This window comes from Callorhinchus milii, unplaced genomic scaffold, assembly GCF_018977255.1.
Source record: "Callorhinchus milii isolate IMCB2004 unplaced genomic scaffold, IMCB_Cmil_1.0 Scaffold28, whole genome shotgun sequence".
NCBI lineage: Eukaryota > Metazoa > Chordata > Chondrichthyes > Chimaeriformes > Callorhinchidae > Callorhinchus > Callorhinchus milii.
The window spans coordinates 1,698,804-1,767,967 of record NW_024704769.1 but is presented as its reverse complement, the minus strand read 5'-3'; the positions used below and the strand labels follow the sequence as shown (position 1 = coordinate 1,767,967).

General features: G+C 50.9%; 4 protein-coding genes and 1 non-coding gene across 7 annotated transcripts in view; 1 reads left to right on the top strand and 4 right to left on the bottom strand.

The window, feature by feature from the left end:
• Positions 1-9,202: 9,202 nt before the first annotated feature.
• On the top strand, positions 9,203-18,021 carry LOC103191219 (dickkopf-related protein 4). The gene is made up of 4 exons (XM_007912188.2): positions 9,203-9,426; positions 14,008-14,158; positions 14,948-15,148; positions 17,411-18,021. Exons 1-4 carry the CDS (start codon positions 9,310-9,312, stop codon positions 17,662-17,664), a joined length of 723 nt encoding a protein of 240 aa, XP_007910379.1. The 5' UTR covers positions 9,203-9,309; the 3' UTR covers positions 17,665-18,021.
• Positions 18,022-20,002: 1,981 nt separating this feature from the next.
• On the bottom strand, positions 20,003-46,674 carry polb (polymerase (DNA directed), beta). The gene is made up of 14 exons (XM_042344565.1): positions 46,424-46,674; positions 42,560-42,617; positions 41,699-41,765; positions 41,334-41,408; positions 40,904-40,962; positions 40,345-40,394; positions 40,085-40,136; positions 39,617-39,671; positions 38,862-38,934; positions 37,163-37,233; positions 34,109-34,195; positions 25,750-25,814; positions 23,319-23,458; positions 20,003-21,164 (listed from the first exon to the last, which is right to left on the bottom strand). Exons 1-14 carry the CDS (start codon positions 46,482-46,484, stop codon positions 21,070-21,072), a joined length of 1,008 nt encoding a protein of 335 aa, XP_042200499.1. The 5' UTR covers positions 46,485-46,674; the 3' UTR covers positions 20,003-21,069.
• Positions 46,675-48,358: 1,684 nt separating this feature from the next.
• On the bottom strand, positions 48,359-55,266 carry enkd1 (enkurin domain containing 1). Its single transcript, XM_042344529.1, has 9 exons — positions 55,200-55,266; positions 54,283-54,384; positions 53,604-53,828; positions 53,051-53,223; positions 52,308-52,460; positions 51,721-51,890; positions 50,775-50,911; positions 50,025-50,201; positions 48,359-48,555 (listed from the first exon to the last, which is right to left on the bottom strand). Exons 2-8 carry the CDS (start codon positions 54,365-54,367, stop codon positions 50,041-50,043), a joined length of 1,104 nt encoding a protein of 367 aa, XP_042200463.1. The 5' UTR covers positions 54,368-54,384; positions 55,200-55,266; the 3' UTR covers positions 48,359-48,555; positions 50,025-50,040.
• trnas-cga lies at positions 49,750-49,822 on the bottom strand. Its single transcript has one exon. It is a non-coding gene; the product is annotated as a tRNA-Ser (tRNA).
• Positions 55,267-59,338: 4,072 nt separating the features above from the next.
• Positions 59,339-69,164, bottom strand: part of ikbkb (inhibitor of nuclear factor kappa B kinase subunit beta) — a 23,184-nt gene continuing 13,358 nt past the window's right edge. For all 3 annotated transcript variants that reach the window (XM_042344489.1, XM_042344490.1, XM_042344491.1), the window contains 13 exons: positions 68,772-68,901; positions 68,073-68,267; positions 67,698-67,809; positions 67,300-67,423; positions 66,648-66,799; positions 66,026-66,087; positions 65,607-65,707; positions 64,840-64,889; positions 64,371-64,470; positions 62,943-63,090; positions 62,262-62,392; positions 61,352-61,448; positions 59,339-59,432 (listed from right to left, as the gene is read on the bottom strand). In XM_042344489.1, the coding sequence (XP_042200423.1) occupies positions 59,400-59,432; positions 61,352-61,448; positions 62,262-62,392; positions 62,943-63,090; positions 64,371-64,470; positions 64,840-64,889; positions 65,607-65,707; positions 66,026-66,087; positions 66,648-66,799; positions 67,300-67,423; positions 67,698-67,809; positions 68,073-68,267; positions 68,772-68,901 (1,435 nt within the window). In that variant the 3' untranslated portion in view covers positions 59,339-59,399. The remainder of the gene's footprint in view (positions 59,433-61,351; positions 61,449-62,261; positions 62,393-62,942; positions 63,091-64,370; positions 64,471-64,839; positions 64,890-65,606; positions 65,708-66,025; positions 66,088-66,647; positions 66,800-67,299; positions 67,424-67,697; positions 67,810-68,072; positions 68,268-68,771; positions 68,902-69,164) is intronic.

Here is a 69,164-nt window from a genome sequence, read left to right as displayed (position 1 = left end):
CTCGGTGTGTGACCCTGTGTGTCTGTGTGGGTGAGTCTCTCTCTCTGTGTCTCGGTGTGTGTGACCCTCTGTGTCTCGGTGTGTGTGACCCTCTGTGTCTCGGTGTGTGTGACCCTGTGTGTCTGAGTCTCTCTCTCTCTGTGTCTCGGTGTGTGTGACCCTGTGTGTCTGTGTGGGTGAGTCTCTCTGTGTCTCGGTGTGTGTGACCCTGTGTGTCTGTGTGGGTGAGGGAGTCTCTGGGCGGTGCTGAGGCCCTCCCCCCCCCCCCCTCCCCCCCTCTCTCCCCCTCAGGCGGTGCGGTGGCGGTGGCGGTGACCGGGGGAGAGGCCGCGGGAGTCGCTCCGGGACCAGGAGCAGCGGCGGCGGCACTGAGACCCAACGCGACGCCGAGGCTGAGGCCCGTGAGGCCGAGGAGGATGTCGGGCGGCGCCGGGAACCAGGGCCTGGACCGGTCAGTGCTGTGGGGGCCGGGGGGGGGGGGGAGGCCTAGAGAGGGGGGAGAGGGGGGAGAGAGGGGGGAGGGGGGGGTGTGGGGGCGAGAGAGGGGAGAGAGAGGGGGAGAGGGGGGAGAGAGAGAGGGGGACAGAGAGGGGGAGAGAGAGGGGGAGAGGGGGGGTGTGGGGGCGAGAGAGGGGAGAGAGAGGGGGGAGAGGGGGGAGAGAGAGGGGGGAGAGAGGGGTGTGGGGCGAGAGAGGGGAGAGAGAGGGGGGAGAGGGGAGGGAGAGAGGGGGAGAGAGAGAGGGGGGGACAGAGAGGGGGTGAGGGGGAGAGAGGGAAGAGAGAGGGAGGGGGAGAGGGGAGAGAGAGGGGACAGAGAGGGGGAGAGGCCTACAGAGAGGGGGAGAGAGAGGGGGTGTGAGGGAGGAAGAGAGGAAGATTTTTCCTAAACACAGGGTGCGCTTTACACAGCGACGGGAATTCCGCTTCCCTCATCGCAACGAATTTATGTTTAACACAGCGCCCTCTCTCCCTCCCTCCCTCCCTCCCTGTGAGCACTCTCACCCGAGCTGGGGGCAGGGGTTCCGAGGGGGGGGTGGGTGGCAGGAAAGAAAATGGGGCGGAGGGGGGAGGGGGAGATTGACCCAAGGCGTGGTCAAAGAAGAAGGTCTCGAGACGGACCTTGAAGGAGGTGAGGGAAGGGGCTGCAGTGTGGAGTTTCAGAGGGTGGGGGTCAGCCCCGAGCTGGCAGGGTGAGGGGGGGCGAGGGGTGGGGGGTAGGGGGTGGGGGGGGGAGTCGAAGAGATAGGATTTCGGGACCACCCGGCTAACAGATAGAAAAATTAACCCTATGTTTGATAATCGCCCCGTCGCTGAGACACGTCAAAGCGCTTCATGGGATATACTGTAACGTGTAGTGACTGTATTTTGTGGGCGAAACATGGCAGACAATAGCGCACAGTGGTGGAGTGAGTGATCCAGTTATTTATTTATAAGGGGGATTATCGACCCCAGAAAGCGATCTGCCAAACGACTAACAACCGGGTTCCTACTGACTGCTCGGGTATACAGAGGCACGTGTGCGTGTGCGTGTGGGTGTGCGTGTGGGTGTGTTTCGCCCTGACCTGACCCGCCTGGGAATCGAACCCAGGTCCTCTCGCTTGCGAGGCGAGGGCTTCTAACCCCTGAGCTGCGGAGGACTCCATATTGTCCGAGGCAGCGAAATGACACCATCACCCAAGTAGGTGCCTCTCCCCCAACAGTTACAGGATAACTTTATTACAAACACCCAGCAACACGGTTGGACTCATGGAATTTGCTCACTGACCAGCACGTGACAGGACAAAGTTCGGGTTTATGGAGCTCCAGCTTTCATCACCGACTCCCCCCTCATTCCAATCCACACTGGGGAAGCACGTGAGACTGCGAGATCCCTCCCTCCCTCGAATTTTGTAATGCAAATTGGCCCAGTAACTGTGCTCCGGAACTCAAGGACTCCCTGGCTCTATCCCCTCCGCCTCGCCTATCCCCGACAGCCAAATCCCTGACCGCCCAGTGCCTTGGGACCTCCTCCCGATGTGAAAGGCGCGGTGTACATGTCATTTTGCATTGCGTTGGATCCATCTCTAAACTCCATCTAGAAACCTACCTCCTCGACTGTGCCTATGGCCACCTCCCCCTCCCCTCCCTCGGGGTCTAACCCCACTAAACAGGCTCCCAATATTAACCCTTGCATTTGATCCAGCGCCTTATTGCGTCTCAAAGCGCTTCACAGGATATACTGTAATAATAATAATAATCCTTGCATTTGATATAGCGCTTTTCACGTCGGGAGGACGACGTGACGACGAGAAAATTTGCCCAACGTTTCACCCTGACCTGACCCGCCCGGGAATCAAACCCGAGTCCTCTCTCGCTTCCTTTATTACTCACCATATCCTTTGTTGAAGAGGTCTCTGGCAGACTTTCCGAGGTCCGGGTACGCTGGTGGGACAGACATCCTGCCTTTGGGGAAAAAGAAAAGGTAATTTACCCCACTAAACAGGGGTAACTAACACCCCAGCGCCCCTTCAGGGAGGCAGCGTCTCGGAGCCCTGAACAGTGACTCCGAAGCCGGGGTGAAGGGGGGAGAGAGGAGGTGACCCTAAACGCGGTCGAAGAGGCAGGTCTTCAGTCGTGATCCACCAGAGGGAAAGGAGGGGGTGAGGCGCAGGGATTGGGAGGGAGATTTGCAAAGTGTGCATCGTAAAGCGAATTGACTGTATATTTTGTGGGCAAAACAGGGCGGCCAAACGCCCCCGGCAGCGTCTCCCCCCCCACACACAAACTGTCATGGCTGCCGTGTGCAGACTTTGCGATAACCAAAGGAATGTTAAGAGTCGGTCTATCAGTCAGTCCACTTTAGGGTCCAGAAACCACTGACCGGCTGGTTTAAGCTGGTAAAGCTCTCCAGCGATCAGCAGCTTATCACTGCTCCCCCCCCACCGCCCCCGCACCTCTCCCCCCCCCTCCCCCCGCCCGCCCGGCAGATGGAACCTGGGCTCTTCATCCAATTCTCAGGCTCAGGGGCAAAAGCTTTGACTGCTGACGAATGTGTTTTTGAAAGGGAAAGTGAAAGCTGTTGCACGCACATGGCTGGCACTCCGGGCTCGGGAGAGGCCGAGCGGCAGAGGGGACTTTCCTTTCGTTTACAGAGAGGATTAGAAGGAAAAGCGTAGCCGCAGCTCTCCGCTCGCAGCGCGACAATAAATTATATTTACACGTCGGGAGGAGGTCCCAAGGCACTGGATGGACAGTCAGGGATTTGGACCGGAGCTGGGAAGGGCTGGGGGGTGGGGGGACGTGGGGTGGGGGGGGGGTGGCAGTTGGGATCTGGAGAGCGTGGGGGCGGGGGGGGGGGGCGGGAAGGGGTAGGAGGTTGACCGAAGATACGGTCGAAGAGGAGGATGATTTCAGAAAGGCTCCGAAATGAGCTGAACGCTGCAGCCCAGAATACCCCCCCACCCCCTCCCCCAATAGGGTGAATACTCATTCCCCCCCTTTTTATAAATAGGGTTCTCTCTCTCCTGGTTGACAGTTCCCGAAATGGGGGGGGAGGGGTAAGGGGGGAGTGGGGATCGATGAATAGTCGGTGGATACACGGGTCTTTGGTGAGGGGAGGATTGAGGGGCATTGGGGAGAGGAAACGGGGATATCGGGGGGAAAAAAGACAAGGCGAGGGGGGGCTTTTTTTTGGGGGGGCGGAAAGACGAGCGCGTTGGGGGGGTATAGTTCAAGCAGAGAAAGGAGGCATTTCGGGCAGAGAAAGAGACAAAGAGTATTTTAAGGGGGTATAGTTTAGGGGGAAGGGACAGGGGCATCGGGGGGGGGGGGGGGAGAGAGACCGGGGTATTTGGGGGCATATTTTAGGGGGGGGGGTACAGTTCAGGGTAAGAGTCCTGGGTGTTTGGGCGTATTTTTACGGATGTGAAAGATGGGGGATATTTTAGGGGGTATCTTGAGAGTAGAATTTTAGGGTTGTTTTTGAGGGGGGGGTTGTAACTCAGGAGAGAGACGGCGTACTTGTTTGGGGGGCAGTATTGTTGGGATTATTTTAGGGTGTATGGTTCAGGGGGAGAGACTTTTTTTTTTGGGGGGGGGGGATATTTTAGGGACATAAAGGGGAAAGAGATAGGGTGGGTTTTAGGTGATATTTTTGGAGTAATTTTGGGGGATATATTTCAGGGGGAAGAGTCGGGGGTTATTTGGGGGAATTTTCACTGTCTTCTCTCTCTGTGGGGCCCTGACCTGCTGTGTGTGTGGGGGGGGGGAGGGGGGTTATGGGGGGTTGGAGGGTGTGTGTGTGTGGGGGGGGGGTACTGTGTGTGGGGCTGTGCGTGTGGAGAGGTTCTGTGGGGGGGGTCTGTGTGTGTGGGGGTCTGTGTGTGTGGGTGGTGGGGGGTCTGTGTGTGGGGGGGGGGTGGGGGGTCTGTGTGTGTGGGTGGTGGGGGGCTGTGTGTGGGGGGGGGGGGGTCTGTGTGTGTGGGTGGTGGGGGGCTGTGTGTGTGGGGGGGGGTGGGGGGTCTGTGTGTGTGGTGGGTGGTGGTGGGGGGGGCTGTGTGTGGGGGGGGGTGGGGGGCTCTGTGTGTGTGGGTGGTGGGGGGTCAGTGTGTGGAGGGGTCGTGTGTGGGGGGGTACAGTGTGTGGGGGGGTCAGTGTGTGTGGGGGGGGTCAGTGTGTGGGGGGGTCAGTGTGTGTGGGGGGTCAGTGTGTGTGGGGGGGTCAGTGTGTGGGGGGGGGGGTTAGTGTGTGGGGGGGTCAGTGTGTGGGGGGGGTCAGTGTGTGGGGGGGTCAGCGTGTGGGGGGGGTCAGCGTGTGGGGGGGTCAGTGTGTGTGGGGGGTCAGTGTGTGTGGGGGTCAGTGTGTGTGGGGGTCAGTGTGTGTGGGGGTCAGTGTGTGGGGGGGTCAGTGTGTGGGGGGGTCAGTGTGTGGGGGTCAGTGTGTGTGGGGGTCAGTGTGTGGGGGGGTCAGTGTGTGGGGGGGTCGGGGGGGTCGGGGCCTGTGGCCTGGGCCGAGGCCTGAGCAGCGAGGCCCAGTGACAGGCGAGGCCGGAGCCAGAGCCTCGCTCCCCGGGCACCACAGCCTGAGTCAGAGCCTCCCCCCCTCCCCCCGGTGCCGCCCCCTCCCCCCCGGTGCCGCCCCCCCTCTCGGTTCCCCGCCCCCCCCTCCCGGTACCTTATTGTCCGCCGTGAAGCTGCTGAGACGTCGATCCGCGGCTCCGGGAGGACAAGGCTGAAGGAGACAGCACTGCGCCTGCGCCGCCCCGCCAGGGGGCGTGGGCTACAAACCCGCCCGATTGGGCTACAAACCCGCCCGATCGGGCTACGAACCCCGCCCCGATCGGGGCTATAAACCCGCCCCGATTGGGCTACAAACTCGCCCGATCGGGCTGGAAACCCGCCGCCGGCCACCTGTGGGCGTCCAAACCCGCCCAAACCCGCCCGATCGGGGCTACAAACCCGCCCAGCCCCCCCCCCCCCACCCCCCCCCCCCCCCCCAAAGTAGCCCGGTCATTTGCATTATTGGGGCTGCGAGGAGCAGGAGGAGGCCATTCAGCCCCCCCGAGCCTGTTCTGCCACTCTAATCAGATCAGGGCTGATCTGTGCATATAATAATAATAATAATAATAATAACACTAAATGATATAATAATATTATTAACAATAAGATAATAAATATAATAATAATAAATATAATAATAATAAATAAATAATAATAAATCATAATAATAATCCCGGGATTTGACCCGGCGTCTGATCACGTCTTCGAGACGTCTCAAAGCGCTTCGCGGGATGCGGCGTAAAGCGTAGTGACTGTTTATTTTGTGGGGCGAAAACTGTGGCGTATCCCTTGGTACTCCACGCGCCTCTGTTTACCCGGCAGTCAGCAGGAACCCGGTTAATAATCCCTTAAGAAGAATTTGGACACTCAACCCACGGCTGTCTGCGGGGGACGCCGCTGTGCGCAATTGGCTGCCGCGTTTCGCCCGCAAAGTACACAGTCACTACACTTTACAGTATATTTTGTGAAGCGCTTTGAGACGTCTCAACGACGTGTATAAGGCGCTGTGTGTAAATATATGTATATGTGTGTGTGTGTGTGTGTGTGTGTATATATAATTGGAGTTGAGGTACAGATCAGCCATAATCTTACAGAATGGCAGAACAGGCTCGAGGGGCTGAATGGCCTCCTCCTGTTCCTATGTTCCTATATATATATATGTACACAACAACAAACAAAATTACACTTGTAATACACAAGTCTGAAAGACGTCCCAAGGCGTACCGAGATACAATGTGCCGAGATTTTACCCTTTGCGACAGGTTGTGTAGAAACGCAAGATGTTCGCCCACAAAATATACAGTCACTACACTTTACAGTGTATCCTGTGAAGCGCTTTGAGACGCCTGGAAGACGTGATGAGGCGCTGTGTCAAATGCCAGGATTATTACTCTTATTCTTATGATGTTGGGCTCTGGAACTCCATCCCGCGCTCCCCTCGCCTCGCTCCCTCGCCTCCTTCAAGGCCGGTCTCAAGACCCTCCTCTTCGATCGTGCCTTCGGTCGCCCTCCCACCTTCTCTGCCTGCCCTCACCCCTACCGCACCCCTCCCCCATGCTCGGGTCCTGACCCCCTGACTGTCCAGCGCCTTGGGACGTCCTCCCGACGTGAAAGGCGCTCTATTTAAATGTAATTTTGTCGTTGTTGCACCAGGAGGAGAGATTGTCCTCTGAGGTCGACAGGAGAAGGTTGGAGAGAACCTCTGACAAATACTGTGTCCGTAATCCACCATGAGAGGGAGCTCCAGCCAAGCCCTGCCTCTCGGAGTCTCCGTGATCAGCCACCAAAGCCTCCCTCGCCAACTTTTTACCTGTGGCGCACGCCATCTCTGTGACCCGGAGCAGGTTTGCTCGAGCGTGGATTTCCAGAGAGTGACTGAGAAACAACAACAACGAGTTGCGTTCGCCCCTCACGCAGGGGTAGGGGGTCCCAGAGCGATTGACAGTGGCGGAGGAGGTCGCTGCAGGAATAGGAAGGTCTTCAGACCTGGAGATGGGGAAGGAAGGGGGTGAGGCGGAGGGATAGAGGGATAGAATGGCAGAGTTTGGGGGCGCAGCGGACGGGAACTCACTAGAATCATCGCTGCGTTGGCAAAGTTTCACACACCGCTCCTGCCCATGAGTCCCTTGCACAGTGTGTGGATTGTCGGACGTCTTTTCCGGGGGTGGGTAGGGGGGGGGGAACAATCCCTCTCTTAAAATGAAATTAAAATTAAAATTAAAAATGAAAAAATGTAAAAATTGTCACCCGACCCACGGCAGTTTGTGGGGGACGCTGCCGGGCGCGATTGGCTGCCGCGTTTGGCCAACAAAATACCCGGTCACTACGCTTTACAGCGCACCCTGTGCAGAGGTTGGAGACGTCTCGACGATGCGATAAAGCGCTGCATCAAATGCAAGGATTATTGCTGCTGTCATTATAATTATAATTATTATGTGTCGGGAGACAGGAGGGCAAAGAGGATGTGGTCACAGAGCAATACAGCGAAGGTCTACAGTGTTTTGCATTTCTAAGGCTGATTTATGAATCGATTAAAAGATTAATAGAAAGTTCGCCTTGTGAAGGCAGATCAGCTTTACGGACCTACGGACCGGGGGCTTTGATCCTCAGAAACAACTTGTCACAATAAATCAAAGATTAAAAGTTCCCCGGAGGTTGGAAATCCTCAATCTTTTGGTCGTGCGGCTTATTAATTGCCTGGCTGCTTCACACTGAAGACACAATAAAAAAAAATTGCTCCAAAGCGACTGTTCTCTTTGTGTCTTTCATGTTCCTCAAAAGCCAACGCAAAGCCACTCAGGTAAAAATAACAGTCTCCCGGCTTCCTGTAACCCGAGTCTTTAATTGCTGCACGCCAACTCGCTTTGGTCGACTCTCAAAGGCTCAGGTGAAACACTATCTGGTATCAAAACCCTTTCAATTAACGAACAGGCAATTCGCCGTTTCCCCGGCCCTACGATAATCAGAATAATCCTCGCACTTGACGCAGCGCCTCATCAGGTCTTCGAGACGTCTCAAAGCGCTTCACGGGACGCACTGACCGGGTATTTTGTGGGCGAAACGGAAGTTCACCCTCTGAATAGGTTCGGGGGCTCGAGAAAGCTGCGCGGACTTCTTTTTAATCAAGATAGAAATATGCTCCATAACTTCTCGACTGTCCTGACAGAATGGGAGTCACAACGGCAGTGGTTAGAGCGCTCGCCTCACAAGCGAAAGGACCCGGGTTCGATTCCCGAGCGGAGCAAAACCTTAGGCAAGTTTCCTTACTCCACACACACACACACACACACACAGCTCTGTTTACCTAACAGTCCACTTGGAGCCCATTTGGTAGTCAGTCGATTTGCGGATCACTTTTCCAGGGGCTAATAACCCCTCCGAATAAAATAACAATTTGGTCGCTCAACCCACGACTGTTTGTGGGGACGCTGCCGCGCGCAATCGGCTGCCGCATTTCGCCCGCAAAAATACGCGGTCACCACGCTTTACGGCATATTCCGTGAAGCGCTTTGAGGCGTCTCGACGACGCGACAGGGGCGCTGCGTGGAACGCAAGGGCTATCATTATTAATTCCCGGACGATCAATAGTAAATAGCCGACGCGTTAAGGTTAGGAGCGTTTTAAGATCGAAGCATTGATTGACAAGTGTCGGGGCTCTCGGTTATCGTGTAAAATAGAGTTGGGGTCGGGGGGGGGGGGGGTTTGTGTTCGAGCCAGAATGAAGGGAACTATTAATTACGGGGACACGGTACGCTTCGGGTGGTTAGAGAGACACTTCAGCAGCTCAGAGGTCATCGCTGTGCGTAGAGAGCAAACATCCTTCTTCCAGTGTGATTTTTTTTAGGGGGTGGGGTGTGGGGGGCGGAAATCGATTCATTTTTTAAAAAAATTGACCTCATATCCCCCAGGGGCTATGAGAGGCGATTGATTTCCCCACCCATCAGTAAGAGAGCGCGAGAGAGAGTGAGTGTGAGAGAGACACACACACACCCACACACACAGAGAGGGAGAGGGCGGGAGTAATGACAGTATATAAAAAGGCTCAAAAAGTACTCGTGAGCCCATTTCCTTTTTTTACCGAGAGAGAAAGAGGGGGAGAGAGAGAGAGAGAGAGAGAGAGAGAGAGAGAGGGGGGAAAATTAAGGGAAGCGATTTAAGAAGAGGCGAGACATTTCATTCTGACTTGTTGGACTTTGCCATTCGACTTTTGCTTCGGCAATTTTTTTAAAATAGCATTAAAAAAAATATATTTTCCTCGTGAACCTTGTGGAGCATGGCGGGCGGTGGGATGGTATTGCTCTTGTGCTTCCTCCTCTCTCAAGCCTCCGCGTTAGTCTTGGATTTCAACACAATCAGAAGCTCCTCGGAAACTGCCCATCGCTCGGGGAAGGTAAGCGTAGAGAAGCTAATAGCGAACCCTTGCCTGATCGCGTCTTCGGGACGTCTCAAAGCGCTTTGCGGAATGTACTGCGGGTTTTTGTGGGCGAAACGCGGCAGCCCAATCGCGCACGGCAGCGTCCCCGCAAACGGCCGTGGTTCGAATGGCATTACCACCCCCGGAAAGCGATCCGCTGATCGTCGGGTTCGTACTTATTGCTGAGTAAACAGAGGCGCGCACGCGTGTCTGTGTGTGTGTGTATGTGTGTCTGAGTAAGGAAACTTGCCCCAAGGTTTCGCCCTGACCTGACCCACCCGGGTCCTCTCGCTTGCGAGACGAGGGGTCTAACCACTGAGCTACAGGAACTCCAGAATTGTAGCGAGCGACTACCAGGTAGTCTATGGTGGAAGGTGAACTGGATGGACCTTGGTCTTTTTTCGTGTAGCAATCGCCATGTTCCTCACCATCATCTATTGCTCCCAACAGACTTGGTTTCGGTGTATTTGGTGAGGTGTTGACCCTCATATTTTGTTTAACAGAAAAAGGCACAGGCAATCCTGGCTCATCAACAGGACTCGGGGGCAGACTCCAACTCAGCTCCCGTTAACCCTGTACGCTAAAGCCCCAATGGGTAGGGTGGTCCGAGCTGGACAAGCAGCGGGAAAGCTGTCCAGCCAGTGATTATTACACCAGGATCGCGTTCCAGGGGTAATAATCCCTTAAAAAAATGTGGTCCCTCAATCTACAACTGTTTGTGGACACTCCTGGATGCAATATACAGTCACTACACTTTACAGTATATCCTGTGAAGGGCTTTGAGACGTCTCGAAGATGTAATAAGGCGCTGTGTCAAATGCAAGGATTATTTTTTTTATTATTATTAAAACTACGTGGGTTTAGCTGGTTAGACTCCGGCAGTTACCCCCAACGCACACTCTGGGCTCCCCCCTCCCCACACTCTGGGCTCCCCCCTCCCCAGCCTTCGCTCTCGCTAACCAACCTGCGCCTAATACTTTCCAGAATTCCGTAAGCAGGTGGGCGTCCCTCCAGGGAGAGAGAGAGAGAGAGAGAGAGCGCATCCCATCCCGACAATCTCTCTCTGGGGTTTCCGGGTGTGGGGGCGATGTGGGGAATTCTCAGTTGGGTTTGGAGACTCTTAAGCAACGGGGATGGGTTTCCGTGTGTGTCAGACACCCGGCCGGTCACGGTGACGGGTTTCCGTGTGTGTGTGTGTCAGACACCCGACCGGTCATGGTGACGGGTTTCCGTACATGTCAGACACCCGGCCGGTCACGGTGACGGGTTTCCGTGTGTGTCAGACACCCGGCCGGTCACGGTGACGGGTTTCCATGTGTGTCAGACACCCGGCTGGTCACGGTGATGGGTTTCCGTGTGTTTTAGACACCGGCCGTCACGGTGACGGGTTTCCGTGTGTGTCAGACACCCGGCCGGTCACGGTGACGGGTTTCCGTACGTGTCAGACACCCGGCCGGTCACGGTGATGGGTTTCCGTACGTGTCAGACACCCGGCTGGTCACGGTGACGGGTTTCCATGTGTGTCAGACACCCGGCTGGTCACGGTGATGGGTTTCCGTGTGTTTTAGACACCCGGCCGGTCACGGTGACGGGTTTCCGTGTGTGTCAGACACCCGGCCGGTCACGGTGACGGGTTTCCGTACGTGTCAGACACCCGGCCGGTCACGGTGACGGGTTTCCGTGTGTTTTAGACACCCGGCCGGTCACGGTGACGGGTTTCCGTACGTGTCAGACACCCGGCCGGTCACGGTGATGGGTTTCCGTACGTGTCAGACACCCGGCCGGTCACGGTGACGGGTTTCCGTGTGTGTGTGTCAGACACTCGGCCGGTCACGGTGACGGGTTTCCGTACGTGTCAGACACCCGGCCGGTCACGGTGACGGGTTTCCGTGTGTTTTAGACACCCGGCCGGTCACGGTGACGGGTTTCCGTACGTGTCAGACACCCGGCCGGTCACGGTGACGGGTTTCCGTGTGTGTCAGACGCCCGGCTGGTCACGGTGACGGGTTTCCTTGTGTGTCAGACACCCGGCTGGTCACGGTGACGGGTTTCCTTACGTGTCAGACACCCGGCCGGGAGAAAAAAACCCAAACGGAATTGAAACGAGACAAAAAAAAAGATTTACGAGACGCGTGCCTCCTTTTTCTAAAAAAAAATGAAAATAATACTTTACACACTGTGAAGGTTACACATCAAACAGGTTAAAGCACTGGGGCTATGACAGAAGATTTATCCTTTGAAGGAAAGAAGGAGAGACAAGGAATCACTGAAAGAAATGTGATTTACAATCGACATGAAAGAGTCTGACAAATACCGTCAAGTCTCTCCTTTTTCAATCGCAACGAAGCTTTTCAAGTACAGGCAGAAGTCCGCCAGATAATAATAATAATAATAATAATAATCCTCGCACTTGACCCGGCGCTTCAAAGCGCTTCACGGGATACGCTGCAAAGCGAATTGACTGCGTGTTTCGTGGGCGAAACGCGACGGCCAATTGCAAACTGTCGTGGATTGAGTGACCAAATTATTATTAGTATTGTTTTGATTTTGCTTTGGAGGGATTATTACCCCCGGAAAAGCGATCGGCCGATTGATTAACAGCCGGGTTCCTACTGACTGCCGGTAAACAGAGGCGCGTGTGTGTGTGTGTGTGTGGGGGGGGGGATCCTGGAATCTGGGTTCGTTAACGCACGATCGTACACCCAGCGCTTGGAATCACTCCGCACCTCCGACTGGTGGAACCGTGGCTCAATGGGAAGGGACGTGCGCCCCAGAGAGGAAGATGGTGGCAATGGTCTCATGCATTTCGTGCTGAGCTGTGTTGCCGACCAGGAGGTTACAGGGAGTTCCTGGTACCCACCATGAGGCTCAAATCCATAGGTCAGATTAACCTCCTTGGAAGGGTGGGGGGAGGTTTGTGGGGTCTCCTTGGAGCTGAACTGGTCCCAAGGTGACCTGCCTGGCAACGAATGTCGGAATCGACACCCTCCTCTGTGACGGTCTCTCTCTCTCTCTCTCTCTCTCTCTCGAGCCCCCTCCTCAGTGCTGGTCTCGAGCCCCCGGTTCCTGAGCCGGGAGGGGCCGCAGTGTCCCGGGGCACTCGCTGCTGATGGCAGCACAGCCCGGCCCGGCTCATCGGCAGGACCCAGAGAGCCATCCTGCGCCTCATGCTTTCCGCAAGGAAACTTGCCTAAGGTTTCGCCCCATCCGGGAATCAAACCCACACCCAACACATACACGTACACCCACATACACACCCACCCACACACGCACACCCACATACATACCCACCCACACACGCACACCCACATACACACCCACCCACACACGCACACACCCACCCACCCACACATCCAACCACACACGCACACCCACTCACACACCCACACTCGCACAGACACCCACATACACACACACGCCCGCGCATACCCGCGCACGCGCACACCCACACGCGCAGCCAACTCCGCTCTCTGTGCTTCACTGCAGCACTCCTTTGATCGCCGGCTGTTCTGTTTGATTTTGCCAGTTTTCATTTGATCGTTTCCTTGCGCTCGTTGACACGAAGTGCGTCAGTGAGTTTTCCAGAGAAAAAAAACGTTCAGCGCCACTGGCACTAAGCCATCACAAACAATAGTATGATTAGGTGCAAAGAGAAGGGTTAGGTGATGTGCCTTGAATACTAATCCCTGATAACAAGCGCTTTGAGACGTCTCGAAGACTTGACAAGTGCGTTATACCAAATGCAAGGATTATTATTATTATAACCTACCAACCTGGGATGGTCTTTTTCCCCTCATGCAAATATCGGTCCGTTTGGCTCACGGTTGCGCAGTCCGTTTAATGGCAGTCAGTCCCAGATCCCAGAGTCCTAAAGCGTATTAATTATAGCCCTCGCCTCGCAAGCGAGAGGACCCGGGTTCGATTCCCGGGGGCGGCGAAACCTTAGGCGAGTTTCCTTACTCCACACGCCTCTGTTTGCCCAGCAGTAAGGAGGATCCCGGTTGTTAGTTGATGGCCGGATCGCTTTCCGGGGGGGAATAATCCTTCCAATCGAAATAAATAAATGAATAATTTGGTCACTGAATCCACCGCTGTTTGCGGGGACGCTGCTGTGCGCAATTGGCTGCCGCGTTTCGCCCACAAAATACACACAGTCACCACACTTTACGGCACATTCTGTGAAGCGCTTTGAGGCGTCTCGACGACCTGATAAGGCGCTGTATCAAAGGCAAGGATTATTATTATTATTATTATTATTAACCTCGGCACATTTGTCACGTGGTTACTGCTGCAAATCTCAAAGCAAAAGAGATGGAGTGAAGGCGGACAAATGCATTTGGGACCAGGGGTCCGCATTCCCAGGATTTTGGGATCACGGCCACCAAAGGGGATCGCGGGAACCTCAGGTAATAATTGCAGGATTATTATTGTTGGGCTCAGGACGTTTAGATCGCGAAGGACCACTCGTTACCCCCTCTGGAACATCTCCGTGCTCCAAGTGTTCCACAGGTGCTGTTCCATAACCAACTCAAACGCTGCTTTGTGTCTATCTCGCAGGCCTCGCGCTGCTCAGCAGACCCCGACTGCGGCGTCGAGAGGTTCTGCCTCGCTTCTCACCAGCAGGAGCCGGTCTGCGCGACGTGTCGAGGCGTGAGGAGACACTGCGTGCGGGAAGCCATGTGCTGTTCTGGGAACCACTGCTTGAACAGTAAGTGTTCGACAAACAGCCTCGGTAGCTCCACGGGACTCGCCTCGCGAGCAAGAGGGCACCGGGTTCGATTCCCGGGCAGGGAGGAACCTCAGGCAAGTTTCCTCACTCCCTGCGCGCACACGCACACACGAGCGCCACGGTTTACCTGGCAGTAAGTGGGAACCCGGTTGATTAGTGGATCGCTTTCTGGGGGTAATGAGCTCCTCAAAAAAAAAAAAATCGGTCACTCAACCGATTGTTGAGCTGTTTGTGAGGGACGCTGCTGTGCGCAATCGTCTGCCGCGTTTCGCCCGCAAAGCGCACGGTCACCGCGCTTTACAGTGTATTCCGCGAAGCGCTCCCGAGGCGTCTCAATGACATGAAGTGCGGTGAACCGTGTACGTTGTGGGCGAAACGCGGCAGCCAATTGCGCACAGCGGCGCTCCCCCCACGAACAGCCGCGGGTTGAGTGACCAAATTATTACTGTTATTGTTTCGATTTTCTTCTGGACGGATTATTACCCCCCGGAAAGCGATCCGCCAATCGACTGTGGTTCCTACTGACCGCTGGTCAAACAGAGCCGCGTGCGTGTGAAGTAAGGAAACTCGTCTACCATAGGGTTTCGCCCCCGACTGGGAATCGAACTCGTGTCCTCTCGCTTGCGAGGCGAGTGCTCTAACCCCTGAGGTGGGGGCTTGAGGGGAATCTGTGTCGGCTTGCTGAGAGATCCGATTTGATTCTCTCCCCCACCCGCACCCCCCCACACACCCCTCTCTCCGTCTCTCTCTCTCTCTCTCTCTCGTCAGATGTCTGCACGCGCTCGGACGTGCAGATCACAGCGCAACCAACGCAGAGGCCGGCAGTGGCGCAGAACACGAAGGAGAGCAAGAAGTCCCCACAGGACAAGCCGTCTCGCAGGAAGAACCAGCAGGAGAGAGGCCAGAGAGCCAAGGAGACGAAGCAAAAGAACAAAAAGGAAAAGGTGGTCGTGGCACCAACAAGAAGAGGTAACGGCCGTAACTTCTGGAGACGAAAAGGTTATTAATAACAATAATAATCCTCATGTTTGATCACAACTTCGAGACGCCTCAAAGCGCTTCACAGCTTCACGTATACATCTTTGAGGCGTCTCGAAGACGTGATAAGGCGCCATATCGAAGGCAAGGATTATTATGGTTGTAAAGTGCAGTGACTGTATATTTTGTGGGCGAAACGCGGCCGTCAATTGCGTACAGCAGCGTCCACACAAACAGCCGTGGATTGAGTGACCAAATTATGATTATTATTCTTATTGTTTTCACTTTTCGTTTTGGAGGGATTATTATTCCCGGAAAAGCGATCCGCCAATTGATTAACAACCAGATTCCTACTGACTGAGGCGCGCGCGCGCGTGTGCGTGTGTGTGTGTGTAGGTGGGGGGTGGGGGGAGTAAGGAAACTTGCCCAATGTTTCGCCCTGACCTGATCCGCCTGGGAATCGAACCCGGGTCCTCTCTCGCTGGCGAGGCGAGGGCTCGAACCCCTGAGCTACGGGACTTGCCTCAGTTCAGCATCAACCGAGAAGCGTAGTGAGCGGAAAGAGAAGAGAAATCAATTTGGAACAAGGACTTTATAGAGAAAAAGAGCAACTTCCCCCCTTCTCCTTCCCCACCAAAAACACAAGCTGGAGCAGACGTATTTCAGTATCCTGTGGTCAGGAAACAGCCCCTGTTATGGCTTTATAATTACACGCTGCAAACTGCTCCCACCAGCTTATAATTTATTTAATGTGCGGAGGGCATGCACTGGGTTGGGGAGGAACCTTAGGAACGTGTCACCATATGTTAAATTATAGGAGTTGGGCATCGAGTGTGTGATTAATGCAGCCACTGTTATAGCTTGACAAAAGATAGATTGCTTTCTGAGTTAAACCAGGTTTACCAGGACAATCGCAGAGGCAAAATTAAGGTTAAGCCCCTTTTGCTCACTCTGCAATGCTCTCGCTCTGACACCGCAAACTTTCGTCGCGTTCATGTTTTTTTCCCCCGTGCCTTCAAGTTAACAACAACCAGGGCTTTTGAGGCGTCTCGAAGACGTGATAAAGTGCTATGTCAAATGCAAGGATTATTATTAGTAGTAGTATTATTTACAGAGTGTGATATCAATGGCCGAGCTGTGTGTGGGTTTAGATGGTTAGACTCCACGAGTTACCCCCAACGCACACTCTGGGGTTTCCAGGTGTGGGGGTGATGTGGGGAATTCTCAGTTGGGTTTGGAGACTCTTAAGCCACGGCGATGGGTTTCTGCGTGTGTCAGACACCCGGCTGACCCCCCCCCCCCGCCCCCAACCGCCTCCCAAAAAAAAATTATGGGATTCGCGGCAAACAAATCAAACGCTAAACTCGGCAATGTTTGATCAGATGATGGAGAACGTTGTTGAGCAAAATTTGGGACGTCCTCCTGACGTGAAAGGTAGGTCTGGAGGGATGAGATCAAATGGGATGAGTTGGCACGGATAATCCTTTGCCAGTAAAAAGCGACGGAACTCACAATACAGAAAAAAAAACATTCCTTTGTCTCCCTTAAGTCTGTTTCGCTCCTTTGAATTATATCTCCGTCTGTACGTATCTGCAACACCTTCAATCCTCAACTTTATCAGGAAATCCTTAGTCAACCCACGACTGTTTGTGGGACGTTGCCCTCAATTCACTTCGCAGTGTCTTCTGCGAAGTGCTTTGAGTCGTCTCGACGACGTGAAAATGGGCTTTATCAAATGCAAGGATTATTATTATTATTATTATTATTAAAGTGTTGTGACTGTGTATTGTGTACCACGCAAGCAGACGGGAGTGAATTCTGAACTTTGTGCATGAATTGCACTGAACACACACACGCGCGCGCGGGTAAACAAATAATTGGTCAATTCGCTTCACCGCGTGTCCTGTCAAGCTTTGAGACGTCTCGAAGACGCGATAAGGCGCCTTCAGCCTCTCTGCCCCCACCCTCTGGAACCCCATCCCACAGTCCTACAGTCCCTCCGCCTCGCCCCCTCCCTCCCTCCCTCCCTCGCCTCCTTCAAGACCCATCTCAAGACCCTCCTCTTTGACCAACCGTGCCTTTGGTCACCCTCCTATACCCCCACCTCCTCCTAATCCCAACTCCCAGCTCAGGGTCCAAACCCCTGACCGTCCAGAGCCTTGGGACGTCCTCCTGACGTGAAAGACTCTATAAAATGTCACGTGTTGTTGTTGTATGAAATGATTATACGATATAAATCTCTGTGCGTCGCAGGGCTGGAGGGAGAGTCGTGTTTGCGGACGTCAGACTGTTCGACGGGACTGTGCTGCGCGCGTCACTTCTGGTCTAAGATCTGCCGGCCGGTGCTGAAAGAGGGCCAGGTCTGCTCGAAGAGAGGACGCAAGGAGGCCCCGCAGGGTCCCGAGATCTTCCAGCGTTGCGACTGCGCCCCGGGGCTCACCTGCCGTCACCAGAACCAAGACACGTCGCAGCGCAGATCCAGGTTACGCGTCTGCCAGGGAACCTAGAGCCGAAGTCCTCCGCGGAGCAACTCCGGGTGAAAGACAGCTGTGGAGCAGACGCGGCTGGGAACACGCAGCAGGTCAGGCAGCACCTACGGAGAGAGGAAACACACGATGAGCTCGCGTCAGAACCTGCTGCGCGTTCCCAGCGACGTCTGTTTTTATTTCAGATTTCCAGCATCTGCAGTATTTTTGCCTTCTTTTCCCCCCTCCAAAACAGTTGTAAATTAACCTGTTCAGCTCCAGTCCCGGGGATAACGCCAGGATATTCTGTCGAGCCCCTCGAGACGTCTCAACCGCCCCGATAAGGCGCTGTGTCGAACGCGAGGATCGCTATCGTTTAGAGTGTTTTGTGACTGCGCATTTTTGTAAAATAAAATTGAATTGGGAAAATATCTTAAAAGTCTTAAGTCGTACCTCAGAATCAGCGGGAAACAGCGCGAGGGCCGTAAGATTTTAACGTTCAGACTTTGAAGCGTCAGGCCGCGTGCGAGACGGAACGATGTTCTCCGGAATTCCGCAATGCGAATCGGCGAAGCAAAAAATTCTGGTGGAGACGCAGAAGGGAAGTCCGTGTAAGCCCTCCAAGTTTCCGTCGCTGTGCGGTCGCGTTGCTCTGCTCTCTGCGCCAAACTGCTTTTGAAGTCAAATGAGTTTTGCAAAACTGCGCTGGTCACCGGCAAACCTCTCACGCCGTCATCAACAACAACAACAACATGCGTTTATATGTCGTGGTCAGAGCCCTCGCCTCACAAGCGAGAGGACCCGGGTTCAATTGCCGGTCGGGTCAAAACCTTAGGCAAGTTTCCTTACTCCACACACACACACACACATACAATAATCACTCCAAATAAATAAATGAATAATAATTTTGTCACTCAATCCACGGCTGTTTGTGCGGACGCTGCTGTGCGCAATTGGCCGCCGCGTTTCGCCCACAAATATACAGTCAATTCACTTTACAGTGTGTTCTGTGAAGCGCTTTGGGACGTCCTCCCGACGTGAAAAGCGCTATATCAAACGCGAGGATTAACTAATTAATGAAATACACAGTCACTGCACTTTAACAGTATATCCCGTGAGGCGCTTTGAGACGTCTCGAAGACGTGATAAGGCGCTGCATCAAATGCGATTATTATTTTACTATTATTTATTGCGCCTCGTCACATCTTCGCGACGTCTCAAAGCGCTTCACAGAATATACTGTAAAGTGGAGTGACTGTGTTTTGCGAGCGCGGGCATGAACCTCCTGTGTCTACCGAGCGGAACCCACAATTATCCCAAGCTGGGTTTTCAGCGTCAATAAATCAAGTGAGTGACCCGCGCACCCGGGGGGAATAAACCATTAATCTCAGCACTCGCCTCAATGAATCCCACATTGTGGGAACAAAGCCTTTAAACACCGTCGGTTTCTTGGGAGAGTAAGTTGAGAGACCGAAGCTGCAATTATCCTCCGCATAGTAACCGAGTTTACAAACTGACCCAGTCTTCGCGTGCGGGATCTCAAACGCTGCCGAAGCATTTTCTTTCAAGAGCAGCCTGTTGAGCGCCGCTGTTAATTCTTAACACGAAATCAAAGCGAGCCTTGTTAAACAGCCTCAAAGCGCTTCACGGAATATACTGTAAAGTGCAGCGACTGTGTATTTGTTGGCAAAACGCGGCAGCCAATTGCACACAGCAGCGTCCCCTCAAACAGTCGTGGATTTGAGTGTCCGATTTTTTTCTCTGGAGGGATTATTACCCCTGGTAAGCGATCCGCCAATCGACTAACAACCGGGTTCCTACTTATCGCTGGGTAAACAGAGGTGTGTGGAGTAAGGAAACTCGTCGGGTTTCACCCAAACTGGGTCCTCTCGCTTGCGAGGCGAGTGCTCTAACCACTGAGTTACAGAACTCCACACAATTATACAACATGTACCCTTGTTTCTGCAGATAGGCCACTTTCAGGTGGTGGTGGTGGGGGGGAGAGAGAGAAAGGGGGTGTCGTGGTTTGACTCCATTGAGGGTTTTATAAAAACCGTAAGCCAAATCTCCCGCTGACAAATGATCGGTTTGCTAACCTCTTGTTCCCTATTATTCCTTTCCACTGTTCTTCGGGCATCAAATCATTTATTCTAAACACATGCAATGGGTGTAGCATCTGAACAGATTATGTAGACTCAAGTGTGTGGGTGTATATATGGCCTCTCTCTTCCTTCACCACGAGGGACAAGGTAGGAGGCCGGAAGCCGGTCGAGCGGAGGCAGCCGGTAGTGGGTTGGGGAGGGGGTGAGCAGGTGGGAGAGGTCGAGGGGGTATCAGGGGGTGAAGGGATGTGAAGTTGAGTGTGAGTCACAATACACAGTTAAGCGTTTTGGAAAGCACTTTATTTATTTACTACAAAGAGCCTAAAAGGAAGGACAGACTGCCTTCTCTCCTGTGGTTGTGGCTATTCATGCATAATTTACCAGCACAACCTCTGACCACACAAGCAGTAAAATACTGAGCAAAGGGATAGAGAAATCATCGCGGTTATTTCATCGAGTAAAATTCAGTGATCCCTGAGCAACACTGGCAACCCAAAGGCCAAGCCCACATCACAGGGAACGCACACATGATCCAGAGACAAAGCTGTTTCCCTACTGATCTGACAGTAAAACTCGCATAAGTCTTATCTTTATACATTGTGTAACAGCAATAGTTTGCATCTATCCAGCGCCTCACCCAGGGCAGTGTCATCGCCAAAGTCGTGCATTCACTTGAGGCCCATTCGGGGGTGGGAGGTTGGCCGAAGACACTGTCAGAGAGGAAGGTCTTTAGACGGGACTTGAAGGAGGCAAGAGAAGGGGTGAGGTGGAGGGATTGTGGGGTAGAGTTCCAGAGTGTGGGGGGCAGAGAGGCTGAATGAAACAACAAGAAGTTACATTTCTTATAGCACCTTTCACGTCGGGAGGACATCCCACGGATGACAGAAAAGTGACAGCGTGCGCACTTACCGGCTGCGTGAAGTTAGACAGGCCCAGTGTAGATTATTGATTAACTCGGATTTTCTTCGACTCCTACAGCTTGCAACTCGGATTTCGCGTCAGTCATATTAAATGTTACCTTCCCGTCCGCCACGACTTATGTGAGTTTTACTGAGCTGTTTCCTGGACTGAACGACACGAGTGTGGTGAACAGTCAAAGGGTTATCAATCACATCCACGGTTTCTTGCGAGTATATTGTACCTAATGTTTCATTCTGATTACGGTGCAAAATGGAGGGTGTGAATGTGCTGAGGTACAAACATTACAATTTGACCTCCGCAGAGATCTTAACGTACTTGAAGCCTAGATTTACTGAGGCTTGACTGTACGTCCTCAGTGATAGAAAGTTTCCGGAATCGCAGTTATTGCTGAGTAAATCTTCCGAGGACGATTCATGGATGTCAATCACTCGCTTCGATCTTTAGGTTCTCGATAAACCCAGTCAATATAGTCAAAGATGTCCTGCTCACTGTCCACTGGCAGCGGCTCACCTGGAATTCCTGCATTTACAAACATTCATTCAGTTAATATACATTTCTACCATTTTAATGAGCACAGAATCCAAGGAGAATAAAGCTGTGTATTTCATGTTGCAGCTGTAGTGGAGTCCCTGTAGCTCAGAGTGCTCGCCTTGCAAGCGAGAGGACCCGGGTTCGATTCCCGGAGAAACCTAAGACAAGTTCCCTTACTCCACACACACGCTTCTGTTTACCCAGCAGTAAGTAGGAACCCGGTTGTTAGTCGATTGGTGGATTGCTTTCCTGGGGATAATAATCCCTTAAAAAAAGGTCATTCAATCCATGACTGGCTGTGGGACAGGGAGGGTAGGGGTAGGAGGGTGACCAAAGGTGCGGCCGAAGAGGAGGGTCTTGAGATGTTTAAGAAAATTTAAATATACAATTAATTAAAAATCTAAACTTAAGATCCTTCTCCAAGTGTAGTTTTTGATGAGAGCCTGCCGTGTGCAACCTTTCAAAAAAAAACACAGGCATGATGATAACGGGTGTAACAATAATAATAGTCCTTGCATTTGATATGACGCCTCAACACATCTTCGAGACGTCTCAAAGAGCTTCATACAGCAAAGCAGAGTGACTGTATATTTTGTGGGCGAAACAAACAGGAAGACCGCAAACTGGAAAGAATGCAGCCGTTCAACTGAAGACAACAATAACTTGTTGAGGAGGACAGACAGAGCTGAGCTTTGCTGTGTGTGGTTTTACTGTCGGGGAAATGTAATTGAAACAAACTCGGGGCAGCCTCCAGAATATTCATCAGTTACTCAGCTCCCATTCCCAGTAGCCTCCAGCCAAATGCCAACCTCAAACATTGTGCAACTGGGAGCTTGTGAAGAGATGGGCAAAGCAATTGCACATTTTGCCTGGTTCCCACGGAGTACACAATAACAGGAAACCACTGTCTGAGCAGGATTGGTGCTCGCACCTACTTGTTCCTTAGGTTACCATAGAGTTCAGCGATTCAGTTACCAGAAAGGTTTTGAAAAGGTGTGAGCAAGGGAGAATGGGGCCAATCGACTAACAACCGGGTCCCTACTTATTGCTAGATACATAGAGGCGTGTGTGTGGAGTAAGGAAACTTTCCTAAGGTTTCGCCTCGCCCGGGAATCAAACCCGGGTCCTCTCGCTTGCGAGGCGAGTGCTCTAACCACTACAGGAACAACAATAAATTATTGTTGGACGTCCCAAGGTGGTACTGAAGCATGATGATGAAACGGTGAAGAATTATCATCGTTTTTCCGCTTGTTAGTTATTGTTCAGTGCACTGCAGAGAGAAATATGGGGGGTAGGACTTTGTGAACACCCTGTGGATAAGCAATGTCCTGAAATGACCCCACTTAGTGCCAGGCGTGTTGTGCTGATCAACTGACTTGTCACTAACCTGACTGCGAGGAACAAAAAGCTTTGTGTTTTCTAAGATGCAGTTTATTAAGGGTCTGCTTCGAAGGTTTCAAGCCTTTGCACTATGATACACTAATTATAGGTCATAAAACTTATTTAAAACGTGAGAACTGCCCAGTGTTGATCCACAGCAACAGTGATGTCCAGATCCCTTTGTCAAACCATATACAATATTGTCGATGCGGTTTAACTTGAATTACTCACAATTTAACTCTTCAGTCACTATAGATGTAATTACAGACTACAGGAGTCCCGTAGTGTAGTGGTAAGAGCACTCCCCTCACAAGCGAAAGGACCTGGGCGAAACCTTACTCAAGTTTCCTTAACTCTCACACACACTCCTGTTTACCTAACAGTAACTAGGAACCTGGTAGTTAGTCAATTGGCGGATCGTTTTCGGGGGATAATAATCTCTCCGCAAAAGAATTATTTGGTCACTCAATCCACGACTGTTTATGGGTCACTGATGTGCCCAATTGGCTGCTGCGTTTCACCCACAAAAAGTACACAGTCACTAAACTTTACAGTACATTCTGTGAAGCGCTTTGAAATGTCTCAACAACATGATGAGGTGCTCTATCAAAGGCAAGGACTATTATTATCACATCACAACAATCTAGCAGTTGAAATGTTAGGGTGTGTTGTACTCGTACGATCCTTTTTAAACAACGATGCAGAAAAGGAGCATTTCATAAAGTAGCAAGATCACGGCTTTCATTGCCACTTGAGCCTTACCTGTGGATCCCATTGGGCGAATGGTATACTCGTTCAATGTGAAGCCTTTTTCCAGTGCGGTAGTCCTCATGTTCTTATTAAATATGTCACTGCCGGTGAAATACAGCACTCCGCAGAAATACTGATCTTTTGGAATCAGCCTGTGTAGGGAGACAGACACAGATGTCAGTATCCAGATTAATATAGAGAATAGGAAGATTAAACCAATATAATCATCAAAGCAATCAGCCATGTACCGTAGTGGTTAGCAACACTCGCCTCGCAAGCGAGAGGATCTGGGTTCAATTCCCGGGTGGGGCAAACCTTTCCCGGCTAAATTAAAAATGACCTTCCCCAAGATTCATTGTTCAAAGCGCCATACACCCACCTACCCAGGGGAAAATACAGCTGGTCATTCAATCCACGACTGTGGCGAAACCTTAGGCACGTTTGAGACGTCTCAATGATGTAATAAGGCGCTATATCAAATTGTGAGTATCAAAAATTCTTCCCGTAACCACCTGGACTGTGTTTTGTATTACTCATGAACCAAGCCAGCAGCTTGTTGTGATAGGGTATGTCTGGATGTGCAGTAACATCTGTGATTACTTCAAGTGAAGAGTGATTGATGATTCTTAAAGGATTAAATTACAACTGGTTTAAAGGCGTAAATTCTACATTTACGTTTCTAGCACTGTCTTAGTCTCGACGTGGAATACGTTTGTTCCACTGCTTCACAAAGCCTCGGTTAGCAACTTGACTGAATTATCACCAAAATTATATTTCTAGCTGAGCTAGAAAATCTGATTCAATCAATAATCTACACTGTGGAACTTAATGCAGCGGGTAAATGTAGGAGCTGATTAATACGAGAGTGGTTTTGATGGGAAATTGAATGGGAATATACTTAGGCGATTATATGATTTATAAAGATAAGACTTATGCGAGTTCTACTGTACAAATTCCAGGGGTTAATATCTAGCATTTAACAACAACAAGACTGCATTTATAGAGCGCCTTTCACGTCGGGAGGACGTCCCAAGGCGCTGGACAGTTGGATCGGGACCCGAGCAGGGGGGAAACGGTCAGGGTGAGGGGAGGGAAGGGAGGAAACGAGGAGGGGAGGGAAGGGAGGGAGCGAGGAGGGGGTAGAGAGTCGAGAGGGGGAGCTGAAGGCACGGTTGATGAAAAAAAATCTAAGAACAGTTGAAATATTTCTCCGACATATCAAAGGAGTCTGACTGAAAGAGCTTAAAGTTTTCTTTAAACGACTGTATATTGGTGAGAATTTCACTTCCCTTCACTTGAAACATCAGTTTTAAAAAGTGAGTGTGTTTCTTCAAGCTGGTTCTAATTCCTTTCAAATTGGTAGTTAGTTGGCCTTAGCGCTGAGGAGAGCGCTCAACTTATGGTTAGAGCAGGAGACTGGAGTCTGCTGTGAAACAAAATGAATCGGGAAGAGGGGGAAAGTTACTGGGCTCCAGCTAAGCAAAGTCATCACAGACCACAGTGATGAACGACACATGGCAATCTCAAGCCGTGATCTATTCTTGCATTCGATACAGTGCCTTATCACGTCTTCGAGACGTCTCAAAGCGCTTCACAGGATACACTGTAAAGGGAGTTGACTATAGTTTGTGGGTGAAACGCAGCAGCCAATTGCGCACAGCAGCGTCCGCCACAAACAGTCGTGGATTGAGTGAAGGAATTACTTTTCAGAAGGAATTATTATTTGTTGTTTATAATTACCGTCATGGTAGGTGAGACTCAATTTGAAACCTGTTCCTTTCAGCAAGAAATCTAGCCATTATATAAAATATAAAAGGGTTTGGCAACTCGGTGATTGGACTAACATTTTTCAGCTGCAGCATTTTTATTGATAAACCTCAATCAGGAAACTATTTCCCTGAAACATTAACCAGCATTGTGGGGTCTTTTAATGAAAGGCGCTATGCAAATGTAATTTGTTGTTGTTGTTTTAGTCCAGATGTGTGGAAGCTGCCGCCCTTGAAAGGCAGACATGAAGCCGAATACACCATTGAGTCTATTCTTACCTATTTATTATTAGAATAATAATCCTTGCATTTGATACAGCATCTCACCACGTCTTCGAGACGTCTCAAAGCTCTTCGCAGGATACACTGTAAAGTGAATTGACTGTATATTTTGTGGGCGAAACGCAGCAACCAATTGTGCACAGCAGCGTCCTCCAAACAGTCATGGATTGAGGTGACCAGTTATTATTTTTTTTGAAGGAATTATTATTACCCCTGGAAAGCATTCCGCCAATCGACTTAACAACTGGGTTCCTACTTACTGCTGGGTAAACAGAGACGGGTGTGTGGAGTAAGGAAACTTGCCCAACATTTCGCCCTGCAGGGAATCGAACCCCCAGGTCCTCTCGCTTGCGAGGCGAGTTCTCTCACCACTGAGCTTTATGCATGTAACTCACCTGATGTCAATTCTCCTGTGTGGATAGTCACAGGCATCATTGTCATCTGGTAACTGACACACACCCTGTCGAAGGAAAGAGCAGAGAGGGTCAGAAAAACACAAGAGAACACATGGAAAACAAAATGACAATTCTGCCATCACTATGGAAATAAAAAGTTCTTCTTAATAATAATATTAATCCTTGCGTTTGATATAGCACCTCAGCACGTCGTTGAGACATCTCAAAGCGCTTGACAGAATATATCGCACAGTGGAATGACTGGCCATTTGTGGACGAAACGTGGCAGCCAATTGCGCACAGCAACGTCGCACAAACAGGTGTGGATTGAATGACTAATTTTCTTTTTGAGGGATTATTACCAGCAGAAAACCATCCGCCAATTGACTATCAACCGGGTTCCTATTTACTGCTGGGTAAGCAGAGGCGTGTGGAGAAAGGAAACTTGCCTGAGGCTTCACCCTGCCTGGGAATCAAACATGGGTCCTCTCGCTTGCGAGGCGAGTGGTCTAACCACTACGCTACGGGGCTCCACAAAATAGCTTCCATCTGCCTGTTCAGTTGCACATCAAAGACCCCATGACACCACTCGAAAAGAGGAGGGAGTCTATAATAATAATAATCCTGGCATTTGATGCAGCGCCTTACTAAATCTTCGAGACATCTCTAAGCGCTTCACAGTGTATGCTGTAAAGTGAATTGACTGTGTATTTTCACGGGTGAAATGCGGCAACCAACTGCACACAGCAGCGTCCCACAAACAGTCGTGGGATTGAATGACCAATTTATTATTATTATTATCATCAATGATTTACGGTCTTATGACGTTTGCTGAAATGTGTTACATTACATAAAATCAAACCTCTCTCTCACACAGACCAAGTTTTAAGTGCTTTCTTCTGCTGTCTATTTAGGGATCTAGAATCAAGCCGTCAATTTAAAAGGCTTTCAAGAAGAATTAACGACTGCTGGGAATGTAAACAAAGCTGTAAATTTTACTCATCGCTGCAGCAAACAATCCAGTGGGTTTTACTATGAAACAGGCAATCTTTCATTCCCTTGAGATTCTCCATCTGCACTATTCGAAAAGAGAAGCAAGTTTCTCCTGGTGTCCAGGTCAACAATGCCCCAAATTAGCCATTGAATTCCCGGCTGTTTGTGGGACGTTATTGTGTGCAAATTGGCTATAATAATAATCCTCGCATTTGATAAAACGCTTTATTATGTCGTTGATACGTCTCAAAGCGCTTCACAGAATATACTGTAATGCGAATTGACTGTATATTTTATGGGCTAAACGCAGCAGCCAACTGCGCATAGCAGTGATCCACAAACATTCGAGTGACCAAATTTGTTTTGGGGTGGGGGGGGGATTATTACCCCAACAAAACGATCCGTCAATTGACTTACAATCGGGTTCCTACTTACCGCCAGGTAAACAGAGGCACGTGTGTGGAGTAAGGAAACTTGCCTAAGGCTTCGCCCTGCCCCGCCCGCCCGCCCAGGAATCGAACTCGGGTCCTCTCGGTTTTGAAGTGAGTGCTCTAACCACTGACTCAGAAATAAAGCCATTTCTGACATCTCGGGGAATCTGTTTGACATCACCAAAGGCACGAAACCAACCTTTACATTTTTGCAACCAACAAACATTGTAAAGAACATTGGGGTCCGAGTTGGATTACTTCCCAGAGGTTTCTTATTGCATAGGAGTGAGATTTTACAGGCAAAAACATCTGGTTTTGCCACATGGAACATCTCAATCCCTCAGGATTGCAAGTAAACAAACTGATTATAATTCTGTGGAGTCCTGTAGTGTATCGGTCAGAACATTCGCCTCGCAAACAAGAGGATCCGGGTTTGATTCCCGGGCAGCACGCAAACGTTAGGCAAGTTTCCTTACACACACGCCTGTTTACCTAGAAGTACGTAGGAACCCTCAATTGGCGGGGATAATAATATCCCTTGTAAGAACTTTGGTCACAGTCCACGAATGTTTGCCGGACACTGCTGGGCGCAATTGATTGCTACGTTTCGCCCACAAAATATACAGGAGTGGCTAATATCTACATGCTAGGTAACGATTTGTCTGCTCCCAGCTCTTGCCTTGAAGATTTGATGCGTGCATGCTCTCCTTCAATGTGACCGTTTACCTTGGTGCAGGTTGAGAAGTGTGCAGTTAGTCGCCTGCGGTTCACATTTCAACATTAGTTTGGTGAATTCAATGGTGGTTGAGATGAAAGAGCTCTGATCTTGAGAACACAATCTATTTGCACTTTTAGCGCCATGTATCAATGTCAAACACCCCGGGCCTCAGTATAACACAGGTGAGGTGCAACATCAAGGTCCATCTCCTCTGACCCAACAATGTGCCTTAAACCCAGTCTCTGTTCCACACCAGTATGATATTACCATTTCCCATCCAGCTGCCCTTGTGGGTTGACAAACCAAATAACATGCAAGTGGATACAGTTGAAAGGCTCTCAGATGCTCTGTGTTTTATTTGTATCCCGTGGGCATAAGTGGAAGTCCTTATTGTTCAAATGTGTCTGCTCAAAGGATGTCATTATCAAGTGTAAAGGACGTGATAGCATTGTATTGAAAGATCCAGGTCCTTCAGAACTCTGCCGCCTGCATATTGACCCAGACCAAACTCCGTACCCACGTCTCACCCGTTCTGGCCCAGGCTGCACTGGCTCCCCAGTGGATCGACTTCAAGATCCTCACCCGTGTGTTCAAATCCCTTCATTCTATGCACCTCCCTCCCTCCCCCCCCTACCTCCTCACTCCCCAATCCACCACCCAGTGCCTCCACTCGACTGTCACCGGCCTCCTGCTCGTCCCTCGCGCCCCCACCATCGGCGGTTGCGCTTTCAGCCGCTCTGCCCCGAAACTCTGTCACGCTCTCCCTCAATCCTTCCGCTTCGCCCCCTCCCTCTCTCCCCTTTTTCAAGTCCCGCCTAAAAACCTTCCTCTTCGACCAGTGCTTACGGCCATCTCCTCTCCCCCACCTCGGAATCCGGCTCCGTCACTGTTAAATTACAGGTTTGGTCGGCACTAATCTGTATAGCTTTTTTAACAATAATATATAATAATCCTTGCATATGATATAGTATTTTATCACGTCGTTGAGATTTCTCAAAGCATTTCACAGAATAAACTGTAAAGTGAATTAATTGACTGTATATTTTGTGGGTGAATCCCAGCAGCCAAGTGTGCACAGCAGTGTCCCATAAACAGTCGTGGTTTGAGTGACCAAATTATTATTATTTATTGAAGGGATTATTACCCCCGGAAAAGCAGAGGTAATAATCCCTTTGTAAGCTATAGTTACGCACAGAACAAACCGTTAAAAAGCTTAATACTATGAAGTCTGTATTTAGTGTCTCCAAAGCAGCTGTCTGTAACAATTAATGACTGAAATGTTTCCTAAAACATTGGAGTCAGACTTCTTCAAACAAGTAGACAGATGGACAGGTCATAGACATCTATGAATTGTGGGGGCCATCAAGCAATTAACATTCAAATGGTTAGCAAATACACTGGGCCATCCTACACATACATCAGCATTGGGTCACAAGGCTGTGAGTTGAAGCCCCACATGAAACACTGACCTCTCAGTGCCGGGGGAATGTGGCACTGTTGGAAGTGCTGTATTTTGCGTGAGATGTGCTGCAGCGTATTGGTCAGAGCGCTCAACTCGCAAGCGAGAGGACCTGGGTTCGATTCCCGGGCGGGGCAAAACCTTAGGCAAGTTTCCTTACTCCACACGCCTCTGTTTCCCTCGCAGTAAGTAGGAAAACGGTTGTTGGTCAATCAGCAGATTGCTTTCCAGGGGTAATAACCCCTCGAATTAATAATAATAATTTGGTGACTCAATCCATGACTGTTTGTGGGACGCCGCTGTGCTCAATTGGCTGCTGTGTTTCACCCACAAAATATACAGTCAATTCACTTTACAGTATATTCTGTGAAGCGCTTTGAGACTTCTCAACGTCATGATAAGGCGCTTTACCAAATTCAAGGATTATGTGGTTGAAGATCACATGACACTGTTCAAAATGATATGTTTTCCAGGTGTCCTGGTTAACAACCACTGTAATTACCTGCGAAGCGCTTTGAAACTGACATAATGAGGCGTTATAGGAAAGAAAATTATTTCTTTTTTACACACGGCTATGAGATCAGTGGATCCACAACTGGCACTTCAAAAAAGTATTACTATAAATCACTGTTTTATTAAGAACAGAGAAAAGATAAGTAACATTCTGTAAAGCGCTTTGAAACATCTTTAACGATGTGATAAGGCGCTATATCAAATGTAAGGATAATTATTATCACTGCACATCACCCCTAGCACAGCGCTGCTGTACACATTATAAACAGTAACCCCAATTAAGCTTTCTCCTCGTCTCCGCTACTCTCTATCAATGTTTTCACACGGAACAAAACTTCTGTTGGCTCCACACACTGAAGTCTTGTGGTCCCACAAAATCAGCACAATAATTATTTCTGCATCGTAAATATTATGTACTCAGGTAGGAATTCACCAGTATGAAATCTCCAGCACGAATATTCTTCATTACCCGCCCAAACTATCCAGAGAGCCAGGTTGCGATCTTATAGTAAACAGTCACACTGAAAAAATTCTGCAGTTCAACCTGTGGAGTCCTGTAGTGCAGTGGTTAGAGCGCTTGTCTCACAAGCGAGAGGACCTGGGTTTGATTCCTGGGCAGGACGAAACCTTAGGCAAGCTTCCTTACTCTACACACACGTAGGGACCCACAGGTAATAATCCTTCCAAAAGAAAAATTTGATCGCTCAATCTATGACCGTTTGTTGGACGTTTCAGTGTGCAATTGGCTGCCGTGTTTTGCCCGTAAAATATACAGTCAACTCACTTTACAGTATATTCTGCGAAGCGTTTTGAGATGTTTCAACGCCGTCATAAGACTATATCAAATGCAAGGATTATATCTTACTGGATGCATTATAAGGTATTATTCTATTAAGTTGTGTTAAATGGCTCAGTATGCAATATAAAAGACATAGAGTTGCATAAGGAATAGGAGGAGGCCATTCAGCCCTTCGAGCCTGTTCTGCCGTTCTATAAGATCACGGCTGATCTGTACCTCAACTCCAAATACCAGGCTTTGTCCCATATCAACAACAACAACAACAACAAGATTCCATTTATAGAGCGCCTTTCACGTCAGGAGGACGTCCCAAGGCGCTGCACAGTTGGGTCATATCCCCTGAGCTAACAAACATCTCTCCGCCTCAGTCTTTACGATGTGAGTGGATCCAGCCATAATCTACAGCCTTTTGGGCGAGAGAGAGGATTCTAGATCCCAGTTGCCTTTGGGTGAAAAACTGCCTCCTGAAAGTTGTGGTGTTTAAATCCCCCCCAACACTAAGTTACCTCATATGATGAGATGCCTACATTAACCACAATTGTAAATGCTGCAGGAAACTGGCAGAGACAAACAAATATAATCCACAGTGGATTGGGTCCCCCTCCACTTGCCAGTATCCTCAAACTATAAATGACCTGCACCCTGATTCTTGGACTCACACAATTTGTATCAGATATTTTGTCATCTACATGAAGCCCAGTGGAAAACAAAGCATTTCCTTAAAAAAACTCATAATAATAATCCTTATAATTGATATAACGCCTTATCACGTCTTCGCGACGTCTCAAAGCGCTTCACGGAATACACTGTAAAGTGAATTGAATGCATATTTTGTGGGCGAAATGCAGCCGCTTATTGCAGCAAAAGCAACATTCCCACAAACAGTCGTGAATTGAGTGACCGAATTATTCCTTTATTTAGTTCTTTGATGGGATTATTACTCCAGTCAGTCAACTAACAACCAGGTTCCTACTTACTGCTGGTAAACAGAGGCTTGTGTGTGGAGTAAGGAAACTTGCCTAACGTTTTGCCCTGCCCGGGAAATGAACCTGGGTCCTCTCGCAGTATAACCACTGAGCTAGAGGGCTCATCTCTCTCTCTCTCTCTTGTAAGGGATGTGGAGATCAAAGTCACAATTAAATTATCAGACCAAACCCCAAATGAAACCTCAACACAGGGCTTTCAGTAAAGTTGGAAGGGTTCTTGTCTCCTGTTTCCTATGGAGAATGCTAATAGAGAAACCACATCCTGCCCTTTTCTCCTCCAAAACCCTCCTACCTATCCTCAGGCTATTTTACACCCAATATATCACTCAGTTCCAAATAAGTCAATGACTACTTGGCCAAGCAACAGGAAATTTTTAAATTACAGTTTAAACGTTACAGGTTTACATCCTACTATTTTATTATTATGAACTTATAGTAACAATAACCCATTGCATTTGATATATCGCCTTATCATCCCGTCAAGACATCTCAAAGCGTTTTACAGGATATACTGTAAAGTGGATTGACTGGGTATTTTGTGGGTGAGACACGGCAGCCAGTTGCGCACAGCAGTGTCCCACAAAGAGTTGTGGAATGAGTTTAAATTTAATTTTAGTTGGGGGATTGTTGTCCAGGATACCTGGAGAGAGAGACTCCCTTTTCTTCTCGAATAGCACTCCAGGATCTTTGACATCCACCTAAACAGGCAGACGGGACTCGGTTTAACGTCTCATCTGAAGGATGGTACCTTCGACAATGCACCCAGCATATATTCCAAGTCCTAAAGTGGACCTCAATACCTCCGCCTTGCCCCCTCCTTCCCCCTTTTCACGGCAAACAATGTAGATTAATTACTCGGCAGGTTCATTTGATACAATCCCCGCTTTACAAGACGCCACAATTGCTTTTGCGATTTAATTCTCAAATTAATTCAAACGTTTATAAAACGTGTACGTCGCACCTCGTGTGATGAATGCAGTCAATTACCACAGGTTCCCCAAAGTCGCTCGCTCGCTCACTCACTGGTGGAAAGACCGAGCAGGTGATGTTACAATGATCTGAAACAAAGATCAATGTAAAACACGCCTGTTCTGCCCCTCCTCCAGACAGTCCGACCAGCTGAAGGGAATTTCAAACAGAAAAAGAATCTGCACGTGTGATTAAAACTTAACAACTTCCCCCAGATCAGGTTTTGTACTTTTGAAAGAATAGTGAGGATTGAGATGACAGAACGGGAGGGTTCGGTTACCAACAGGAAGCCAGTTAAGATGAACATTACTGATTCGATTTCAAAGATCGAGACAGGGAAGGAATGAATCGTGCCCTGTTCATCAGAGCTTGTGACTGATTAATGTGAGCCCTCAAACCTTCTCCTGATCTGAAAAGTAGGCTCTGTGACCGCCTGTGGTTTTTGAACGCCACAAGTCTCAGTTCATAGCTTGATGGGTGGTTTCTTGTGCCTACACAAACCGACACCCAGATGTTGGTGGATCCCGTAGAATAGTGGGTTGGAGCACTTGCCTTGCGAGCGAGAGGATCTGGGTTCGATTCCCACGCGGGTCAAAACCTCAGGCAAGTTTAAGAACTCGGCTGTTAGTCGATTGGCGGATTGCTTTCTGGGGATAATAATCCCTTCCAAAAAAAATTGTAAAATGGTCACTCAATCCATGACTGTTTGTGAGACACTACTGTCCGCAATTGGCTGCCGCATTTTGCACACAGAATACAGTCACTCCACAATATATTCTGTGAAGCGCTTTGAGACGTCTCAATGACGTGATAAGGAGCTATATTGTAAATTGGTCACTCAATCCACGACAGTTTGTGGGAATAGTTGGCAGTTCCTTCAAAGAGTCGGCACAGACCCCATGGGCCGAATGGCCTCCTTCTGTGTTGTAAGATTCTACGATTCTATAACAAATGCAAGGATTCTTATTATTACACCATTCTGCTGCCAGCACTTTAATATCTGCCTTTTGCTCAAAAAAAAATCTATTAGATCCTTAACTCAGGTTTGTGACGCTGAAACAAGAGGAAGAGACATTCTCTGAAGATCATTCACCTAGCTCCTATCTTATCAGCAGGGCATAGTGACCTACAAATCCCTTCACACCCTGGCACCTCCCTACCTTTCTGAGCTTTCTCCCAACTCCACAACTCGTTGCCTCCGTTCAGTTGGTTCTGGCCTATTGCTTGTCCCTCGTCCCCTCCGCTCCACCAGCGGCGGCCGTGCTTTCAGCCACTACACCATGAGGCTTTGGAACTCTCTCTCCCCCAATCCCTCCGCTTTACCCCCTCCTTCTCCTCGCTTAGATCAAGACTGAACACCTTCCTCTTCGACCGTGTTTACGGTCACCTCCTCCCTCCCCCCAGCTCCAACACGCAGTCCCCCCCCCTTGAAGGGAACTGTGTAAATGCAAGCTGTTGAACCATGAAGCAGGAATAAATAGAGGTACTCACCATATACTTGGTGTCCCCCTTAGAAATGGTTTCCGTCACAAATCCTGTCCTTTCCAGACATTCCACAACTTTGTGGAGAAGCTTTGGCTGAAAATATCCCAAAGAAACGTCAAGTTCATTTCCCTCATTCAAAAACATTCAGTCGCCTCAATGAGCAGCACTCGAAATCCTCAGGATTTCTCGTTCTTCTCATAAAGATTTCTGCAGAAGGAACCAACATAATCACTTGCATCTTAATAATAATCTTTGCATTTGATATAATAATCCTTGCATTTTATGTAGTGCCTTATCACGCCGTTGAGATGTCTCAAAGAGCTTCAAAGGATATACTGTAAAGTGGATTGACTGTATATTTTTTGTGTGCAAAATGCAGCAGTCAATTGCATCCAGCAGTGTCCCACAAACTGTCGTGCGAATGACTAATTTTATCTGGGGGACTATTGGCCAAGCGGTGGTGAGGGTATGATATCAGATATGAGAGTTGGCTAGAGAGGAGAGTTTGTTTTCAATCCCAGCTGCTGTTATGATACCAATTGTAGTACAAGCTTAATTAATTTTTTCCCCATTAGATGTGGTGTAGGAACGTTTGCATTATGTTCCTGGCACGTTTCTATACATTGATATTTATAATAATTATAATGCAGCGCTGGGAGGCGGGGGGGTGGGGGAGGGGGGATGTTCGTTCCATTGTCGGAGGTGCTGTCCTTCAGATGAAATATCTGCCTGTTCAGATGGATGTTAAAGATCCCATGACACTATTCGGAAAGATAAGGGAGTTTCTCCCTCTCTCTCCCATTGTCACGGCCAGTATATCCTGTAACGTATTTTGAGGTAACAAGGCGCTATATCAAATACAAGGAGTATTATTCTGATTATTATTTATAAATTGACAGTCTATCTGATTGCCCTGAAGGTTGCAAAAGCTACAGATGTGGAACTACTGAAAAGATTGGGTTAAGGCACATTGCGTGTCTGCACACATCACAGTTTCTTTCAAATGTAAAATATGACCTTGATTTTCAACATGTGGTGTGGAGAGGAATAATACTCACTTTTAATATATTATAGCCCTGAAGCACAAGGTTTGCGTCTCGCAAGATCTTAAATGTGTGGCACTTTGAGTTAAGAGCGCATCCGTCTCTTGGATGTGGCTTTTGGTGTATTCTCTGGCGCCCCATCCCCCCCGAGGATTGAGTTCAAAATCCTCATCCCCACTTTCAAAGCCCTCCATCCCCACAACCTCTGTGACCTGCTAATGCCACACCAACCTGTCCACTCCCTCCGCTCAGCGGGCTCTGGCCTGCTCCATGTCCCCCGCCCGGCCCACCCCACCATCGACAGTCGGGACTGCAGCCTATCTGCACCTTCCAAACTCCATCCCACAGTTTCCTCGCCTCGCTCCTCCCTTGCCTCCTTCAAGGCCCATCTGAAGACCTCTCTCTTTTTGACCACGCCTTTGGTCACCCTCCGACCCACACCATAAGTCGAAAGATGTATTGCTATTCTAGGGGTAAGAATCCCTTTACCCAATAAATTTACAGTCACTGTACTTTACAGTTTATGTGAAGGGCTTTGAGACGGCTCAAAGACGTGATAAGGTGCTATATCAAATACAACGTTTATTATTATTATTAGGTTTACCTTTGATTAAAGGCATAGACTCTATTTTTAGTTCCCTCCCTTTGCAAGCCTTCTCTGAACTGGGTGCTTCTGTTGCCGAGAGCACATCACGACTTGTCAATCAGGACTTTAAAATAAACCCTAATGAATATTTTGAGAAGCAATTTGCCTTTGGAGTTGGGGATGCCTTGGAGCTCCGTGATCTGATCAGGAAACGACAAGCTTGGCTTCACTCCCGTACAAAATACACAAAACAAGTTGTGGCTTATAGGAACAGGAGGAGGCCATTCAGCCTCTCGAGCCTGTTCCACCATTCTATAAGATCAGGGCTGATCTGTACCTCAACTCCAATTAACCGCCTCTGCCCCGTATCCCTTGATCCCCTGACCTAACAAATATCTCTCCACCTCAGTCTGGAAGATGTGAATTGATCCAGTCATAATCTACAGCCTTTTGGGGGAGAGAGAGAGAGAGAGTTCCAGATTCTCACTAGCCTTTACATGAAAAAGTGCAAAACTGCCAGATTTCAATGCTCAAGGGAAACCTAACCTTTCAAACACAGATTAGATAGTTTTCTTTAAGAAATAACATTATGGGATATAGTAATAATAATCCTTGCATTTGATATAGCGCTTTTCACGTCTCCTAGGCGTCTCAAAACTCTTCACAGAATATATTGTAAAGTGAATTGACTGTATATTTTGTGGACGAAATGCGGCAGCCAATTGCGCACAACAGTGTCCCACAAACAGTCGTGGATTGAAGTGATCATAGTAGTTTGAGACACATGTGCAAGTAACTGCGAGGAAGGTGAAAGGCGAAGTAGATGGACCTTGGCCCTTTTTCGTCTAACATTTCTTATGTTCTTATGAAACCCACTTTTGTTGCTTTCATCAATTTTACAAGACATTTGTCTCTCATGCTGCTCTTGTGAAAGGCCATCGGGTGAATTCTGAACTCAATCTAGGATGTCTAGATTAGCTTCAAAGTCCCTGTAAGAACGGATGGGGTGCAAGCCCCTGACTATCAGATGCATATAAGTCCAACACCCACAAAACACAGTCAATTCACTTTACAATATATTCTGTGAAGCACTTTGAGACGATTCGAAGACAACAGAGATGTCTCGAAGAAATAAAATGTCTCCTTGCTTCCTCTTTGGTACTTTTGACAACTATCTTAAATCTGTGTGTCCTCTGGTTACCGACCTACCTGCCCTCCAGAGGAAACAGTTTCTCCCTATCTGCTCTTGGGAAACCACTCATAATTTTGAACACCTCGAGGTACATGACCACAGCTGCTTGCCTGTGAAAATTGTGGCTTCTCACACCGGAATTCTGCTCCAGTTGCACAGCTCTGATTAATTTGTCCTTTGGTGATTTTTAATTAGTTCACATATCCTGTGAAATCCAAACCCAGTTCATCCCAACTCACCTTTTTGGTTGACTCTGAGGTATAGTCTGGATGAGTCAAAAGAATATCCATATCACCACTGGACAAGGCACCTTGAACAAGAGGACAACAAGAATGAACTAAACTGTGTCTTTACTGACGCCCATTACATCTGCTAATATTAAAATTGTGGAGGTGTGTAGCTCAGTGGTTAAAGCGCTCGCCTCGCAAGCCAGAGAACCTGGGTTGATTCCTGGGCAGGTCAGGGCGAAACCTTAGGCATGTTTCCTTACACACACGCCTCTGTATATCTAGCAGTAAGTAGGAACCCGGTTATTAGTCAATTGGCGGATCGCCAATAATCCCTCCAAAAATATGTTGTCACTCAATCCACGGCGGTTTGTGGGGACGCTGCCGTGCGCAATTGGCTGCCGCATTTCACCCACAAGATACACAGTCAATTCATGTTACAGTGTATCCTGTGAAGCGCTTTGAGACGTCTCGAAGACGTGATAAGGCGCTGTGTCAAATGCAGGGATTATTATTATTATTATTATGAGATTGGTCGTTCCAGTTTAAAAGAACAATGGTGACACCAAGTGGCTGAAAGCAGAACTGTTAACTGTAAGTCAAATGAGGTCTTTTGCTTCAACACTTGCATTATTATTTGTAAATTTGTGCAGATGCTGAATTCCATTTTTGAGATATTAATAAATCAACTAAGAAGATATGTTTTTGAAACGGAGAAGACTGATGTCAGTGCTCACTACTCCCATACCCTCGTACCAAAATCAAGGTAATAATCCTTGTATTTGATATAGCGCCTTATGTCATTGAGAAGTCTCAAACAATTTACTGTAAAGTGGATTAACTGTGTATTTTGTGGGCGTAAACTGGCAGCCAATTGCTCACAGCAGTGTCCCCCAACAATCGTGGATTGAGTGGCCAAATTATGATTATTTTAAAAACAGTTGAAGGGATTATTCCATCCGAAAAGCCACTCAGAATCGACTAACAACCAGGCTCCTACTTACTGTCAGATAAACAGAGGCGTATGGAGTAACAAAACTTGCTAAAAGTTTCTAGAAACTGAATCGCTGAACTCTATGGTAACCTAAGGAACAAGTAGGTGCGAGCACCAATCCTGCTCAGACAGTGGTTTCCTGTTATTGTGTACTCCGTGGGAACCAGGCAAAATGTGCAGTTGCTTTGCCCATCTCTTCACAAGCTCCCAGTTGCACAATGTTTGAGGTTGGCAATTGGCTGGAGGCTACTGGGAATGGGAGCTGAGTAACTGATGAATATTCTGGAGGCTGCCCCGAGTTTGTTTCAATTACATTTCCCCGACAGTAAAACCACACACAGCAAAGCTCAGCTCTGTCTGTCCTCCTCAACAAGGTATTGTCTTCATTTTAATTGGCACAGAGGTGCCTCACAAACAGTCATGGATTGAGTAACCAATTTTTTTTGAAGGGACTATTATCCCCGGAAAAGTAATCTGCCAATCGACTAACAACCAGGTTCCTATTTACTGCTGGTAAACAGAGGTGTGTGGAGCAAGAAAACTTGCCTAACATTAATAATAATAATAATCATCCTTATTCTGCCATTTTCCCCACCCAGGAATCAAACCTGGGTCGTCTCACTTGCAGGGTGAGCGCACTAACCACTGAGCTACAGGACCCCAATTGAATTGAAATTGAACTCCAACTGTCTAGAGTTGAAAGTAGGCAGCACCAACCTCGTCTGAAACTTCCGCAAACAGTGGAGATATACTCTGGATCCAACTTCTTGACTTCTTCCAGAACTAGGTCCTCAAGAGACACAGAAACAAAAATAGGTTTAACATGGGATAGTCGTGAGGAGGCAGCTCTCCAAAGCCTTGCCAAAGCACAGGCGATATTAGATTCTCGCACCGGTTTCCTTAGTGGTACCCCTAAAGTCAACTGCACCATCACAAGAAAACTGTGAAATCAGAGTTGATCAGATTAGGAAACACATTAATATTGGTTACTTTAATAATAATAATTAATATTGGTTACTTTAATAATAATAATAATAATAATCCTTACATTTGATATAGCTCCTTATCACGTTGTTAAAGCCATCTCAAAGCGCTTGACAGAACGGAAAGTGAATTGACTGTGTATTTTTGGGAAAAATACGGCCCCCTCCTTTCCCTTTTTAGATCACGACTGAAGACCTTCCTCTTCGACTGTGCTTACATTCACCTCCTCCTCCCCCACCCCACCCCGGCTCGGTGTCAGGCTCTGTCACTGTGAAGCGCTCCGAGCCGCTGCCCCATGTGAAGGGGGCTGTGTAAATATAAGTTGTTGTTGTAACAGCTTCTTTCTTTGACCATATCTTTGGCCAACAAACTCTGAAACACAGCCTTGTTTCCCAGTGATCCCCACTGTCATTATGGAGTGCTCGCAGATTCTCATCCTATGTGAGATGCTATATAAATGCAAAAAAAACCACTGCTTTCTTATTTACCTGCATTTTCAACATTTCATTTCGAGGAATTCTCTTTTCGAAATCTTCAAAATACCTGTAGGTGCAATCAGATTCTTCGGTCACAGTAATACCAGAATAATAGACAGTATTTATCATTAAGATGTATAATAATAATCCTTGCATTTCAAACTCATCACGTTTTTGACTCGTCGCAAAGTGCTTCATAGAATATGCTGTAAAGTGTAGTGACTGTGAATTCTGTGGGTGGAACACAGCAGTCAATTGCGCGCAACAGTGTCCCCACAAACAGTTATGGAATGAGTGACCAATTTTTTTTAAGGGATTACCCCTGAAAAGTGACCTGCCAATCGACAAACAACCGGGTTCTTTCTTACTGATGGGTAAGTTTCTTACTCGGTGGAAACTAAAGTGTTTATTTTCCTTTTACACAATTCTCTCAGCATTTTACCTATTCTATAAAGACTGAAAGCACACAAAAATACGTACTTCAAACCAATCCTCTGGTGATAATTTAACTTATCTTCATTATTCCTCAGATCTGAAGGCATTAAACAGAAATAGGTCATTATATTCATCACATTTCATAGCATTACTCTATATCACATTGGGTACAACTCCTGCACATGCGTCCTGTGGACTAGAGAAAGAGGGACAAGCAGGAGGCCAGAGCCAGCTGAGCGGAGTCAGCGGGTAGCGGAGTGGGAAGTAAGCAGATCAGAGAGAGTGTGAAGGGATTTGAAACTTACCTTCCAAGTTTTTGACTCCTTCATCCACAAGCTTTCTTGCTGCTGCAGGACTATGGATTAATAATAATTATTATTAATTATTAATAATAGACAGATTGAAAACTATTTCAGTTTCATTCTCCCAAACCCCAACTGTCGTTTAAAAAAATAAAGAACAAATAAAACACAGCTGCTCTGACGTTAGAGAAATGCACCCTTCAAAAACACTTATTTCCCTGCCATCTTTTTAATCTCCTGCTTTAGAGTCAAAGATTTACATGGACTGTACAGCACAGAAACAGCCATTCAGCCCGACTAGTTTGTGCCAGTGTTTATACTCCATACGATTATTATTATTATGGATAGAGGCAAATCATTCAAATTGCTTGACAAAGACACACAAGAAATTAATCAAATGCCACACTGGATTCTAGTCATTCTCATTCATCAAACCGAGTGACACAACACACAACTGAGTTGAGTGTCTTATGCTCTCTTTCACCAAAGAGAAATTGTACGACTGATACATACTCTAAGAGAACGCTGAAGTATTACAGCACAATAATAAATGAACGTTTACCCTATTCCAGTCACTCGAGTTAAAAAGTTAATGGATGAACTGACATCATCCTGACGAATCTGCAAGAGGAAGGACAGAATATTCAATGTAAAGTAACACGCAATCAATGAGTGATACAACCATAATGACTTGAATTTTTACAGCACCCTTCACGCAAGGTCAGGTCTTAAGAGCCTTTCGTTGCGTGGTTTGACATCAATTTGGAAAGAGAAAGGAAGTGACCGAACGCTCGGCCGATGAGGAAAGTCTTCAGGTGTGATTTGAAGACGGGCAGAGAGGGTGCAAGACAAATGCAGGGACTTGAAACGGGCCTTGAAGAAGGCAAGGGAGGAGGCGAGGCGGAGGGTCTGTGGGATGGAGTTCCAAAGGGTGGGGGCAGAGAGGCTGAAGGCAGTTTTGAAAAGAGAAAGTCAATTCATGGTGTGTGTACCTTCTCCAGTTTCTGGAGCTTCCCCGTTGCCAGAAACTCGTCAATTTTCTTCGCAATCTTGTCACCAATTCCCTCCTGAAAACGTGGTAGAAAAACGATACAGTTGAAAGTCCAATAGCTCAGGACCAGAAAACAACAACAAATTACAGTTGCATGGCCTTTCACATTAGGAGGACGTCCCAAGGCGCTGAAAAGCCTGTCAGAATAGAACTGGGGTTCTCTCGCTTGTGAGGCGAGCGCTCTAACCACTGAGCTACAGGACAATGTGCACTGCAAACATTGGGGCACATTGAGAAAACATTAGGCTGAGGCAGTAACCCATCGGAAACATCACATACGAAATGGTGAGAGTGCAATCTGCTTACCAGCTTTTTTGCCTCGGCACCACTCTTGATTTTTGTTGGGTATTTCGCGATAACGGAAGCTGCTTTCCTACGAGACGAGACAGATTCAACAAAAACAAATGCTGATAATGAAAATATTCTCCCGTCCCAAGAAAAAACACATTTTTACAGCACCTTGTCACGTGTGTATAGGTAGCAACCTGGCTCACTTAGTAGCACTCTCCGGGTCAATGGTTTGTGGGCTCAAGGCCCCGCGTCGGGAACTTTGAAAAACTGGTCACTCACTGTTTGTGTGATGTTGCTGTACGCAAATTGGCTGCTGCATTCGCCTACAAAATGCAGTCATTCCACTTTACAGTATATCAAGTGAAACGCTTTGAGACGTCTGCCTGACGTGAAATCTGCCATGTGAAAATTCCTCAAAGTACTTCACAAGTGTAGTAGGTATTCTTGTTCCTGAGCCAGGCAGGTCTGCAGTATTCCAGGGCACTCACTGCTGATGGCAGCACAGCCCGGCTCATCGGTAGGACCTGGAAGGGCCGACGAGTTACTTGGGGGCAGGACACTCAGCTCCTGTTAACCCTGCAGCCAAAGCAGTAATAGGTAGGATGTCCAAGCTGGACAAGCAGTGGGAAAGCTTGCCAAACAGTGGTATCAATGGCCAAACTATGTGGTTTTAGCTGGTTAGATTCCAGCAGTTACCCCAACACACATTCTGGGCGCTCCCCCCAAGCCTTGGCTCCTGCCAACCTGTGCCTAATGCTCAGGAATTTCCATGTGTAGGGTGGGATGCATGAAATTCTCAGCTTGGATTGGAGACTCTTAAGCACGGTGATGGTTTTCCGCATGTGTCAGGCACCAGACACCTACTGTGTAACTCACCTGTAGACGTTGTACTTGTGCATGGCTCGATTCACATTCTTTTCAAAGTTCGCCAATTCTGCAAAATCAAAAGATGTCGATTACAATTCAAACAAAACGGCTGCCACCTTCACCTCAGTCTCTACACTTTACAATAAAGTCCTGTGAAGCACTTTGAGACGTCTTACTGATGTGAAGATTGCTATATCAAATGTAAAGATTATTATGGAGTCCTGTAGCTCAGTGCTTAGAGCACTCGCTTTGCAAGTGAGACCTGAGTTCAATTCCAGGCAGAGGGCGAAACCTTGGGCAAGTTTCCTTACTCCACACAGAGCCTAATAATAATCCCTCCAAAACCAAAAACAATAATAAATTGGTCATTTTCAATCTATGACTGTTTGTGGGACATTGCTGTGCGCAATTGGCTGCCGCGTTCGCCCACAAATATACAGTCAATTCACTTTACAGTGTGTTCTGTGAAGCGCTTTGGGACGTCCTCCTGACGTGAAAAGCGCTATATCAAATGCAAGGATTATTATTATTATTATTATTAAAACGCAAGGATTTAGTATGTATATTAATTATATCCAGTATATCCAGTAAAATACACCAATTGCACACAGCAGTGTCCCACAAACAGTCATGGATTGAGTGACCAAATTATCTGTTTTTGTTTTGTTGAAGGGATTATTACGATAAAGATTAAAAAATAAATAGAATTTGGAAGACGTCAGACACTTTGGAAGCTTCGTCAAAATAAAACCTGAATTATGCAAGTCGTACTAATGACAAGGTCAGAAGCTTTGCTAAAACTGAAATAAAGGCTTTCCAAGGGTGTGGACATCCTTTATTACACACTGAATTGCTCAACATTGTCCTGCTGAGCAAAAGCATAATTATAATAACCATAATTATAGAAGGTCCTGGGAGACAAGATGTTCTTCATAGGATAACAAACACTGTCTTTATTGGAAAAGCGTTGAACACTTTCTTTGGCTAAGAATCTGCGTTAGGATGCTATTCGAAAAGAGAAGGGAGTTTTTCTCTCTCTTTCCCGGTGTCCTGGCCAACAAATCCCCCAAATAAAATTGGTTACTCGCTCCATGGCTGTTTGCGTGACATTGTTGTGCGCAATTGGCTGTTGCCCACAAAATATACCACGCTTTAAAGAATACTCTGTGAAGCTTGGAGACGTCTCAACGACGTGATGAGGCGCTGTATCAAATACAAGGATTGTTATTATTACACAGCGGGTGGCGAGAGTGTGAGATCTGCCGGAACTTGTGGTTGAAGCAAAACAAGTGTTTTCAGTGGACCCATGATGCAAACATCAGGGAATAGGTAATGGAGGGGTAATGGAGATGGCATTAGGAAGGGTGGAGGCTCATGTGGAACTGTGTTAGGCCGAAAGATCTGTTACCATTTTGGAGCGTGTTATGTCATTTTCTGCATCATTTCAGTCACAAATATTTGATGATTATGTGCTTTAGTAGAATTTGCCTCATCAACAATTGATTAGCTTTGAAGAAAGCGCTTCGGGATCTCATCCTCCTAGACCAGCGTCCCATCGAGCTGCTTTTTAAACGAATCCCAGTGTCCTGGCCTCAACCCCCACCCCCAGATATTATTATATAATAATAATCCTTGCATTTGATATAGCGCTTTTCACGTCGGGAGGACGTCCCAAAGCGCTTCACAGAACACACTGTAAAGTGAATTGACTGTATATTTGTGGGCGAACGCGGCGGCCAATTGCGCACAGCAATGTCCCCACAAACAGTCGTAGATTGAAAATGACCAATTTATTATTGTTTTGGTTTTGGAGGGATTGTTATTAGGCTCTGTGTGGAGTAAGGAAACTTGCCCAAGGTTTCGCCCTCTGCCTGGAATTGAACTCAGGTCTCTCGCTTGCAAAGCGAGTGCTCTAACCACTGAGCTACAGGACTCCACATATACATACCTGTTCCAGTAATATCACAGAAATAATAACAGTAATAATAATCACAGAAATATTAACAATAACAATCATCATAAAAATAATAATGTGAAATAGTGATGTGTGTGAGAGGGGTGAGGGTGTGTGGTGTCTGTGTGAGGGCAGACAATACGGGGTGGGGGGCTGTAATCCCTCATAACCCCCCCCCCCACATTATATGGTTATTATTTCTGCATTGATTATTATTATTATTATTCCCGCTGTTGCTATTATTATTATAGTTGTTTCTGTTATTATCTTTATTATTTCTGTTGTTACTATTTCTGTTGTTGCTGCTATCAATAATAATTGTTGCATTTGATGCACCTGATCACGTCTTCGGGACGTTTCAAAGAGCTTCACAGAATACACTATAAAGGGAATTGCCTGTATATTGTATTATTATTATTTTATTTCTGTTATTATTATTGTTATTTCTGTTATTGTTTCTAAACGTTAGACAAGTTTCCTTTCTCCACACACACGCGCGCCTCTGTTTACCAGCAGAATGTAGGAAACATCGCTAAAACACAGTTACTACACTTTACAATCTATTCTGTGAAATGCTTTCAGACGAGGCGCTGCATTAAACGCAAGGATTATTATGATTATTATTATGATTGAGGGAAGGGGGGTTGTGTGGGGTTCGGGCGGGAGAGAAAATGTAAGGGTTTCGCCTCCCTCCCTCATTACCCCCCTCTCTCCCTCATTACAACAACAACATTCCATTTACAGAGCGCCTTTCACGTCGGGAGGACGTCCCGAGGCGCTGTACAGTTGGGTCAGGACCTGAGCAATGGGGGGAAATGGTCAGGATGAGGGGAGGGAAGGGAGGGAGCGAGGAGGGGGTAGAGAGTCGAGAGCGGAGCTGAAGGCTGAAGGTCAAAGAGAGAGGTCTTGAGACCGGCCCTGAAGGAGGAAAGGGAGGAAGCGGCGAAGGCACTGGGGATAGAGTTCCAGAGCCTCGGGGCTGAGAGGCTGAAGGCCACCGATGGTCGGGCGGTTGGGGCGGGGGGTGTGGAGCAGACCGGAGCCGGAGGGACGGAGGGTACGGGCAGGTAGGGAGGGGGATAGTAGGTCGGAGAGGTAGGAGGGAGCGAGGCCGTGAATGGCCGTGTAGGTGAGGATGAGGATCTTGAAATCGATCCTCTGGGGGATGGGGAGCAGTGGAGGCGAGCGAGGGTGAGGGTGAGGGCGAGGGTGGGAGTGATGTGGGCGCGAAGCCTGGTGCGGGACAGTACACGAGCTGCAGAGTCCTGTAGCTCAGTGGTTAGAGCGCTCGCCTCGCAAGCGAGAGAGGACCCGGGTTCGATTCCCGGGCGGGCGAAACCTTGGGCGAGTTTCCTCACTCCGCACGCGTGGGCGCGCGTCCGGTAATAATCCCTCAAGAAAAAAAAACCACAACAATAGATCGGTGGCTTCAGCCCGCGGCTGTTTGTGGTGAGTGGGGGGGAGGGGGGGGATCGCCGCCGGGCGCAATCGGCTGCCCCGTTTCGCCCACAAAATACACAGTCACTACACTTCTGTGTAGTCGGCATATTCTGTGAAGACGTCTCGATGACGTGATCAGGCGCTGGATCAAATGCAAAGATTATTATTATTATTTATTATTATTATTACTACCCCCCTCCCCATTTAACCCCCTTCCCTTTACCTCCTCACCATTACCCCCTCCCCATTACCCCCTCCCCATTAACCCCCTCCCCATTACCCCCTCCCCATTACCCCCTCCCCATTAACCCCCTCCCCATTAACCCCTCCCCATTAACCCCCTCCCCATTAACCCCCTGCCCATTACTCCCCCCCTGCCCATTAACCCCCTCCCTGCCCATTAACCCCCTCCCTCCCCATTAACCCCCTCCCTCCCCATTAACCCCTCCCTCCCCATTAACCCCCTCCCCCCTCATTACCGATTAAGAAGTCAGTGATGCCCTCATTGGTGCTCTCCATGGGGGCCTTCCTCTTGCTCATGGCGGCGGTCGCTCGGTCGCTAATATACACAGGAAATGGCGGCCCCCGGGCCTCAGCTTGAGCCTCCCTCTCCCTCCTCCCTCCCTCCTCAGCAACCGGGAAAGGACGCCATTGTTTTGTTTGGGCTCCTGTCGCCACGAAAGCGTCGCGTCGCCGATGGCGGCGGCGGCGGCGGAGGAGGAGGAGGGATGACGACGATGACAGGCCCGCGCATGCGCAGCACACCCGCCAGCCAACGGTCCCCAACCGTCCGCCGGGTTTGAACTGAGGCGGCGCGAGCGGGTCCGCCCAAACCGCCCCGAAGTAGCCCAACGCCAGCTCCTCCCCCGCCCCAGTCGCCTATGACGCGATTGTGGGCTCCTCCTCCCCCTGGCGCCTATGACGCGGATGGGGGCTCCTCCCACTGGCGCCTATGACGCGGATGGGGGCTCCTCCCACTGGCGCCTATGACGCGGTGGGGTTGCTCCTCCCCCCCCGTGTAGTGTAGTGGTTAGAGCGCTCGCCTCGGTAACCCAGAGGGATCCGGGTTCGATTCCCAGCCCCGTTCAGGGCAGGGTGACACCTTAAATCAAGTTTCCTTACTCCCACACACTCTGTCTACCTGGCAGTAAATAATAATAATAGTAGTAATATCATTATTAAGATCGCTTTCCGCGGGTGATAATTAAAATTTTTTAAAAAGTCCCGATAATAATAATAATTTTGAGTCGCTCGATCCACGACGGCTTGTGTGTGTGTGTGTGTGTGTGGGGGGGGGGGGGAACACCGCTGTGTGCAATTGGATGCCGCGTTTCGTCCACAAAATACACATTCCTGCGAAGCGCTTTGAGACATCGCGGCAAAGTGATAAGGCACTGCATCAAATGGAAGGATTATTATTATTATCATCAGACTTGTACACTTACTACTTTCGCGGAGAAGCTGGGCGGCAAGCCAAGGCTGAAGAGAATGTTAGAAACTTGGCAACACTTGAGCTGACATTGTAGACGGTCGGCGGTGGGGGTGGGGGAAAAGAAGACAATGTTTATTCGGTCACAAAATCTTAATTGCCGGGCAGGAAAATGCATCAATAGGATTCATTTCCCCAACTTGGTCCTCATCCTGTCGAGCATTTTCCCACAGACTCCTGCTCACACACAGCTATAATAAATAATCTTATAATCCTTCTATATCTGTGGCTCCTTAGCACGTCGTTGACACATCTCAAAGTGCTTCACAGAGTATCCTGTAAAGTGAATGACTATATTTTGTTGTGAAACGTGGCAGCTAATTGTGCCCAGCTGTGACCCACCAACAGTCGTGGATTGAGCGAACAAATTACAATATTTAAAAAAAAATTGAAGGGTTACTTACCCCCAAAAAGCCATCCGCCAATTGACTAACGACCGGGTTCCTACCTACTGCTGGTAAACAGAGGCGTGCGTGTGGGGGGGGTGAGGAAACTTGCCCAACGTTTCGCCCCGCCCGCCCGCCCGGGAATGGGTTCCTCTCGCTTGCGAGGCGACGGCTCTAACCACTGAGCTACAGGGATTCCGTATTCCTCTCCTCGTTGAGTATCTACTACGCAGGAACACTTTCCAGGGCCCCCCCGCACTTTCCGCCCCACCAATGGCGGTCGGGCATTCAGTCTCCCTGCCCCCACACGCTGGAATTCTATCCCACGCTCCCTCCACCTCACCACCTCTCTTCCCTCCTTCAAGTCCCGTCTAAAGACCTCTCTCTTCGACTGAACCTTCAGCCACCCTCCCGCACCCCCCTCGCCCTCCACCCCTCTTGACCCCAACTCCCAGAAAGACCGACACTGATCTCCGTCATCTCCTCGCGCTGCTGAAAGAACGAACCCGTCCACTGTTGAGAGTCGATAGGTTGAACTTAAAAAAAAAAACGTTTTTATTACATGGATCTATTTGAATTACAGTGATATTAAAAATAGTTTTGTCAGTTGATTTATTTACATATTTGCGGTAAGACTCGGGGACGTCTGGAGCAGGGAGCAGGAAGCCTGACTGATGGCATCTCTTTTCAGACGCATCTCTCACATGTCCCACATTTTCTCCAGCTTGTCCACAGCCTGACAACCAAGGACAGAGAAAAATACAGAACCAGGTTAACAGTGACTTACATAATAATAATAATCCTCGCATCTGATACAGCGCTGTATCACGTCTTCGAGATGTCTCAAAGCGCTTCACAAAATATACGGTAAAATGAATTGACTTGTGGATGTTGTGGGCAAAACACGGCAGCCAATTGCGCACAGCAGTGCCCCACAAACAGTCATGGACTTGGCGACTAAGTTATTATTATTTTCTTTTATTATTTTTGACAGGATTATCACCCTTCGAGGGTTCTCTCGCTCGTGAGGCCAGCGAGGTTAGACACCACATTTGCACAGCGCCTTTCACGTCAAAGTGCTTTGCAGAATGTGATGATCTGGAAGTGCCGTCATGGAGGCAAATGCAACCGTTAATCTGTGCCCACAATTGGCGACAAACACTGATTAGGGGAGCAGCCAAATACATTTAGATAAAGAAGGGAAATTATAAGGTGCGGTTAAACTCCGCATTTCTTTGAAACCGCTCCGCACAAACAAACGGAATGTGGGAATCGCCCCCCCCCCCCCCCTCCGTGACGGTCTCTAACCCCCGGTTCCTGAGCCGGGAGGGGCCGCAGTGTCCCAGGGCACAGCCCGGCCCGGCTCATGGGCAGGACCTGGAAGGGCCGACCAGTCACTGGGGGCCGGGAATCCTCCCCCTCAGCTCCTGTTAACCCCACAGCCAAAGCCCTAACTAACGGGGAGGGGGGTCCGAGCCGGACAAGCAGCGGGAAAGCTCGGCCAGACAGCGACATCAATGGCCGGAGCTGTGTGTGGGTTTAGATGGTTAGACTCCAGTTAAAATCCACAATATAGAGGCCAATTGTACAGCCAAGTTATAATGATATATCACAACCCTGGGAGTCAAGGCAGGACCTCGCTGGAGGGTACACGAACCGGCCACTGGAGACCACCTGATCTTGTTTGTGCTGGTGGTAGGAGAGAGGGAAGGAGCTCCCAAACTGCAGGTGAATGCACTTTACAGTGAATTATCAAAATGCAAGGATTATTATTATTATTATTATTATGGTGATGCGATACCTACTCGCAGCCACTAGACGGGCCACACGCTCCAGTTTGTGTGTGTGTTTGTCTGTCTGTGTGACTGTGTGTGTGTGTGTGTGTGCGTGTCTGTGTGCGCAGTAAGGAAACTTGCCTCAGGTTTCACCCTGACCCGCCCGGGAATCGAACCCGGGTCCTCTCGATTTCGAGACGAAAGCTCTAACCACTGAGCCAAAGAACTTCACTCCCACATCGTGGGGGTAAACCGGACATTTTGGACAACAGCAACAACAACAACTCGGATTTAAATAGCGCCCTCCACGCCGGACGGCGTCTCAGAGCGCTTTACAGTAACAGATCCCGGGACCGAGCCCAGGGGGAGGGGGAGGAAGGTGACCAAAGGCGCGGTCGAAAAGTAGACAAAGCAAATCGCTGGAGTGTACCTTGATTTTGAGTCGGTCAAGCGTTGATTTTGATGAAGACTTTGGGGCGTGAGAAGATCTTGATGGCCTCCTCGATCTCTGCGAGCTTTCTCTCCAGCTCCGTCCGCCTATTCTTCATACTGATCGTGTCCACACGTACAGGGAACATCAATAACTGTTTCGTCAGTTGGTGCTGGGCTAGTGGGTAAGAACACATAATAATAATACTTACATTTGATATAGCGCCTTATCACGTCTTCGAGACGTCTCAGAGCGCTTCAGAGCAGAATATACCGTAAAGTGAAATGACTGTGTATTTGGTGGGATCGATTAATTAACTACAATTAATTTACTTTAGAAGTTATTTTGTATTATTTAAAATGCTGATAATAATAGTAGTCCTTCGATTTGATACAGCACCTAATCACGTCGTCGATACAACTCAAAGCGCTTCACAGGATACACTGTAAAGTGTAGTGACCGTGTATTTCCTGGGCGAAACGTGGCAGCCAATTGCGCACAGCGGGATCCCCACAAACAGCCGTGGGTTGAGTGATCAAATTATTTATTATTATGTTTTGAAGGGATTATTACCCCCGGGAAAGTGATCCGCCAACCGACTAACAACTGGGTTCCTACTGACTGCCGGTAAACAGAGGCGCGTGGACTAAGGAGACTTAAGGTTTTGCCCGGAATTGAACCCGGGTCCTCTCGCTTGTGAAGCGAGTCCTGTAACCACTGAGATACAGGACCCCACTGCGCTGGACCTACTTTGTTGAAGGGAGTTTAGCGTTTCCAAGCGTTCTTTCTCTGGCATCCTGGTGTGTCCCGGAGGCATACTTGGATCAGGAATGTTTCTCCGCCTCTCTTCCGCTTCCTTCCTCCACTGACCCCTCCTTTCAACCAAACTGAGGGGGAGAGAGAGAGAGGACCACGGCAGGTGTGAGGCGCTCGCTCAGTCAGTCACTCCCTCCCTCACTCCTCAGGGGGAATGGAGAAGGTGTGAGGTTCACAGGGAAACCAAATTAAACCTCGAAGCAGCCGAGCAGAGAGAGAAAACGTGTTAAGAGTAAAACTTGCACAAGTCTCATCTTTATAAACCGTCTCAGCGCCTGAATCGTACACTCACCCGAGTCCCGGTCAGTTTCCCATCAAAACCGCTTAGATTTCTTCACGCGGCTCGTATTAATCACCTGCTAATTCGTAACTCTGCTCGCTCCCCTACCCTCCATCACTCCCGCCCTTGGAGGCCTTGAACCACGGGAAGTTAAGTCCTGAGCCATCGCCGCATGCGCACTTAACAGCTGCGTTAAATTACACGTGCGCAGTGTAGATTATTGATTAAATCGAATTTTCTAGGATTTCTAGCTTGCCTGCACCCCGGACTTCTCGTACGTCATATTAACTGTTGTGGAATTTTTGTTTGGAGGGATTTTTATCCCGGAAAGTGATCCGCCAATCGACTAACAACCGGATTAGTCCTATTTCCTGCTAGATAATACAGATTAGGTAATGCATGTGCATGTGTGGAGTAAGGAAACTTGCCTAAAGTTTGGCCCTGACCCGCCCGGGAATCAAACCCGGGTCCTCTGGCTTGCGAGGCGAGGGCTCTAACCACTGAGCTACAGGGAACTCCAGGAAAGGGACAGAGAGAGAGAGAAAAAAAGGAGAATGTCCCATAAAGAATACCAAAGCGCAAAGATCTTATTCCACGTACTACTGCGGCAGATGCCCCTTGTTCTTGGTGATGTAGTCCTCTTGCTCTTTCTGTTTCCTCTCCAGCACGTCGGACAGACACTGCAGCGACTTGGAACGCCGTACTGGCATTCTCTTTGCGTTCTGTGCGTTGCGTCTGACAAAGTCCACGTTGACGCCTTTGACTTGAATCTGAAAAATGGAAAAGCGTCAGACAACTTACACAGCTTCCACCTTCGGGAGGGAGGACGCCTCAGAGCCGCAAAGTAGACAGTCGCTACACATCACCACGCTACACGTTTCGCCCATGCAAAATACACGGTCAATTCACTTTACAGTGTGTCCTATGAGGAGCTTTGAGACGTCTCGTAAGATACGGCGCTGTATCAAATGTAAAGATTATTATTATTATTTATTATAAAGCGCTTCACAAACACTGGATGGGATGGGAACTGAGGTTGGGGAAGAAGGGGTCCGGGTTAGGGGGGAAACGATGACCAAAAGAGGTACGTTTTGGACCCAAACTTTAGGAGGGGTAAAGGAAGCGGGGAAGTTCAGCATTAACAAGGCACACACTTAAACGGGCGACGCAGAATAACTCCCACCCACCTCTGCGATGGCGGGTTCCACCGCTTCGATCGAAGACTCCGCCTTGGGGGGGCTTGGGGAGGGGCAGCGGGTCGGAGTAAGGCCAGTGCCACACCGTGAGTGTGCCTTCAGGTAGCTGTGATGACTCTCTGGGTGTTTGGGGGGCAAGAACTCCTGTGGATTCGAGAGGACGAACGTTAAACGGGCGAGTCGGCGCTGAGCCGGGCGGAGTTTTCAGGGCGTTGTCGGTGTCTCTCGAGCAGGTGAGAATGCCACGGTTTGTCGACAAAATGTGGAGACCCCATAACGTAGGGGTTAGAGCCCTCGCCTCGCGAGCGAGAGGACCCGGGTTCGATTCCCGGGCGGGTCAGGTCAGGGCGAAACGTTGGGCGAGTTTCCTCACCCGCACGCACCCCCCCCACCCACACCCCCACCCACACGCCTCTGTTTACCTAACAGTCAGCAGGGACCCCGGTTGTTAGTCGATTGGGGGATCGCTTTCTGGGGATAATGCAACATCTTGCATTTATTATGCGTCCTTCAAGATAATAATAATAATGTGGTCACTCAACCCACGGCTGTTCGTGGGGGGGGGGTCGCCGCTGGGAGCAATTGGCTGCCGCGTTTCGCCCACGAAATACACGGCCGCCACGCCTTACAGTGTGCGTCCTTCGGGACGTCTCGACGACGTGACAAGGCGCTGGGTCAAACGGAAGGATTATTATTATTCCTTTGATATTAATAACATAATAATAATGATTTACCTGGAGCTGTGCCATGACTTTGGAAGGGACGGTCTGGTACTTCTGGGATTTCCACAGAGCTTTGACCGGTTTGGGCCCACTCAGCCCCCGCTCGAGCTCCCTCTCCCGGCACTTCCTCTGGATCTCCCGCATGCGTCTCAGGTTCTCCTTCTCGTGATCCTTCGGTTCCTTCTCTACGGGGGGGGAGAGCGAGTCGCCGGTCAAACGAGGTCCCACGAGTGCCCGTCACAGCCTCCCCCCTCCCCCAATTCTCCCCCCACCACCCCACCCGGCCACACCTCGCTCGCGCACTGAAACACCGCACGCCCGACGGCATCAGAGCAAAACCTACGTCTCCAGCATCGTGTAATAAATAACAATAATAATCCTGGCGTTTGGCACCGGCGCCTCATCGCGTCTTAGAGACGTCCCAAAGCGCTTCACGGGGGATACGCCGTAAGGTGTAGTGACTGCATTTGCCGGGCGAAACGGGCACAGCAGCGTCTCCCCAGGCTCGTGACTGCGCAGCCCACAGTTATCGCCCCACCCGAGAAACCAAACGGGTGGCGGTTACTTTTTGGTGGCGATTCCCCGTACAGCGACACTCCCTCCAGCTGGAGCAGCATCCCCACCGTGCCCTTCTGCCCTCTCTCCAGGTAGTCCAGGGCATTGGAACGCACGCGAGGCGGTGGGCGCGAGGGCCGGGCGCTGTAGCACGTCGGGTAGAGCGTGGGGTCCGGGGCTAAAGGTCCGGAGAGGAAGCTCAGCTGCGGGCCGTTCCCCTCTAACCTCCCTCGAGCTGCAGACGAAAGGACAAGCGGGTGAAATGACGACGACGACAACAAGATGCAGCGGTCCCAGAGCCCACGACACTGATGGGAGTCTGACTCCGAGCCGGGTGGGGGTGGCGGGGGGAGGGGGAGCGGGTGTTTGAGGGAGGGAGGGAGGGAGGGGAGGGAGGGAGGGAGGGATTGGTGACCGTAAGCACGATCCAAGAAGGAAGGTCTTTAGGGCAGGATTTGAAAGTGGGGAGGGGGAGGGAGGGCGAGGCGGAGGGGTTGGGGGGAGAGAGCTCCAGGGTTTCGGGGGCGTAGTGCAGGCGCGGGGTTGGGGGTTGGGGGTTGGGGGTGGGTGGGGGGTTAGGGTAGGGAGAAACCATTCCGCCCGCGATGGACTCTGACCACTAGGCTACAGGACGCCGCCGCCCGCACAGACGGTGCCACTTTACCTCCTGGCGTAGAAGGGGACCTCACCTGACAGCGGGCGCTGGTAGAACTCCGGGAACAGCGTTGCGTCCGGCGGGATCGGACCGCAGATCCTCGAAGGGCCTTCGGACATCGCTGCACCTCGACGGGCTGGAAGGCAGACGCGGGGGGGGGGGGTTGGGTGGGTTTAGGGCGAGTCGTACGCAGAGGAATTTTCTTTCCGCCCGGAGTGTTTCGGTCACTTCACTTTCGGGGGGCGGCGGTGGGGGGTGGGGGGTGGGGGGTTTGTGGGGGCGGTGGGTGGGGGGGACGGGATGCTGCTGCGGGAGCAATTGGGGTCCTTTGAGGCGCTCCACGGTACACTGTATCCCGCGAAGCGCTTTGAGACGTCTCGGAGACGTGATGAGGCGCCGAGTGAAAAACGCACCGGTGTTTACGGCCACATCCCCCCCCCCCCCCCACCCACACCCCACCCCCGCTTCCCCCCCCCCCACCCACCACCACTCTCGGCTCGGAGTCAGGCTGCGCCACTGTTAAGCGCTCTGAGACGCTGCCCTGCGTGGAGGGCGCTATGTAAGTTGTTGTCGTCGTCGACCCTGTGTCTTGTGGGCGACGTCCCGCAAGAGACCTCGATGCAACGTTACGGGGGGGGGGGTTGGGGGAGGAGGGGGAGGGTTGGAGGGGGCGCAATGGGTTGAGGGGGAGGGGGAGTGGGGGGGGTGGGAAGTTGCTAGTGTCCCACTGATCCGCGGGCCGGATTGGCCCGCGGGCCGGATTGACGTCGCTGTGGCGTTGCACCGCAGTTGCTATGGAGACGGGCCTGTCAGTCAGCGCTGCGGGGAGCCGGAGCGTGAGGGGGGGGTCAGGGAGGTCGGGGGGGGGGGGGGGGCAGAGACTGCACCCTGAGCCTGTCGCGCGGGCCGCCACTGGCCCGCGGGCCGCTCCCACTCACACACTCAACTCACCCGCCGCTGCCGCCTGCAAGTCAGTCGCCAACCGTCTTCACGCACGATCACGTAGCCCCGCCCCCCACTGCCCCCCGACGCGGCGCGCACGCTGCGTCTTGCGTCACCGTCGAAAGCTGCCGATGGAGCGTCGCCATAGCGACCGCGTCGCCGCTGCGCGTTGCGTCACCACGTCGCGGGGGGCGGACCCACGCGTCGCCCTGGAAACCGCGTCCCCCCTTCTCTGCACTGTAAAGGGACCACATGTTTGTAAAGCAAATCAGGAATCACTCACTCACATATATATATATTATAATATAATATAATATAATACAATAATAATATAATGATAATTATATAATTACATAGAATTACATAATTATATTATTATTGTATTATAATATTATAATATAAATTAATTATATAATTCTATGACAATATAATATAATGATAATATAATTGTATAATATAATTATAATATAATTATATAATATAATATGATGATAATATTATATTATAATATAATGATAATATAAGAATATAATTACATAAAAATACAATATGATGATAATATAATTATATAATATAATGATAATATAATAATATGATAATATAATAATATAATAATATAATATAAGAATATAATACCATAAGAATATAATAATAAAATATAGTAATATAAAAATAATATAAGAATATATAATAATAAAATATAAGAATAATATATGAATAACATAAGAATAATACAATAATGTATAAACACGGTCAAAGAGGAAAGTTTTCAGGAGGAGGGACTTGAACGAGGGGAGTGGGGGGTGGGGGCAAGGCGGCGGGATTGAGGGAGAGTTTCGGGGCGTAGAGGCTGAAAGCGCGACCTACGCGGGTGGGGCGGAGGGTGCGAGGGATGAGTCAGTCGAGCGGAGGCGCTGATCCGGGTTGGTGGATTGGGGTGGGGGGTGAGGAAGTCGGGGAGGTAGGGAGAGAGGTGCCATAGAGTGAAGGCATTTGACCACGAGTGTCAGGATCTTGAAGTCGATCCGTTCAGGATGGGGAGCCAGTGGAGCCAGTGGCCAGAACGCGTGAGATACGGGCACGGAATTTAGTCCGGGTGAATATGTGGGGGGCATATCTCCGCAACATCGCCCAGCTCCGCCACTGTCTCACACCGTAGGCCGTCGAGACCCTCATAGACGCCTTCAAAACATCCAGGCCGCCCCAACCCAGAACTCTGCAGCCCATGTCCTCTCCCTCACCAGGCTCTGTGACCCGATCACCCCCATCCTCGCCCCACTCCACCGGCTTCCCATCACACAGAGATCGTGGTCCTCACCTTCAAACCCCTCCATGGCCTCGCTCCCCCCCCCTACCTCTGCAACCTCCTAACCCCCTACCATCCTGCCCACTTGCTCCGCTCAGCGGGCACCGGCCTGTTTCAAGTCCCCTGCCTGGCCTGCCCCACCATTGGCCTTCAGCCACTCTACCCCCAACCTCTGGAACTCCTCCTCGCCCCCTTCCCTTGCCTCCTTCAAGACCCATCTCAAGACTCTCCTTTTCTACGTGCTTTTGGTCACTCTCCTTCCCCCCCCACCCACCCCCCGCCCATCCCTGCACCCTCCCCGATCCTGACCCCCGCCCCCAGCTCGGGTCCAAAACACTGACTGTCCAGCACCTTGGGACGTGAAAGGTGCTACACCAATGTAAGTGTTGTTGTTGTTACCGTCGGTTTGCATTGTTGGCTGTGTTTCTCTGAGATGTTCCTCCGTTTCTTATAATTAATATTATTGTTAAAAACAATAATGATAAATAATAATAATTTGGTCACTCACTGTACGACTGTTTGTGGGATACTGCTGTTGTGCGATTGACTGCCGAGTTTCGGCCCCAAAAGGCAGTCAATTTGTTCACTTCACAGTATATTCTGTGAAAGGGGTTTGAGACAACAACTTGCATTTATTTATAAGGCGCTATATCAAATGCAAGGATTATTATTGTTGTTAAGTCTTCCACAGTTTGTTGCTGAACTCAAGACAGGGCGAGAGACACAATACCTCATCCGGAAATTGTCTCCGGAAATCGTGGTCGTATAGTCTTCCCCATCCTTTAGGCAATCGCGTCTCAGTTGTTTTGCTCCCTCGCCTCAAGACTCGGAGCTCGCACTCTCGGCTGACGTGGGGAAAGAGAAGGCACTTTGTCTCATTAAAAAAAAGCAGCTTGACGCTGCGATGCGGGGAATGGTAGCTGGTGAGAACGGATGGGCCGGCCGAAAGGTCCACTTTAATAATGTCAACAGTGTGTCATCCAAACCGATCTCTGGGGTAATGTTAAACTTGTACAAATTAGCCTGCAGCTGGGAGTATTATCATTATTATTATTATTATGATGATGATAATCCCAGATAAGCCTTTGAAACCAAGAGTCTGTCATGCCTGTTCAGGCAGACGTTAAAGATCCCACGGCACTGTTTGAAAAGAGAAGGGCGTCTCTCTCTCTCTCGGGGGGTCCCGGCTGACAATCCCCCATATAAAGTGAAGTCACTCGCTCCACGGCTCTTTGTGGGGACGCTGCTGCTATAAGACGCGGACTTGGCTGCCCCCAAAACACACAGTCACTGCACTTTACAGTATATCCTGTGAAGGGCTTTGAGACGTCTCAATGACGTGACAAGGCGTTGCGCTTAAAAACTAAAGGGATTAAGGGATATGGGGATGGGGCGGGTAAATAGAATTAGGTTAGTAGATCAGCCATGATCTTATTAAATGGCAGGGCACAGGCTCGAGGGGCTGAACGGCCTACTCCTGCTTCTATTTCCTATGTTCTTATGTATCGAACGCAAGGATTATTATTGTTGTTAATGACAACGAGCGGCGATGAGCTTCGGGTTTGCTGGACGGGCAATTACAGGCTTTGCTCGAAGTAAAACTTAAAATCCTATTTTAATTTCCAGAACATAAAACTCACATTTGCTTCTCGTACAGGCAGGACACACAAGCAATGACACTCCCACCCCCGACCCCCCAATGGAGACGTCAAGGAAACACTGAAACTCGGCAAGTGGACAAAGACAGCAAATGGCTTAGATTCGAGTAGAAAGGATTAGCTTCCACTGGACCTGAACCAAGGGGGTTCTCCGCTGCCCTGTGTGTGTGTGTGTGTGGGGGGGGGGGGGGAGTGGGGGGTGGGGGGGGGTGGGGGTGTGGGTGGTGGTTGAAGGCATCTGATCAACTGGAGAAATAGCCTTCTTGCCTGGGAGGAGTGGGGGGGGGGTGGGGGTGGGGGGGGGGCAGTATCTGGAACTCCCCACCGGACTCAGTTTTAATCAGATGCACTTTACGGGCAGGTTATCAATCCCAATGTGGGGGGGGGGGTTGGGGGGGGAGTGTTGACATGGGAGGGTCAAAAGGGGTTGAGAAGAAATAAATATCTTGGGGACAGGAAAAAATATATCCACCGCCCCACCACCCACCCCAGAGTCTTTCGCCAATGGCCACCTCCACGCCATCTGCCTTTATTATTCACCCAGAGCCGGCCATGTCCAGTTATCACTGCGAGGTCTAAGATGGTCTAGAGCCAGAGTTGGTCCAACCCTTTGGTCACTGAGAGCCAGATGCTCCAGAGTGAGGAACATCCTCGGGCTGCACCAGCAATATTTTATCCTTGGGTTGGCCAATAAATCTGTTGCCGGTTGTATCCTGGGGCCCCAGTGAAAGTCTCTTAATTGGCTCGTCAGATAAAGAAGTTGGAAATGGTTGGAGGGCCACCGCGGTCTGGAGAGTAGATACACGACAGCAAGGCGGTATGAGCAGTCTTGGCCTGTGGGCTAGGAAGGAAGGAAGGAAGGAAGGGGTTGTCGGGCAGGTGGGTGGGCAGGGTGGGGGGTGGGGGCGCGGGGAGGCAATAAAATCAGCTGGGGACACTGCCAATCGCTCTGTGGAAAGTGTGTGTGTGTAAGCATGGGATCAGGTGAGGAGGGCATGTCAGATATCCCGCCCGCACTTGCTGATAGAGGGTATTCATGCCCCCCTTGTCAGGTACCAAAGCGCGCCCATAGTCAAGGGTGGAGGGGGCTCCTGCTGACAAGAGGTCACAAGATAAAGGGTTAGAGACAGTTGGCATCAGTGGATGGGGGGGCGGGGGTGTGGGGGGCATGAGGTGGGGGCGGGGGTCGGGGGGGATAGGGAGAGAAGAGGCCCCCACGGCAAATCTTAGACTCCAGATATTTCCTCATTGAGTTGGAAGCCAACTCCAATCCAGCAACTGGAACAGAGAACAAAGAGGCAACAAAATGACGTGGTTTTCAATCCCATTTCACTCCCAGTCAACACAAACACATGATTGTTTTTTTTTACGCACACGTTTCCTCCTCACGCTAACCGCAGTCTCAAAGGAGTGTCAAAGGCGTCAAGTGTCGGGAATGTATTTTGCAATAATAATAATAATCCTTGCGTTTGATCGAGCGCCTTATTGAGACCACAGCAGCAACTTTCCCATCGCGCACGGTAGCGTCCCAGAGACGTCTCAAAGCGCTCCACAGATATATTGTAACGTGGATTGACTGTGCCATTTGTGGTTGAAACGCAGCAGCCCATTGCGCACAGCAGCGTCCCACAAACAGTCGCGGATTGAGCGACCAAATTGAGATTGAAAGCGATCCGCCAATCGACTAACAACCGGGTTCCCACTTACTGCCAAGTCAACAGAGGACTTGGGGGGTAAGGAAACTTGCCTAAGGTTTCTCCCCGCCCGGGAATTGAAGCCAGGTCCTCTCGCTTGCGCTCTAACCCCTATGCCAAGGGACTCTGCATTTTATGGGAATTAAGCGCAACGGCTTCCCATAAACAGCGGTGAACAGAGGTGAACGGCCTATTTATATCTGGGTGGGGCGGGTGGGGAATAATAGAGAAGTACAATCAAAAAAAAGAATCTGTTGCCAGACTGGGGCATTTCAATGGTTTGGCCGCAATCCCACATCCTGAACTGCAAAGGTAACATGTCAACAGAGACACTGTCTGGCCTTTGGCCACAATGCCCGGGCCATTGGCGGGGGCGGAAGGGGGAAGCAAGAGAGAGAGAGAGAGAGAGTGAGAGGAACGTTCAAGTAAGAAGCAAATCATAGTCAGCTTCAGCCCACTCCAGGGTGTGGATATGCTGAAATAGCCGGAACGACAACAAATTTCAGGTCAGGAGGACATCCTTTCAGGTCAGGAGGACATCCCAAGGCACTGGACAGTCAGAGATTTGGACACGAGCTGGGGGTTGGGATCAGGAGGGGGTGGAGGTCGGGGAGGGTCGGGGGGTGGGAGGGTGACCGAAGGCGCGGCGGTCTAAGAGGTGGGTTTTGAGGCGGGCCTTGAAGGAGGCGAGGGAGGGGGCGAGGCGGAGGGACTGTGAAGTGGAATTCCAAAGGGTGGGGGGCTGAGAGGCTGAAGGTCCGACCGCTGATGGTGGGGCGGAACAGGTCGGAGCCCGCTGAGTGGAGGGAGATAACAGGACGGTGTGGAGTTAACAGGTCACAGAGATAGGAAGGAACAAGGCCGTTGCAGGGCTTTGGACAACAACAACAACTTGCATTTACACAGCGCCCTTCACAAGAGGTAGCGCCTCGGAGCGCTTAACAGTGACGCCGAGCCGGGGGTTAGGGGGGAGCGAGGAGGTGACCGTAAGCACGGTCGAAGGGGAAGGTAATCAGTCGTGATCTAGAAGAGGGAAAGGAGAGGGGCAAGGCGGCGGCGGGGGATAGAGGGAGAGAGAGAGACAGAGATTTGGGGCGTAGTGGCTGAAAGCTCGGCCGCCGATGGTGGAGCAGAGGCAGGAGCCAGCCGCGGAGGTAGTGGGGTTGGGCAGAAAGCAGGTTGCAGAGGCAGGGCATGAAGGGGTTTGTAGATGACTGAGAAGGTCTTGCAATCCACACCCGTCCTGTGATAGAAGATCACGGCAGCCATAGGCTGGGGTACAAGAACAACAACTTGCGTTCGCCCCTCACCCAGGGGAGAGTCCCAGAGCGGTTGACAGTGGCGGAGCTCGACACCCAGCTGAGGGAGGGTGGGGGGTGGGGGGGAGGTGACCGTAGACCAGTGAGGAGAGGTCACACCTCAGGCAGGGCCCAGAGCAGTGAGGCAGCGAGGAGGCGCAGAGATGTACGGCGAACAAAAGCCCAGCCCCTGACGTGACGGTACCTGTAGCGAGTCGTAGTCCTGAATGGTGTCCTGCAGGACGCTGTGCAGCTGGTTTTGGTGGCTCTTGCTCTCTTCAATCACCACCAGAGACTCCTCACTGGAGAGATAGACACAAAGGACAACCTCAACCTCAACGCCAATCCAACAACAACAAGAAGATTGCGTTTATAGAGCGCCTTTCACGTCGGGAGGACGTCCCAAGGCGCTGGACAGTTGGGTCGGGACCTGAGCAGTGGGGGGAAATGGTCAGGGTGAGGGGAGGGAAGGGAGGGAGCGAGGAGGGGGGAAATGGTGAGGGGGAGGGGAGGGGAGGGAAGGGAGGGAGCGAGGAGGGGGTAGATCTTACTGCTTGTAATAATAATCCTTGCATTTGATACAGCCCCTTATCGTGTATATCTGTAAACTCCGTCTCAAAAATGTGGTGAGGCCCTATATCAAATGCAACGGTTATTATTATTATGATATTATTATCATCATCACGTCTCAAAGCCTTTCACAGAACATACTGCGAAGTGTAGTGACTCTATTTTGCGGGGCAAAAAAGCAGCAGCCAATTGCGCGCAACCAGTCGTGGATTGAGTGACCAAATTATTTGGGGGGGGAGGGATTCGGGGCTATTTCCCCCGGAAAGGGATCTGCCAATTGACTAACAACTGGGAAACTTGCCTATGGTTTCGCCTTGACCTGACCCGCCCGGGAATCGCACCTGAACCCTCTCGCTTGCGAGGCGAGGGCTCTAACCCCTGAGCTACGGGGAACTCCACTTACAGAATAGCCCCAAATCCCTCCCCCACTCACAAGCCGATGGGTGGGGCAGGTAGTTGGGATCAAGTCGTTGGCGGACAAGCATTGGGAATTGGCCCAAAGCCCAGAAAGGCTTCCGGGCGGAGCGAGGTAGAGAGCAACTTACTCGTGTTTTGATTTCTCGGGAAAGGGGATGCCGGGGTCAGTTTGGGCTGGGGACACGGGTTGGCTGGGGGCAGACAGCCGGCCGGCGCTGACGTTCTCCGGGCTCCCGCTCACCGGGCCTCGCACCTTGCTCTGAAAGGGAAGAAGATGAAAGTCGTGAGCCAGCCAGCGAGGGGCATATCAGAGGCCGGACTAAAATATGTGGCTCTACTGCCTCGTCCTGTCTCACCTCACTTTATTCCAGAAAAAAAAAAACTATTTTCAAAACCTCAGGGGGAAAAAAAAATAGGGCGTCTCGGAGCCGTCGGAAAGCGCTCCACGGAATATCCTGCGAAGTGGAGTGACTGTGTATTTTGTGGGCGGCCCGGCCGATCGCGGCCAGCAGCGCCCCCACGAGCTCAATCCCCAATCGTGGAACGAGTGACCAAATTATTATTATCGTTTTTCGAAGGAATTGATTTCCCCGGAAAAGCACGTGCGGTGAGGGAACTTGCCCAACTCTTCGCTCCGCCCTCCCGCCCTCCCGCCCGCCCGCCCGGGAATCGAACCCTTGCTTGCGAGGCGAGCGCTCTGAGCACCGAGCTACAGGAACACCGCACGCGTGTGCTGGCCTGCCTCCAGACCCCCCCCCACCCCCCCGCCCGCCCGCCCACACCCCCACCCCAGTAATCCGAGCACTCACACAGGCGATCTTCAGTAAGTGCCAGAGCTCCTTCTGCCTCTTCTCCTGCAGCTTGACCACCAGCTTCTCATCGTCCGCCATCAGCTGTAACACGCCCTCCAGCTGGGGCAGCAGATCGATTACCTTCTGCTTACAGGCCAGCGTCTTACTGCGTGAGGTTGGGGGCAAGCACACACACCTCAGAACTGTTCCGTCCCCTCACCTGCCGCCTCAGTCTCACATAAATCTCCGCCTCTAATCCCAAAACTCTGGAACACTCTCGCTCAATCCCTCCGCCTCGCACCCTCCTTCCCCATCGTGCCTGAAGAACTTCCTCTTCGACAACGCCCCTATGGTCACCTTCCCTCCTTCCTCCCGGCCCGGGTGGGGGGGATGGTGGGGGGGTGGGTAATTGCAAAATGTACCGTTGCACAGATGGCGGTTGGATAAACCGTGTGGCTCAGTACGTTGTGGGAACAAGCCCCGGGTTGGGAGTTTATGCAAACACTCCAGCGCAGTGCTGTGGGGGGAGTGACACATTTCCGGAGGTGATGTCATTTTAATCCAAGATCCCATCTATCTGTTGGCATTCTCTGGGAAGCTTTCCCGCTGTTTGTCCAGCTGGAACCACCCTACCCATTGGTGCGTTGACTTGCAGGGTTAAGAGGAACTGAGTGGGATGACTCCCTGCCCTGCCCCAGTGACTGGTCGACCTTTCCAAGTCCGGCCGATGAGCCAAGGCTGGGCTGTGCTGCCTTTATCAGTGCCCTGGCTCAGGAACCGGATAAGAGACCGCCACAAGAGTGGGCTCGATTCTGTTGCCAAGCACGTCACCTTGGAGCCAGTTCAGCTTCAAAGAGACCCAACTCACTTCCTCCCAAGGAGGATAGTCACCAGCTGGTCATTTGGGATTTGTAACCCATTCACAGGGTTCCAGTGTTCTTTGAAGAGAGAAGGCGGTTTCTCCCTGTCCCGGCCAAACCAAGCATCCAGATCTGTTAACTCTGTGTGTGGGACCTCGATGAGGGCAGATTAATGGAAAGCACTTTGAGTCATCGCTGTGATAAGCCTTCGAACAGTGAGCGCTGTGTCTCGGCAAAGTGCCTTTATCTGGAGCAAGCGAACACATTGCCAGTTGTATGTACGTCTGACTTGTCTCTCCCCCGCCCCCCCACTCCCCTCGCTTCCCGTCACTGTGGGCTATGCGTGGGTGTGGTCACACTGGAGAAGAGAAGGTTGAGGGACGATACGATTACGGTCTTTGAGATTCTAAAGGGACTTGATAATGTTTACCATGATAAGCTGGGGGCGGGGGGGGGGAAGGGATGGGGGTACTGGATTGCGGGGGTTCCCAGGGAGAATCGAGGAGAAAAAAAACCTGACCTCTGATATGATGACACTGATGTGGTCAATTACTCTTGAAACAGAACCCTAACCCCTGGCGCGTACCTGAGGTGCTCGTAGATGTCTTTCACCTTCTTCTCGAAGGTCTGTAGGGTTTGTAGAATGATCCTCACCATCTCCTGACTGTCACCAGGGACACGCTGTTCTACACAGACATGGTCAGGGTTAGAGACACAGTAAAGCTCCCTCTACACTGTGCGTCCATCCGTCCACACTCCCAGGTCAGGGTTAGAGACACAGTAAAGCTCCCTCTACACTGTGCGTCCACACTCCCAGGTCAGGGTTAGAGACACAGTAAAGCTTCCTCTACACTGTGCGTCCACACTCCCAGGTCAGGGTTAGAGACACAGTTAAGGTCCCTCTACACTGTGCGTCCATCCGTCCACACTCCCAGGTCAGGGTTAGAGACACGGTAAAGGTCCCTCTACAATGGAGTTGCCTATGTCGGGGGTGGGATGGGGAGAAGCCGATGGTGAAGCCGCGATGCGAAGATGGCAGGAAGGCTGGTGTTTACCTCTAGGTTTCTCCCGCAGTTTCCGGTACAGATCCATGGCGGCCTCCTCCCTGCCAACAGCGCACACACACACACAGGGCTCGGCTCAGCAACCAGTGACAATGCCCAGGATCCTGCCCCACCCACAACCCCACCCCACCCCTGCCCACACCACCCCAACCACAACCCACCCCTGCCCACACCACCCCACGCCCAAACCACCCCAACCACAACCCCACCCCTGCCCACACCACCCCAGCCCACACCACCCCAACCACAACCCCACCCCCGTCCACACCACCCCAGCCCATACCACCCCAACCACAACCCCACCCCTGCCCACACCACCCCTGCCCAAACCACCCCAACCACAACCCCACCCCTGCCCACACCACCCCTGCCCACACCACCCCAACCACAACCCCACCCCCGTCCACACCACCCCAGCCCATACCACCCCAACCACAACCTCACCCCCGCCCACAACACCCCACCCATACCACCCAAACCACAACCCCACCCCCGTCCACAACACCCCAGCCCATACCACCCCAACCACAACCCCACCCCCGTCCACAACACCCCAGTCCATACCACCCCAACCCTGCCCACAACCCTGCCCCCAGCCAGACCTCCGCCCACGCCTCTAACTCTAACCCATCGACACCTACTCCACAATCTTCCCACACCCTAACCCGCCCACAACTCACCCGGCCACACCTGTACCCCCTTCCCCTGGTTACTCACAGCACCCCTCCACCCACTCCCCCCCACCCCAATGGACTCACAGTGTCTCCAGCGAGTCCCCATGCCGGGGGTTCCGCTGTAACTCCACAATGTCCGTCTGGAGCAGCATTGTCTGTTCATCCAACCTCAGGGCGTCACTCCTCTGTGGGCAGAGTCAAGAGCAAGGGAGAGAGGGGGGAGGGGGGGGAGAGAGAGGGAGGAGATGGAGGAGGGGGTAAGAGAGAGGGGGAAGGGGAGTGAGGGAGGAGGAGGGAGAGAGGGAGGGGAAGAGGAGTGAGGGAGGAGGAGGGAGAGAGGGAAGGGGAGTGAGGGAGGAGGAGGGAGAGAGAGAGGGGGAAGGGGAGCAAGGGAGGAGGAGGGAGAGAGAATGAGCTGAGGCGAGGGAGAGTGAGGACAGTGTATCAGAGCGATACTGCGATGGCTGTGTGAGCCCCCACCCCATCCCTCCCCAGGTACTCACGCGGCCACAACCGTCCGCCTTCAGCTGCATCTCGTTCCAGGCGGCAACCATCTTCTCCGAGGCTGAAAGACAAGACTCGTTGAGCGCCACATCACAGACTCCACCCTCGTCCCCACTGGCCAACCATCCCCTCCCCCCCCCCCCCACGCCATTCATCATTCCCCAACTTGGCTCTTCAAAAGCCCCTCCTTTCCGGTCTCCCCTAAACTCCTCAGCCCCCCATCACCCCAGCCCTCGCCAGCCCCCACTGGCTCCCTATCGCCGAACGGATCCACTTCAAGATCCTCTCACACTCGTCTTCAAATCCCTTCACTCCCCGACACCTCCCGACCTCTCCCACCCGCTCATCCCCCAAACCCACTACGCCCTGCCTCCGCCCGACCGGCTCTGGCCTCCTGCTCGTCCTCTCGCTCGCGCCCTCCGTTCCACCATCGGTGGCCGCGCTTCCAGTCGCTGTGCCCCGAAGCTCTGCCAACCCCTCCATCTCGGGAGGACCTTCCTCTTGGCTCCACCACTGTCGAGCACTCTGGGACTGCACGAGGGGCGCAAATTGTTGTTGTTGCTGTTGCCCCACCTTCCCCCCCCCACCTGTTCACCCCCCAACTCCTCTGGCAGGACTCACTGATGCCGAACGCCATCTGCTCGCTGTACTTGTCCAGGTCGATCTGGATGCTGAACCTGAAGAAGTCGAGCTTGGCTTTGAGCTGCTGGGACATGGACACCATACTGTTCTTCAGCTTGGACAGACTGCCGTTATAGCGCAGCAAGCTCAGCCTGACACCGAGACAGGGAGAGAGAGGACAGCCCGTCAGGGTGTGGGCGGGGCTGGGTCGGTGTGCGGGCGGAGCTGGGCCGGTGTGCGGGCGGGGCGGGATCGGTGTGCGGGCAGGGTCGGTGTGCGGGCGGGGCTGGGCCGGTGTGCGGGCGGGACTGGGTCGGTGTGTCGGGTGGGGCTGGGTCGGTGTGTCGGGCGGGGCTGGGTCGGTGTGCGGGCGGGGCGGGATCGGTGTGCGGGCAGGGTCGGTGTGCGGGCGGGGCTGAGTCAGTGTGTCGGGCGGGGCTGGGTCGGTTGAGCGGGCGGGGCGGAGGCAGATGTGGAGGTGGGAGGGGGTTGAGGGCGGAGCTGTGTCAGCATCAGGGTGGTCCTGGCTGAACAAACTCGTCAGTGCTCTCAATGCCCCCCGGTTGCCCTCGCCACCCCCTCCAGGTACCTCCACCCACCGCACCAACCCCACACCCACCCCCCCACCCCACCCCACTCCCGGGGTACCCACATGGCTGCCCGCTGCCCCTGTTGGAGACGGGTACAGTCATCCTTCAGGCAGCGGATGAGGTGCCAGCTCTGCCCCCATGCCCTGCGCAGCAGTAGGTACGACAGCATCTTCTTCGGGTCCTGGACTGTGAGCGACGAAAGAGAGAGAGAGAAATTGTGTGATGGAGAGATAGCGAAAGGACAGCCCACCCCCCCCCACACCTCCCCGAGTCTACCCCTTGCCGCCCCCCCCCCCCCAGGCCCCGACACATTCCATCCTACTCTCCCCCACTCCCCTCCTCCCCTCTCTCGACCCTCATCCCCTCTCGCTCTCCACCCCCCGCACCGCCACGCTCTGACCCGTGAGGAGTGGGGGTGGGGGGTAGGGGGGGCTGGGGTTGTGGGGATGGTCTTACGTACGGATGAAGCTGACGGCAGGAGGGGGTCTGCGGACATTGACTGGTGCCTCGTAGCTGGTCAGGGTTTTATCAAACAGATAAACCACAGGGAATTCAACACGGCTGCCAGGACTCTGTGGAGAGACGGAGGGGGGGGTGGGGGAAGAGAGAGAGTGGGGGGGGGAGAGGGTTGGGGGTAAGAGAGAGCGAGAGAAAACACACAGTCACTACACTTTACAGCGTATCCTGAGAAGCGCTTTGAGACGTCTTGATGACGTGATGAGGCGCTGTGTCAAATGCGAGGATTATTATTATTATCATCATCGCCCCCTCATGACTCCCGTCGCTCCCTCGCTCCCCCCCTCCCACCCCAGCGCCCCCCCCCCCCCACGTGTACCTTGGGGTCGGGCAGACAGTCGCTGAGAGCCTTCCGGGGGTCCAAACTGGTTCCCGTCTCCAGCAGCAGCTCTTGGCTTTCCTCGGTGACTCCGGTGTGAGACTGGAGCCAGCGCTGCAGTCCTGGCACCCCGGCCCCCTCGCACAGCGTCCAGGTGTGCCCCCGCCCCGCCCGCATGTCCAGCACCTGCACAAACTGAGCACGGGATTGGGGGGGGGGGGGAGGTCAACAACAACAACAACAGCAGTGCCCCTCATGCCCCCTCAGAGAGTGGCTCGGAGCCAGGGGGGTGGGGGGGGGAGGGAGAGGGGGAGGTGATCATAAGCGTTGGTCGAAGAGGAAGGTCATCAGGTGCCACCTGAAGATGGGGAAGGAAGGAAGGAAGGAGGGAGGGAGGAAGTGGAGGTATTGGGGGAGAGAGTGACAGGGTTTCGGGGGGCGCAGGGGCTGAAAGCGCGGCCGCCGGTGGCTGAACGGAGGGCGGGAAGGGCGAGCGGGGGCAGAGGGTGGTGGGTGGGTTGTGGGGGAGCGTGAAGCGGTTCGAAGACGAGTGAGAGGATGAGTGGTGGTGGGGCGGGAGGGGATACGGAGCTCTGGGTGGGGTGGTGGGGGGGGGGTTTGGAGGTGACCGAGTGAGGTGGGTGGGTGGGTGGATGGGGGGGGTGGGGGGGTGGGGTGGGGGTCATTTAATTTACCCACCTTCATCTCCACTATGTCGTCCAGGGCCTTAAAGCAGCCGTGTGGCCCGTGGGTGGGGTCCACTCCGCGCTGCTTCGAGTTCCACTTCAACATCACCTGTAGCCACAGCTCCAGTCGTCCCGACAGCTCACTGTACACAGGGCAGTGGTCAGAAACCCCCACCCTGCCTACCAGACCCTCCCCGCTGGACCCTCCCCCTCCCCGGAGACCCTCCCCCTCCCCAGAGACCCTCCCCGCTAGACCCCCCCACCCCACCCCCAAGATCCCCGCATAGTAAACAGTGACGAGGAATGCGGAAGAATGCCAACAGGCTGGCAGCACGGGCAAACAGGTGGCAAATGAAGTTTAATGTTGGAAGATTCAATTCACTTCCGCATTTGGAGAATTTAGGAG

Bases quoted from the DNA above. Each gene is read 5' to 3' on its own strand.
- polb (XM_042344565.1), bottom strand. From the start codon at position 46,484: ATGAGCAAGAGGAAGGCCCCCATGGAGAGCACCAATGAGGGCATCACT. The intron at 41,766-42,559 runs GTGAGTTACACA...CTCGTCTCGTAG, and splicing joins CACAAGTACAACGTCTACAG to GAAAGCAGCTTCCGTTATCG. The intron at 37,234-38,861 runs GTTGGTGCTGCC...CTCTTGTTCAAG, and splicing joins TTGCGGAAGTTTCAGACGAG to GTGCCTTGTCCAGTGGTGAT.
- enkd1 (XM_042344529.1), bottom strand. From the start codon at position 54,367: ATGTCCGAAGGCCCTTCGAGGATCTGCGGTCCGATCCCGCCGGACGCA. The intron at 53,224-53,603 runs GTAACCGCCACC...CCCCCCCCGTAG, and splicing joins CGGGGAATCGCCACCAAAAA to AGAAGGAACCGAAGGATCAC. The intron at 52,461-53,050 runs GTAAATCATTAT...TCGAATCCACAG, and splicing joins AAGTCATGGCACAGCTCCAG to GAGTTCTTGCCCCCCAAACA.
- LOC103191219 (XM_007912188.2), top strand. From the start codon at position 9,310: ATGGCGGGCGGTGGGATGGTATTGCTCTTGTGCTTCCTCCTCTCTCAA. The intron at 14,159-14,947 runs GTAAGTGTTCGA...CTCTCTCGTCAG, and splicing joins TGGGAACCACTGCTTGAACA to ATGTCTGCACGCGCTCGGAC. The intron at 15,149-17,410 runs GTAACGGCCGTA...TGTGCGTCGCAG, and splicing joins CGTGGCACCAACAAGAAGAG to GGCTGGAGGGAGAGTCGTGT.